We start from the raw sequence: 67,014 nt of genomic DNA on the forward strand, positions 1-67,014 counted from the left end.
AGTTCAGTAAAGTGGCAGGATACAAAATCAACACGCAAAAGTCAGTAGCCTTCCTATACACAAACCATAAATCTGAAGAAGAAGAAATCAAAAAAACTATCCCTTTTATTATTGAAACAAAAAAAATCAAATACTTGGGAATAAATCTAACAAAAGAGGTAAAGGACCTATACAAAGAAAACTATAAAACATTGTTAAAAGAAATAGAAGAAGACACAAAGAAATGGAAAGACATCCCTTGTCATGGATTGGAAGAATAAACATTATTAAAATGGCCATCCTACCAAAAGCAATATACAGATTCAATGCTATTCCAATAAACATTTCACTGACATTCTTCAAAGAAATAGAACAATTATTGATGAAATTCATATGGAATCACAAAAAACCCCTTATAGGCAAAGCTCTCCTGAAAAAAAAAGAAGGGAATGGAGGCATCACACGCCCATACTTCAAACTATACTACAAAGCCATAATCATCAAAACTGCATGGTATTGGAACAAGAACAGACACAGAGACCAATGGAATCGAATAGAAAATCCAGAAATAAACCCACAGATTTATGGTCAACTAATATTTGACAAAGGAGCAAAGAATATGCATTGGAGCAAAGAAAGTTTGTTCAATAAATGGTGCTGGGAAAACTGGGTTGCTACATGCAAAAGAATGAAGCTTGACCACTACCTCACACCATACACAAAAATCAACTCAAAATGGATTAAAGAACTAGACATAAGACCTGAAATCATAAAATACATAGAAGGAAATATATGCGAAACACTATGTGATATGCACCTCAAAGACATCTTTACAGACACATCACCCAAAGCAGTGATAGTGAAGGCAAAGATAAACAGCTGGGACTATATCAAATTAAAGAGCTTTTGCACAGCAATAGAGACAGTAACAAAAACAAAGAGAAACCCCACTGACTGGGAGAACATTTTTGCACACAAAACTAATGATAAAGGACTGATCACAAAAATCTGCAAAGAGCTGATGAAATTCAAGAACAACAAAGTAAATAATCCAGTCAAAAAATGGGCAGAAGAGCTAAAAAGAAACTTCTCTGAAGAGGAAATGCAAATGGCCAACAGGCATATGAAAAAATGTTCAACATCACTTGTCATCAGGGAAATGTAAATCAATGAGATACCATCTTACAAATGAGATACCATCTTACACCAGTGAGAATGGCACATATTAAAAAAACTAGCAACAACAGATGTTGGCGAGGATGTGGAGAAAAAGGAACTCTCCTGCTTTGCTAGTGGGAGTGCAAACTGGTCCAACCACTATGGAGAGCTGTGTGGAGATTTCTGGACCTACTAAACATAGAGCTTCCTTATGACCCAGCAATTCTACTCCTAGGTATTTACCCAAAGGACACAGAAACATCAATTCCAAAGAGTACCTGCACCCCTATGTTTATAGCAGCACTGTTTGCAATAGCTAAGCTTTGGAAACAACCCAAATGCCCAAAAATAGATGACCGGATCAAGAAGATGTGGTACATATACACCATGGAATATTACTCAGCATTCAAAAAAGATAAACACATGCAATTTGCAGTAACATGGATTGAGGTAGAAGGGATCATGCTCAGTGAAAAAAAACAGAAAGAAAAAGAAATATACCGGATGGTCTCACTTATAGCAGGAATCTAGAAAACTTAAATAAGGGACCAGGAAAATGAATAACTATAAGAAAGTGAAAATCAAAATCAACAAAAAACTGTGAACCAGAGACACTCTATGGGGTGTGGGAGGCGGGCAGGGGAGGGATTGGGGTCAAAATAAGGGGGTTGCAATTGTATGGGCAATATAAAAATAAAATTTATTTAAATAAAAAAATAAAATAAGTAAGTCAGACACACATTTATTAATCTAGCAAATGTATTTCTTTTTTTTTTTTTTAAGATTTATTTATTTATACAAGCACTGGATACAGTCAGAAGCACGGAAGGGTGAGAGGATTCACCAGAGCCAGAGCTGGGAACAGAACAGGCAGACTGACGAACCACACTGCTGAGGGGAGCAGCGGGCAGCAGGAGAGGTCTGTCGCGCCATGTGTGACCCTTGCTGGCGGCCAGGGATCGAACTGGCGCTGGAGAGGCTGTGGGCAGCTTCGCAGCCCAGTGCTCAACTGCTGCGCCACCAGGAGAGGCCCAGCAAATGCATTTCCTAATCTCCTTTGATAAATTGGACTCTGTTCAAGCTGGATAGGTACAGTCATTGATTATGGATATGTGTGGCATCTTGGCATAGGTCTCAAATTCTCAATATCGACTAGGATTAAATGAGGGAGGTTTTTTTTTTTTTTTTTTAAATAAAGTCACTTCTGTCACTCTAAGTTAGTTTCTTCTTTCTGTTGTAACACATTACCTGAATTTATTGACTTAAAAATCAGAAGTCCAAAATGGAGCTTACTGGAGTAAGGTTTCAGTGGGATTGGTTTCTGCTGGAGGACCTGGGGGAGAATGTTGTCTTGCCTTTTCTACCTTCTGTAGGTCACCTGCATGTCTTGTCTTGTAAACACTTCCACCATCTTCAAAGCCAAACATATATCATCTTCAAGTCTCTCTCTGTCTCTCTCTTTCTCTCTCTCTATTCCTTCCTTCCTGATTTCCATCCCTCCATCTGTCCTTCCAATTCTGCCTTCTGTTTCCATCATCACATCTCCTTCTCAGGCTTTCTTGTCTCCATAAAATGACCCCTTTGTATATAATGGGTTCACCTGGAAATCCAGGATAATCTCCCCAACTTAAGGTCCTTATTTTCATATGTAAATTTCCTCTTACCATGTAAGGTAACACATTCACAATTGTGGGGACAAGGACATGGATATCTTTGCAAGGTCATTATTCTGTCTTCCACATTTACTTTTATTTGTAGATTTCAAATTTATTTTGCATTTATTCATTTTTACTATTTATGTACCTCTGCAATTTATCATTCTTATTTACCTAGCTCTCCGTACTTGATGTAGGCCTTGTCTCATTTCAAGAGAGATTACAAAATCTTTAGAATCTTCCTAGTTCAAGTAAATCTCTCTCCTTTGAACTCTGATAATACTTCTATTTGTTGTGTTCCATTAGTCATTTACTAGTGTGAACTCTTGGTTCCAACAAACAGAAATTTACCTCAGAGTGGCTTAAGGAATTAAGTGGAAGTTTTTGATTCAGGGAATCTATAAAAAAACATGAACATGAATTGTAGGAAGGTCAAGATGCAGCTAGTTTTCAGGAGTTGCAAAAACCAGAGTCTGAAAAATTCTCTTCCCTTTCTTTCTATTTCTCTCAGCCACTTCCATTCTCCCCTATGAAGCCTGACCTTGTCCATATGATGAGAAACAACCAAGAACAGGACTTAAGTTTAAGTTTCTTTCACCAGAAACACAAATGAAAATACACTTAAGAGAAAATAGTGTTTCTTCTATTATCTTTAGGAGTTATGAATATAGGGCCTCCCCGGTGGCGCAGCGGTTGAGCGCTGGGTTGCGAAGCTGCCCGCGGCCTCTGCGGCGCCGGTTCGATCCCCGGCTGCTCCCCAGCCACCGGAGGAGGGTCCCACATGGCGCGCAGACCTCTCCTGCCGCCCGCTGCTCCCCTCAGCAGTGTACTTCGGTCCTTCTGCCTGCTCTGCTCCCCGCTCTGGCTCTGGTGAATTCTCTCACCCTCCCGCGCTTCTGACTGTACCCAGTGCATGTATAAACAAAAAGAAAGAAAGAAAGAAAGAAAGAAAGAAAGAAAGAAAGAAAGAAAGAAAGAAAGAAAGAAAGAAAGAAAGAAAGAAAGAAAGAAAGAAAGAAAGAAAGAAAGAAAGAAAGAAAGAAAGAAAGAAAGAAAGAAAGAAAGAAAGAAAGAAAGAAAGAAAGAAAGAAAGAAAGAAAGAAAGAAAGAAAGAAAGAAAGAAAGAAAGAAAGAAAGAAAGACATGCCTCTATATAAAAAAAAAAAAGAGTTATGAATATAGGGGCCTCCCTGGTGGTGCAAGGGGTTAAGCACAGCACTATGAAGCAATCTTCAGCCTCTGCCGCATGAGTTTGATCCCTGGGCCAGCCAGGAGAAACCCTCATGGAGAGGCAGACCTCTCTTGTCTCACCTGCTGCTCCCCTCAGCAGTGTATTTCAGTCAATCTGCCTGTTCTGTTCCCCACTCTGTTTCTGGTGGATCCTCTTACCCCCACATCTCTGGCCTGTACCCCAGCTCTTATATGCACAAATAAATAAATCTTTAAAAAAAGAGTTATGAATATATATGTACATATATATAAACACACACACGTATATATAGTACTTCAACTGTATACTTAAAACTTGTTTGTTCTAGGGTCTCATCTAAAGGAATATCCAATAATATTAGTCTTTTTATTTTATTTTTTAAAGGAACTTCTAAAGATTTAATTTTTTAATTTAAGTTTTTATTTTACCTGCTTACCAGTCAATCAAAATCCTTGATTCATGCTTCACAAAGAAATTAGGTGCTTTTAGACATGAACACCCTCAGGTGCTTGCCTTTGCATCTACAGGTACATCTTTGTCTTGGACTGTCCTTTTCAAGTCTCAAAGAATACTGGTATTACCTCTCCACAGGCAATCATTAGGCCTCAGATCACCTAACACACAAGCTAAAGTTCTTTAGCCAGAAGCAAAATGTATAAAGAGAAACCAATAAGTTATGGGAGCTAAATGTAGTAAATAATTAAGTAAAATTTCTTGCCTAAACACACAATAAACAATAACAACAATCTATTAATTCATAATATGAACTCTAGAAAATCCAACATGCAGGTAGTTGATGTTTGAGTCCAAAAGACAAGAGTCTTGTTAAGGCATTTCTGTTAGATGAGAAAAAAATGAAACTATTAAAACAATTCTAAAGATGGGATATTTGTAACAGGCAGTGAAAATATAAGTTGACCCTGAAAAAAAAAATTTTTTTTTTTGCCTCACTGTAGCTTTGAGTAGCTCACTAGCACAAAGATTGCCATCGCTGATCTAATAGAACTTATATCATGATTCTTGTCTCTATCCTGATACTTTCCAATATGTTCTGCAGGATAATCTTTTTTAAAAAATTTATTTATTTATGCATACAAGAACTGGGGTAGAGGCCAGAGGTGCAGGGGTGAGAGGATCCACCAAAGACAGAGTGGAGAACAAAACAGGTAGACTGACTGAAATACACTGCTGAAGGGAGCAGCAGGCAAGGCAAGAGAGGTCTGCTGCGCCATGTGGGTTGCTCCCTGGCCTGCCAGGGATTGAACTCATGCTGCAGAGGTTGCAGATAGCTTCACAGTACTATGCTTATTGACACCTTGTGATACCAGGGAGGCCCATCTGCACGATAATCTTTCTGAAGAAAACATGATCTTATCTTGCTGCAGCTTTTTTATACTTCCCCCATTGCCTTCAGGGTAAAGTCCAAGATCTTTGGCATTTTACTCAATTTATTATTGTATTCAAGCTGTATTATAGCTTAACTACTTCCTCATAGCCTCATATCTCTCTTCTTGCTTTCTCTTCTTTCTCCCTTGGGCATGCGGAAACTTTTGCATTTTTTTTTTTTAAAGATTTATTTATTTATACAAGCACTGGGTACAGTCAGAAGCGCGGGAGGGTGAGAGAATTCACCAGAGCCAGAGTGGGGAGCAGATCAGGCAGAAGGACCGGAATACACTGCTGAGGGGAGCAGCGGGCGGCAGGAGAGGTCTGCGCGCCATGTGGGACCCTCCTCTGGTGGCCAAGGAGCAGCCGGGGATTGAACCGGTGCTGCAGAGGCTGCGGGCAGCTTTGCAACCCAGCGCTCAACTGCTGCGCCCCATTTTTGCGTACATTTTATTGCTCACTTCTATGCCCTGTCTATTTGGCCTTTTCTGACTAGAATTTCCTTCATCTCTATTTGTCTTCCAAAACTTAGATGAGGTACTATCCTCTGCAAGATGCTCTCTCCTTTAAGTTTCTGTAACTGTATGACACCAAATCGCATCACATTAAGTTCCTTTCTCCCTAACTAAATTCCAAGGCACTAGAAGAGCAGGGACTACATAGTCTCAGCCTCCAGCATGGTGCCCACTATACATTACAAATTGTGCTCAATGAATAATCAACAAATATTAGGTTCCAGGTGATGGTGCTAGACTCAGGCAATTGATAAGAAAGAAAAATTTAGGAAATAATTTCTTTGTATAAGGTCATAATAAATGGTTTATTCATCTCAAAAAAGAGATTTAATATAAGTTATTTTATGAAATATTAATTTCTATTGTATAAGTATTTTAGGGAGAACTTTTCGTGGCATGTGACAGGAAACCACTCAAATAAGTTAGCTAAATATACAGATATTTACATTTTTGTTTGTGTTTCAGAAGGAGAGTAGGTACATCTAAAAAGGTGAAGTTGGCCTTAGAGCTCTGATTCTATGTGGACTGGGCAATTTAGGAATGTGAATGTAGCCAGGTTTTTTGCCTGTTGGCTTCATCAGCTCATATTAGCTTCCCTATTTCAGCAGGAAAATGGACAGAGATTAGTCCTGAGCCTCAAAACATATGGCTTTGTTGCAAGAGGGACATAGATCATCTTTCCTAGTTCTGGCTTAAGAGCTTTGATAAGTTCTGGAGAAGAGCTTATCAAATCTGTTTTAAATTGGATGCCTATTCTGAGTGAATCAGCTAGAGCCAGAAAAACACTGATCTCTCTGAGTCAAGTGTCCATTCTGAGTGACTCAACAGTAGCCAGAGGGCAGGGTCAGATAGCAAAGATATGAGAAGTGGGGAACATGTCTCAATTCTTGTCACTCATGCTAAGGCCCTCTGGCATTATCTGGAAGTTGTTAGAAATAAAGAACCTTGGGATCCAAGACCTTCTGAACCAGAATCTGTATTTTTTTTTAAGATTTATTTATTTATACAAGAACCGGGGTATAGGCCAGATGCATGGGAGGGTAAGAGGATTCACTGGAGACAGAGTGGGGAACAGAACAGGCAGATGACAGAAACACACTGCTGAGGGGAGCAGCGGGTGAGACAGGAGAGGTCTGCCACGCCATGTGGGATTCTCGCTGGCCGGACGGGATTGAACCTGTGCTGCAGAGGCTGCGGACCGCTTCACAGTGCGGCGCTCGACCGCCTGTGCCACCAAGGAGGCCACAGAATCTATTTTAACTAGCTCACCCAGTGATTTGTGTGTACCCTGATGTTTGAGAAACGCAGGACACACTAATGAGGAACAAGTGTTCTCTGTTTCTTCTGAGGCTGGGAAAATTAGCACTGGTTTTAAATTTTACCAAAAGTGTGGGTGTAGTGTACAAGGCAGGATGCTTGATTGTCCTGTGGCAATACTGATGTGCTTGGCATCCAAGGGGCTGATAAGTCGAAGCCTTGTTATTAAGATTGGGTGGGAGTCAGGTGTATATTCACCCTCCCTAAAGTCCACAGTTTAGTGTTCAGTTTAACCCACCATTCTCTATCAATAAAGAGGCTTGGTTCCTGCTCTTGAGAGGATCCTGCATCCTTCAGCCTGCTGCACGACTCCTGTTTCTTTTCTTTATCACTGCAGTGTTGCCTAACACCACACAGAAGGTATTTCATGGAATTGCTCACAAGATTGACCTAAGTGTTTTAAACAAAAGTGCAATTTTTTGAAAATTTTTAGGATTTTCTTTCAAGAAAATTATACAGAGAAATACTACTCACTACTTTTTTTCTGGGATAGTTGTTACATATGCAAAGAAACAGACATTTCAATTTCTTTTACTGGTCCCTCATTTGTCTATATGACAAATTCACCTTCCTACCTTATTGCCCAAAGAATAATCACAGGCTCCTAGAATTCTCCATTTCTCTAGCTGTGACCTGATTCCTTGGGCACCACTCTCATTATGCTTTTCCCAGTTGGTCTTGATTAAACGGTTGGGCCAAAATAACTCTGTGTGTCCTGTGGGGGTCAGTACACTTCCTGGGCTTGTTATTGTAGGACCTGAAATTTCATTGACTTAGATTATTCTAGTGGTACAGTACTTTTAATGATATGGCTGTCATATCTGTGTTGAAGCATTTCTCTTTTATTTTCTGAATACACAGTTGCACTGTTTCCAAAGCAGCAACTATCCATTTGAATTGTAATGAAACTAGAGTAGCCAAAGATCTTTCCCATTTGTTTCAAAGATCCACTGGAGTGACACAACTGAATTATTTCTCCTTCAGGAGTAAGTTCCTTTGATAACTTGAAACCAGCCTTAGTGCAGATGATCCAGGAACCAATACAGAATCACTTTTTCAAGTAACTTTCTCTATCTAGATCAGATTCTGAAACTATCTAGGAGATAATTTCCTAAAGTCTGAAATGGTCCCAGGTGAAAACACTTTAGCTGACAGATGCATTAGACTGCCAGATAGGTTGTTCTGAGAGACCCAGTTTCAGCCAATCCATTATTCCTTATTATTTGCATGAGTGGATGTTAGACTTATTGTCTGGCATTAGTGAGGAAAAAATAATGTCACTGAACTTTCCAGATAACTGAAAACCTAATTCATTTAGTTTTAAAACTTAATTTTAACTATGTTCATGGCTGTCTTTCTAAAAGAGAAGTTATTGACTAGGATGTATTATAGATAACTTGGGCAGTGTAATAAGATTTAAGAGTGAGTGCAGGTGGCCAGAATCTTTACAAATGCCCCCAGAAGAGGTGGGAGAGGGGAAAAAACTGGGAGGGAGGGAGACATAATGGTCTGTGGTGGTGGAGTGTGGGTGAGTTGGTGGTGGGTGCACAATGGTGGTAATACCTTATGGGGAGACCCCAAAGTTACCTCAGTTAAAAATAAATAAATTTTTAAAAATACCCCATAGTTGGCCCCAGGATCACATAATCCAAATCTTTATCCAAAGGAACAGTTTTGTTTTTTTCATTTGCACCTCAATTATATTCAGAGTGTAGGGTGAATAGAAATTATCAGTTTTTTTCTGTCCTCTCACCATTAGCATCAATGATGGACACCTGTGGTCTTACACCCAGTGCCTGATGGCAGCACCTGGAGCTTGGTGTGGGCGTGCATGAGCGGGCACACCTGAGCCAGAGACTGAATATATATATATATATATATATATATATATATATATATAAGGGTGGCAGCAGAGGACAGGAGGGCACAGAGAACCCTGTGGCAGAGAGCGGTAGAGACCAGTGAAGAAGCCATGAGAGAATGCCAGAGAGCCCAGAAAGAGTAATGATTCCCCAGGGCCTGGGAGGACTGCCAGCCTCCTGGACCCCAACCCACCTCCTGCCCTGCACCTGGTTGCCGCACTACAAATGGTGTAGAAAGATCATTAAAAGCCTGAAAAAGCCACCGAGGGCTCCAGGACTCTCCTTTACCTGTCTGCCCGGATCCGTGGAGAACCTGCTCCATGCCTTGCTGGCACTTCACAGAGGTAAGTACAATAGTTTGGTTTTTATGTTTGTTTGTTTGTTTGTTTTAGTAATAAATTCCAAATAAGTTCATATGGTAATGTCTTATGGGAAAAGGGATTAGAGAAAGTTCATTTACTTGTTATCTTTGTGTGTTTCTTGGACTTGGCTGTCTGTGGCATTTTCTATTTAATGCTAGAATTAGTTTAGCTGCAAATTCTGTATCACTATTCCATACATCAACATTTGGTTTCCCCTCTGAAGATCAGAATGATGGTCTTGGAAATTTGCTAATCTCTGTAGAGATGGGGTAGTGGTTTCTGAGGCACTGTTGAGATGTTGTGTTTATGCTTCAGAGCTGTATATTCTCCATTTTCCTCATACCTTGTTTTCTTTTTTTTTTTTTACCTGTTTTCTCAGTATGTTCTTTGTTGCCATTTTGAATTTCTGACACCATCCTTCTGTTTTCTCTTTCTCAACAACTTTTGGGTTTTGTAGTATTTAAATCATTTCCTTTTATATGTAAACATCTCTGCTCTGTATATAATATAAATGTTTATATAAAACATAAATAAATATTATTTATAAAATGTATAAATAATACATTTAAGTGTTGGGGCCTCCCTGGTGGCGCAGGTGGTTGAGCGCAGCACTGTGAAGCTGTCCACAGCCTCTGCAGCACAGGTTCAATCCCAGCCGGCTGGCGAGAATCCCACATGGCAAGCATACCTCTCCTGTCTCACACACTGCTCCCCTCAGTGGTGTATTTCTGTCATCTGCCTGTTCTGTTCCCCACTCTGTCTCCCGTGAATCCTCTCACCCTCCCGCACCTCTGCCCTGTACCCTGGTTCTTCTTTTTTTTTTTAAAGATTATTTATACAAGAACCGGGGTGCAGGCCAGTGGTGGGGGTGTGTGAGAGGATTCACCAGAGACATAGTAGGGAACAGAACAGGCAGACTGACGAAATACACTGCTGAGGGGAGCAGCATGTGAGACAGGAGAGGTCTGCCGCACCATGTGGGACCCTTGAGGGATGGCTGGGATTGAACTGGTGCTGCAGAGGCTGCGGACAGCTTCATAGTGCTGCGCTCAACTGCCTGCACCATCAGGGGAGGCCCAGTACCCCAGTTCTTGTATAAAAATAAATAAATGTTTTTAAAAATAATAAAATAAAATAATATATTTAAGTGTAAAAAATTGGAAAGCCTTACAGACTTGAGGAAGGAATTTTTATAGGGTGAATTTTTTAAAAAACTTATTTTCATTAAGGTATAAATGACATCATTGTATTACTTTTTGACTTACAACATGATTTGATATTTATATGCTTTGTGAAGTGATCATCACAATAAATCTAGTTAGCTTCTGTCATCATATGTCGTTATAAATCTTTACTTGTGATGAAAGCTTTATTCCCTTAGTAACTTCCAACTATACAACAGTACTAACTATAGCTACCATGCTGTACATTACATACCCTGAAGAAGGAAATCTTAATTACATAAATACACACATAATTTTTCTTAATATTAAGGCCACATATGTATTTAATTATCAAATTATTAAATTAATAGTCCATGAGACAGTACATGAGAGTATATTCCTCATCTCACTTTTTAAGTGTTAACATTTAAACGTTTCTTTGTTAGAAAAATGGGCACACAGGCTATTGGAATAGAACTGAGAAATAAAACCATACCTATATAGACAGTTAATCTTTGACAAAGGAGTCAAGAGTAAATATTGGAGAGTTTCCCCAACATATGGTGTTGAAAAGTCTGGACAGCCACATGCAAAAGCAAAAAAATGAGAACATTTTCTTATACCATATGCATAAAACTATTTCAAATGGATGTGAGACGTGGATGTAAGACCAGAAACCATAACCTACATATAAGAAAACATTGGCAAAATACTCCATGACAGTGGTTTAAATGATATCTTTATGGATTCATCTCCAACAGTGAGGAAAATAAGCAGATGGGACTAAGCTATGTGCCCAAAGACAGATAAATGGGTTTAGAAGATACAGTACACACACATTCCTCACATATACACACAATGGAATACTACTCAGCTATTAAAAAAAATGAATTTGCAACATGGATGGAACTGAAAGGGAAAATACTGAACAAAATTAAATCAGAAGGAGACTCATATTGAATGGCTCAATTTCACTTACACATGGAATACAGAAAAAACAAAACAAAACAAAGGGTCAGATAGAACCAAACCAATAACAAACCCTAGAAATCTGACTGTAGACCTGGCCACCAGGAGAGGCAGAGCGAAGTGTGGAGGGGCATAATGTACTATGATGGAAGAAATTCAATGCTTTGTTGGTGGGTGTGGTATAGTAACATACATCTAAAGGGTGTGATCCTGTACCTCTAAATCATGTACAGTGTTGTAAAGCATTGTCAACTCTATAAAAATACATCTTTGTTAGTTTGATAAGTCACATTCCACATATTTTTTAAATTTAGTAATAAGGATTTTATTGTTATTACTAATCAGTGGACTTGCTCATAACATGTAGAAACCTAGGGCTTAAAGATACCCTCGCTATTAAATGATAAAGAAATTGAGTGAGTCAATCAGTCCTAGTGTTAAGGATGTTCAGTTTGCTTTTCTTGGTTGTCTTTGTTACTGTTTGTTTTCAGGACTGTTAGTTCACTAACAGGTATGCATATTTCATACATGAGTTTCTGCATAGATCCAGTCCTGTCTGGAAGTAAAACAGAGCAACAAAACAAAACTAATTAGACAACAAGATTATGTTATGTAGCAAATTTAGCCCATACACCCAGCAATAAAATATAAAACATGCAATCAAGCTAGACAGTAAACTCTGTACACTGAGTTAGCAGATTTGATTGACACACAATTCTAAATACTAAGCTGAGAACAGTCCCTTGTAAAAGTTCTTCGGTTAGTCAGTGGGGTTTTCCCCTTATTTCCTGGTTCCTGATATAAGTATAGTGAAGGAAGCCATGCAGGGCAGTGAATTAAATATTAAGTGCTTCCTGAATATGGATCTTTGGTTACATAATCTTAAAATAAATGAGGACACTCAGGGGAACATTAAATTCTTTTTTGAAAAGTAAAATGCAAGAAAAACTGGATAATGAAAGATTTTAGTTACTTATGTCAGATAAACTAAAATGCTTTTGGAATTCCCTGTACTATTATTCTAGAAATATTTACTGATTATCTTGTCTAGGTTGGTTGGTGTAGCTTCACCAGTCTGTAAGTTGACCTCACCAATATAGGGACGACTCAAAGTAGCAAACCTGGGTTCAAAATGCTGACTTTGTCACTAACAAGCTGTATGAATTTGTGTTCTTAAGGATTTTGGGGGGTGTGGGGCGGGAGGGGAGGGATTGGGGTCAGAATGGGGGGATTGCAATTGTATGGGGAATATAAAAATAAAATTTATTAATTAAAAAAATAAATAAATAAAAATTAAAAAAAAAAGAATGTTGGATCACTATTAGCCTCAGCTTTTTCATTTGTAAAATGTGGGTGATAATATTAACACCTCATTGAGTTTCTGTGAAGAAAAAAATGAGATAATATAGCAGAAGCCCTTAGAACAGTCCTGGGACATAGTGATACTAAGTAAAAATAAGCTATTCTATATATTACTAAGTAAAAATTAGTATTGTCATTATTCTAGGTATTCTAATTATTACTACTAGGGAAAGTCATTTACCACCTTTCTCTTCCTCAAGCTAATGTTTTAAGAATAGCATTAGATAATTGCAACTTTGTTTCTGGAACTAGACTGTCAGTGAATCTGCCTGGAAGTGTCTCTTGGCTATGGGGGAAAAAAACATTTGAAAATCTGAGTTGTACAGTGTTGACCTAATTTATGCAATTGGGTTTCTATTTAAAGAGAGACTATATAGTAAACTAACTAGACTTGTCTCCAGATTTCATCCAACTCCAGTTTATTTATTTATTATTTTTTAAATAAATTTTATTTTTATATTCCCCATACAATTGCAACCCTCTTATTTTGACCCCAATCCCTCCCCTCCCCCCACCCCCCCATAGAGTGTCTCTGGTTCATAGTTGTTTGTTGATTTTGATTTTCACTTTCTTATAGTTATTCATTTTCCTTGTCCCTTATTTAAGTTTTTTAGATTCCTGCTATGAGTGAGACCATCCGGTATTTTTCTTTTTCTTTCTGGCTTATTTCGCTGAGCATGATCCCTTCCAGCTCCATCCATGTTGCTGGAAATTGCATGTGTTTATCTTTTTTGAATGCTGTCCAACTCCAGTTTAAACACTACTTAAGTCATATGTCAATTGAGATTGCAGGGGAATTACTTAATTCTGATCCTTAGTTGCTTATCTATATAGGCTTTTGATATGACATCCCTTCAGTTTTTTTTTTTTTGGCAGAAAGAATTTTTTTTTAATAGTTTATTTTTTATTTTATTTTATTTATTTTTGTTTATATTTTTTTAAATCATTTTTCATTTTTGCACAATGTATGCATTTTCATCTTGGTTATAGTCCCCATTCAATTCCCACCCACCCCCTTGTTTTGATCCTACTCCCTTCTCCCCTCCCCGCCACCCCTCCCGAGTGTCTCTGGTTTATAGCTGCTTGTTGATTTTGATTTTTTCTTTAATATAATTATTCTTTTTTCTTGGTCCCTTATTTAGGTTTTCTAAATTTCTGCTATGAGTGAGACCATCCAGTATTCTCTTTAAAGGGTCCTGCTCTGGCTCTTTGCTGGCAGTGCCTCTCCCAGGCTGGCTTCCTGGGCATGAGATCTGTGTAGTCACACATGGTCTGTACTCAGGAAAATACTGTCTTGTGTTTGATTTAATGTTCTGCTGTAGTTGTCTTGAATAAAAGGAAAAAGCTTTATATATCTTTCAGTAGCTTTAATAACATTTTTTACTGTTGCTTGAACAAGGAGTCCTGCATTTTAATTCTGCACCGTGTACCCCAATTTTTGTATCTGATCCTATCCTTTTTCTATGAGGTGAGGAGTCCATGGGGCCAAGTAATTGTACCTATTGTAAGGGCCGGACTGGGCACAGCGCAGGTTTTCTGATCCCATGCAGATCGGGTAAAGAAGGAGTCAGAGTCCTCAGTAGTTTTGCAGGTTTTTTATTTGGGGTTCACCAGGCATATGGCAGGCAGGGGTGCTGGCTGGGGGGCTGGGAGGCTGGCAGACCTCCCAGCCCCCAGCAAGTCTTCACTCTATCTGGGCACTCTGGCGTTCTCTGCTTCTGCTTCGGCTTCTCCTTCAGGTTCTGCTGCTGCTGCTGCTGCTGCTGCTGCTGCTGCTGCTGCTGCTGCTGCTGCTGCTGCTGCTGCTGCTGCGGCTGGCGTCCTTATAACGCCGCCCTTAAAAGCACAGTCTCAGCTCAGCTGAATCCCATCTACCTATGCCCACACCCTATTCCAGGTGCCCACCATCAGGCATGCATTCAGGACAAGGATCCATCATCTATCCTGATGGCGGAAGGGCAGAAAAGCCTGATATTTTCTTTACCCTACAGTCTACCCCCTCAGGGTTTTCTGCCATACAGTCTATACATACATATATACAATTTTCTAAGCAAACAAACAATGCAGCCATGGCCCACAAAAGCAAATACATCAAATATAACAAAATACAACAGAACACAAATAAGTCCAGGCAGGGTACCAACCTAGTGCAAAAGACAATTATTGGTACCAGCAGATAAGCCACCAAATCTGCTGCTGAAGGCACTGCTCATACGAGGGAGGGGAATCACTCATGGCATCTACTATATCACACCAGGAGCCGTCAGGCTTCCTGGCCTTCTCTGGCTGTAGTCTCAGCTACAAGGCACACACAGCATCCACCCCCAGGATGCACTAGCTCTGGGATTGGCAATTTTATTCTGTTGGGGGTAATCGCCAACCCTCAGGGTTTCTGTCTGCAGTCGCTCCAACACTCGGCCTTCATGGCCACCCATGCGACTCACAGACCCCTGCACTCAGGCCAACCCACTGCACAAGCACATGGGTCGGGATCCAAACTCTGCATTCGGCTTGGGCTCCACCCCAAGCCACATTCCCCACCCGTCCCCCAAGGACAGGTTCCTCAGCTCCTCACCCTCACTCAAGAATGAGCAGGGCATCACCCACAGGTGATTTTATGAGACTCACAGTTCTTCAGCATACTAAGGCTGCTTAACAGCCACTCAGGGCTTCTCAACTTAGCATCAGCACCAGCTTTTGCCTTCTTAGTTGGCTTTTCTCCTCCACCTGGCTGCTGGGCATGCACAGGCTGCTTTTTGTCCGGGCCAGCCGGGCAGATCAACGGGGTACCCGGGGGAGGAAGCAGGGGCTTGGTATGGGACAGGGGTACGCGAGGAGTGGAGACAAAGCCAGGATCATCGCCAGTCTCATTTATTCAGGAATGTGTACAATGTTATATAGGGTTCAGAGGAGGAGGTCTCTCGTTATCTCTAGCAAGGAGAGACCACCAATGCAAACAAGCCACAGTAGCAAGCAGGGGGAAAGGATCAGTCGTCACAATAGGAAATTTGAAACCTTCCCTGGAGCTAACATTCAGTACCTGCTTCAGGCAAGAACCCGGATGTTCAGGTCTGGGCCTCAGGTCTGGGCCCCGACAGCTTTTGGCCATCAAGGCCCACTGGCCACCCCCAGATTCTCAAAAAAAAAAAAAAAAAAAAAACATAACCTGCCGGGGACCAGCCTCCGGCAAAACGTCATGTCAGGGGTTCCTGAAAGGATGAGACGGCATCGGCGAAAACGACAGAACTGAAACTTAAGGGCTGACGGGGAGGGAAATGAGGAGACACCGACACTTGGTGAGGTGTTAGTATCTTCTGCCGAGAGACTCAGCAGGTCTTTATTTATTCATTATTAGTAATAATAATAAGGAAATACATTATCATGTGTAAAGCAAAAACAATTAGTATATTGTTTCCCATAGACTACTGGCCCCTACAGTTCTCAGCTAGACGGCAGCTTTCAAGGTTAACAGATAATAAACCAAACCTAACATTAAAGCTACTTATTTTTTCATTTAGACAATTATTTAAAACAGTGAATAACCGCCAGTGCATACCTATCAGCTAAAGCCTAAGCATCAAAGGACTATTCTATTCACATGACCTTTAGCCGGAGACCAGCTGCTGTTCAGCTATCAGAACTTTTTCTACCTAGAAACTCCTTAACTCAAATAGCTTCATATTAAAAACTTTCCCAAGAAACTTCAAGAGAAAACAAAATAGAAGGACCTACTATAATTATTGTATTGTAATGCTTGTCAGGTATGCTCAATAAGTTGTCTTCCATTGTCAAGTAGGCCAAATCGTTTAATAATTAGTTTCTAATTTTCCATGCCGTTTATTTGCAATATACTGATGCATATAATATAGTGCCTAATGTACTTTTTTGGAAAATTTTTTCTTATTTATGACCAAGAACAAAAAGTGAAGGAATGTTAAATCTTCAACCCCACGGTGTGAGGCACAAGGAATCTTCAGCCCCACGGTGTGAGGCCCTTTGGCTTCGGCCCCACGGTGTGAGGCCCTTTGGGCTTCGCTGCTTGCCAGTGTCTTATCTGGCTGGGGCATCAAGGCCTCCTGCAGCAATAACCTGCCAAGGTCCTCCGCCTTCTGGCGGGATTGTCAGTCCAAGATCATCAGTTCATCAGTCTATCAGTCCAAGTCCATCAGTCCATCAGTTCAAGTCCATTGGCCTCTCCCTGCTTCAGCAACGGCCTGCTGCCTCAGGGGTCATTGGCTGGTCCTTTCCGGTGTTGTTGGCTGGTCCTATCCGGTGTAGTTGGCTGGTCCTTTTGGGCGTCTCCTTCACTCACGCCAGGTCTCATCCTGTAGCTCGTGGACGTATCCATCTTCTATACCGCCATGGCGCCTCCAGCGTCGTCACAGGCAGTCTTTTACTCCTTAGTCCCTCCAGGTCTTCGGAGGGCTCCAATACCTGTCTGCATGGATCCTGCTGACTACGCCAATTGTAAGGGCCGGACTGGGCACAGTGCAGGTTTTCTGATCCCATGCAGACCGGGTAAAGAAGGAGTCAGAGTCCTCAGTAGTTTTGCAGGTTTTTTATTTGGGGTTCACCAGGCATATGGCAGGCAGGGGTGCTGGCTGGGGGGCTGGGAGGCTGGCAGACCTCCCAGCCCCCAGCAAGTCTTCACTCTATCTGGGCACTCTGGCGTTCTCTGCTTCTGCTTCGGCTTCTCCTTCAGGTTCTGCTGCTGCTGCTGCTGCTGCTGCTGCTGCTGCTGCTGCTGGCGTCCCCATAATGCTGCCCTTAAAAGCACAGTCTTAGCTCAGCTGAATCCCATCTACCTATGCCCACACCCTATTCCAGGTGCCCGCCATCAGGCATGCATTCAGGACAAGGATCCATCATCTATCCTGATGGCGGAAGGGCAGAAAAGCCTGATATTTTCTTTACCCTACACCTATCCAGTGAGGGATCCTTTCTCCCACCCTCTCACCACACCCTCTAGATATAACATACTCTACATGTCTGAAACCTAAAATTCCCTGATAAGTAACTCATCTTCCTTTCATGGTCTGCTTGAATCAGAACTGACTTGCAGTCAGGGGTTAGTTCTCCCCAGGGTAAATTGGGTGAAACGTGTGTGCACTTCCAGGCTGGAGAGTTGGACAAAGGGCAAGAGATAATGTGGTGGCAGATCTGTGAGGAACCAAATCTGTGAGCAGAGGTCCTCAGCATGAGGACTGGAGTCAGGGAGGGCAGGAAGAAAAGAAGGGGCTTCTTGGCTTAAATTCCTTGAGCTGACATCTTCCAGAACAGCCTTGACAGGGGTCCAAGAGATTTAAAGTTGAACCTGGACTTCTAAGTCATTATGAAGGTATATTTGTCAAGATCGGAGAGAAATACACTTTAGTGGCTTGTTAAGCTGATTTATAATGTTGCCATGTTTAGACACATAGTATCTCTGTTTGTGCTTTTGCCCTAGGGCCCCCAAATGTTAGGGGGGCCTTGATCTGATTATTTAAAGCACTTAGTGCCTAGAACTTAGTAAAAACCCAGTAAATGGGGGCTGTTATTATTAGTAAAAGATGATGTAACAAATAATGATGGAAATGATCTATCCATTCTCTACTTGGCCAAGGCCCTGAAACCCTGCTCACATCTCCCTCCTCCTCTTTTCCCTCACATCCCAGCCCCTCATTGGTGGGGTAATGGTGGTAGTGGTAGTATTTTTCTTTCTATTGCTCAGATACCAAGGTCTAAATCTAGATAAACTGGTTTCCAAGATCCTTGAAGTGCTGCCCTGGATCCCACAGTCCCATCCTGCAGGTAGGATTAGCTGTGGTCTGGTGTCTGCCTCAATCACATGTGAATGTGGTATGCCCTCTGCAATCTGAATCATTCTCTCCATTCTGTAGCTCACCATATGCTTTTTATTTTTTAATTGAGCTATAATTGACATATTAATTTCAGGTGTGTAACATAATGATTCAAAATTTGTATACATTGCTAAATGATCACCACAATAAGTGTAGTTAACACCTCTCCCCATATAGCATTACAAAAGTAGAATTTTTTCTTGTGATGAGGATTTTAAGATTGTAGGATCAATCTCCCCTCTCCCCACCACTACCCAAAAAAAGTTTACACAGGTTTTTCCTAAGATATTCAGAGCTGGCTTTTTCCTGTTCATGTTACCTTGGTAGGTGGAACTAAGGTCAATGGAGGCCATGCGAGGCTTGAGAGAAACTATTACCATAACTATAAAGAATATAGATAACCTAGACTGAGGGAAATCTCTAGAAAATAACTTTTTTATCAGAGAGACCCATCTTAAGGCAAAGCCAACAATTCCAGGCAAGGCTTTTCATGTAGTCATCCGCTCCTCGGGTAGCTACTTTTCTTTAGATTAAATATAAATTCTCCATACATAATTACACTTGATGTTTGTACCACAATTTGCATGATAATTAATTTGTTTGCACATATTATCAGAGAAGAACCCAGAGGAGTAGGGGGATTTTCCCTTCTGCTATACAATACAGAATTATTAACTATCATTACTATGCTGTACATTATATCCACATGATTCATAGTTATAGTTAGGAATTTTCATATCCACATGATTCATAGTTGGGAATTTGCATATTTTAATGGCACATATCCATTTAATGTAATATATACAGCCATGAAAAAGAATGAGGCAACTATGAATTGAAAACAAATGATCTCTAAGAAATAATAAATAAAATGTAAACCCAAGACTGTATGTCTAGTATATTCCCTTTTGTGTCTTAAAAACACAGAATATAATCTGTGTATACAGACAGATGTTTAGTTTATTTCTGGAATGATACATAATAAGCACATAACATTGATCGCCCTTAGGAAGGGAACCTGGAAATATAGTAAAAGGATGTTGGGAAACTTACTTTTTTATTGCTTGTAGCTTTTGTATTGTTTGAATCTTTGTTATGTGTACATAGGAATTTGTACATTTTGACATACTTTTTGTTTTCTGTTTTTTTTTCCCTAATAGATTTGAATTACATTTGTAATTAAGGGAAAGATTTATCTCTACTACCAACTAAAATAGGATAGGAAGAGCAATTTGATTTGTTTCCTTTTCACATGGGGTGTCTGGAACCTGGTTTAATAGACATTTGCAATCGCAGTAACTAAACATCACTCAGTCTTTCTAATTCAATGAATTTCCTAACCTCATTCTTTAATTCTTATCTGGATTGTCAACTTTGATTTTTTAAAAAGATTTATTTATTTATGCATACAAGAACTGGAGTACAGACCAGAGGTATGGGGGGTGGTGAAAAGATTCACCAGAGACAGAGTAGGGAGCAGAACAGGCGGATCCACTGAAATACACTGCTGGGGGAGCAGGGGAGAGTCAGGAGAGGTCTGCTGTGCCATGTGGGTTGCTCCCTGGCTGGTCGGGGATCGAACTTGTGCTGCAGAGGCTGTGGATTGCTTCATAGTGTGGTGCTTAACCCCTTGTGCCACCAGGGAGGCCCAACTTTGATTGTTTTTTTGTGAAATTTTGACAGAAACCTCCTTGACCAGTTCTGTTGATTGTCTTCTCTTGTATTACTGACTCACTCTTACAAACATGCTTGGAAGACATGTTCTTCAGAAAAATTGTGGTATTTCTTCAAAAGTCTGAAACCATGTAAAATTACTTGAGGCCATATGTCAGGTATTGTTTTAAAGTATAATTTTTAAACTGTAATTCTTATATTCTTTTTTTTTTGGCTGATATTGATATCATTAAATATCATCACGTGAATGAAAATAATTAGATTGAGTCACTCCAGAGGGCATCTGGCAGAAGATTTTGCCCAAGATATAGGATGTAATACCAACTGAATAAATGATGGGGTTTTTGTTTTGTTTTAAAGTTAAATTTTATTTACTTACCATTTGCTTACAAACTGTATAATATCAGGAGTACAGCTTCACACTTGTACATGCTTTAACCCTCGATCCTAATTCTATACTTTATAGGCAGACACCACAGCAATGGAAGCATCACTTTCTCTAGCTGATGCTATGTGTGGATTAGCTTCCAAACCATTGATTTTTAAAATAGATGCCTCCCTTAAAGTAGTGCCTACATTCTCTGCTTTGTTAATCACCTACTTGCTTATTTATATGACAGCTGGCTATAATTTCTGCTGCACCTCCCCCTGCAGTGACCTTCAGGGCTAATGATGGCTGTTGCCATGGTCCCTGAGGTCCGGCGTGGGCAAGGAACCACGCGCGCAGGGGGAGAACAGCAAATTCCCTAAGATGCAGAGAAGCCGAATGCCTGCCAAGAGATAACGACCACCAGAAGCCGCCACAAAGATGGTTAAAAGAAATGCTGACCACCTGGAACCTTATCTCGCTTTCTCAAGGCCCACAAACTTTATTCTGCTACAACTGTCTTTCTAAAATCTTTCCTTTTTCTGGTAATTGGTTGCTAGTTAAAAAACATACGTAATTTAATAATTAGGCTAATCCAAATGAAACATTACTAAACACTGTGTTATAATAGAATTGTTGGTTTAATAATCTTTCTATTATGTGCTTGACTTTAGTAACTTTGATATTAACTGCATTATAAAATAAAATTCACCCGTGACAATTAATTATGAGTAAAAATGAGTAGGTAGTAGTAGTAGTTAGTACAACAAGAATATAATTATATAGAACAAAAGAAAGAGTTAATAGCCTGTCTACTTAGGAATGCGGCTAGGTCCAGATGTATTTTGGACATAGATCACTGCCCTGTCAATGATAAGCTAAACCTATGAGCAAGCTGATTGCATTGATGTTCACTATTCCTATGCTTTTAGAAAACATATATATACTGACCACTGACTCAAATAAAATTGCACTCAGATTTACACTCTCTCTTGAAGTGTATGTGTCATTTCTTTCGCCGACTCCCTGACACCCTGCGCGCTTCTCTCAACCCTGAGATGGCCTCATCGTCTACTGCTGTGCTGGTCCGCGGCAAATTCCCTTTTGAGCAGAAGCCATACCTGGCTTGTTTCCCCATTTTATCCTAGCATCTAGCATAGCAATTGGGACATAATGTGAGCACTTGAAAAATATCTGTTGAATGGATGAATGAATGACATAAGCACACATAGAACATACTTTAAGATTTTAAAGAACAGTGTGATAAGTAGATAAGATAATTGAAGGCATCATCAGGGAAGATTTGAAGTGACACATAGGGCTAAACTGAGGTGATAATTGACTTCATAGAAAGAGGCAATCAAATGAGAGATGAGAGATAATGTTGAAGTTATAAAGTCAGCTCAATTGGGTATTAAGTATACAATTCAGAGGATGATGTGACAAGAATAAGATTCTGGATTTTAAGATTTCATAGGTGGTGCTATTCTAGGTCATTGCTGTGTCAAAATTGTGGCGTTGGATGTATTAGGTCAAACCATGTGGAATTGCCAATATTCTCCCATTTGTTATTTACAAAAGCCACTTTGATGATTTAACCCAACAATTTGCTGAAGTTTAGTAGATATAGGTTGAATAGCAAGGAATTTTGAGGGTGAGATATTGATTGACTCATCCAAATAGACTCTGAGACCAGACTGATTTGTGGAGGGAGGAGTCTTATGACTCAGGTTGATGTCTTTGGTAAAATGGGTAGATGACAGTGCAGAGAAGGAATGAAGTGTGGCATGAATCAGTGGCACAGGGTGGAGAATTTAAAAAATAAAACACAAGACCATAGAAGTAATGCCCTAGCTTGGAAATTACAAATGGGAACTTTAAGAATACTCTTCCCACCAACCCTGGCACTTGGGTAACTGGAGAAAGAGCAACCTCTTTTACGGGAGAGGACACCTTCCAATAAAAGTTCAAGCTCAGACAAATGAAGGAATCTGTGATTGGTACTTGATGGGGTCTGCCATACTGCTAAATCAATTTGTTTCCTTTTTTTCCTTCTCCCTCTTTCATTTTTCATGCCCATAGTCACTCCTAACTTTACTCAGTCTTCATGTGCTCTTCAGAGTCTCCTGTCTCAAACATAGCTCTGGTTATATCTGCCACCTGATTTTAAAAAATTACCAAATGTTCTTTATTACCTGCATGTATAAGGCCAAATCTTATTCATCTTTTTATAGTAAAGACCTAATATTTGCCTGGAAAATAGTAGGCAGTTGATGAATGTTGAATGAACTAAATTGCACTATATGAGATAATGCATATAAAGCATTAAAAGAGCATGTGGTACAAAATACACAATGAATGTTTATTTCTCAATTATTTTCCCTTCACACCTGGCCTGAACCTGCCTTTCACACCTCATCTCCCATTACTATAGTGTTAAACATTTCCAGCTCTTAAGAATTTATGAATATGCCTTCACATGCTATCATTTCTTCCAACAACACAATCTCTTCCTTAGGTGTATTACCTTTGCCCAAATCTAAAGAAAGAAATCATCCTAGCAATGCTGATCCAAATCTCTATACCTAGCCATGTCTTGTATACCTCAATAATTTGAGCTGGTTGAGCATTCCTGACATTTTCATATGTAATTACATATGAAAACTTGCAAAGTTCCTTAAAATTAATTAAAACATGCCTCCATTTTTTGATGTAAGCACCCCTTCTTTCTAGTATTCAGAATCATTAATGAATTACTGAGTGATAATTAAGCTTTTGGAGTTGAATGGATAGATCTTACACATACACATCCAGTTGTTCAGCATTTTATTTCATTACATTGTCCCCTATAAGAAGTCTAAAATATATTTTAGAAAATCTTATAATCCAAAAAAAGGATGAGTGATTTATTTATCTCAGCCTAAGGATACTGATGGCTGTAATTTTCCTAACCACTTCCACATAACCTTTAAAATGTGAATGCCAGGAATGGTGCTGTTGATGTGAGTATCAGGAATAGGGAGAGAAGATGTCTCTGCTGTTACACTTTGATTGGGGAGCAAAGAGAGACACTCGTGCAATGTTGGATATTGCTGACTTCAGGTTGACATCATCAACAGCCTGAATAGCAATGAAGAACTCCATGTCACTTTGAGGCAGCTTTTTTGGTTTAAACATAAAGACTTCCTTGGAGTTGGCTTCCTTTGGGATGAGGCGAGTAGTATCCACATGATATGCATCATTGAACTCGTTTCTGAGCACATCAATATTTGCACATATTCCAATGATATACTTGGAAACTAAAAAAAAAAAAGATATGACTTGTAATTCTCAGGTTTTAAATTAAATTCTGAAGAACTTTTAAAATGTTTTAGAAACTATATTCCCATCTCATAAATTTTCTATGAATAAGTGGAATGGCCAGTCCACAGTTACAAGTATTAGTACCCTTTTTACATTCCCATTTGTGTATCTCAACAGAGTGACAAATGCAAAATTGAATCAGGCACAACTTAAAGCCTTGGTCAGTATTTCTGGGCATGGCACCTGGCCAAGAGAGGAGGTTGTTTAATTCCTGCTTACTATTTTATTTATAAAGGGGTTTTATATACAAGTGTTTCTCAAACTTTAGTGAATCACTCAGGGACCTTAAAAGGCAGGTTCTGGTTTAGTAGATCTAGGGTGGAGCTTGAGGTTCTACATTCTTTATAAGCATTCATATGACACCCATCCTGCAGTCTGTGCTTTGCACTTTGAAAGGTGAAAGCAGTAGAACCTGTGGTTGCTTCCAAAGTTCTGTTTCATAGATATCGATGCTCTATTCCGAATTTTCTCCAGAGGTCATTACTGAAAATGGGGTTTAATAAAGAGCAGTTTGGCAAACTGCTCTTACATCTAAATAGGCCATTTTTTTTCAGATTCTAAACCTCTCACACTGAAAACAACTTTGCCCTTTCATGTCCGCAGGCATTCAAGAGCCTTCCTGCTTTCTGCTCTCCAAGTACATGACAACAGTCCCGCCTTCCTTACCCACTTCTGCACCTCTACTTGGCTGCCAAACTTTGCAGGGTTCACTCCTTGTTCAATTTACCTTTTCCATTATCATAATCATCCCCAGGAGCCGTCCAAGTCAATCTAATGAAACCGTTCGCTTGGAGTTTCGCTTCCAGGTCAATAATTTTAGAAGGTGGGAAGACATCACGTAAGGGACGCTTTGGGACGTTGGAGATCACAAATGAGCCTCCATTGCTTACTCTGCTGAAACATACTTTTATGGGTCGCTGATCAACATTGTTAATTGCAGGTCTCCGTGGATTCCATCTTATTTTGCCTGCATTACATTATATTACAATACATGGTAAGCAACACCATTAAATTACAATACATTCTTTTGTTGTCAGGTTACCCTCCTCATGCTCTCTCCTTCCCCATATTTTCTCCCACACATAGAATTCATGTTAACTATTTGGAATAAAAATACCAAAGCAGGTTGTATCAAAGGGAAAAATATTAAAAAGAAATCAAGTAATCTCTTAGATATTTCCTGGATACTTAGTGGAATCACTTTCAGAATTATTTTTACATTTGTCCTGATATTTTCTTTTCCTATCTTTTTACCTATGCTGATATTACCCTTCTACAAGGTCAGTTTAAATACTACTTCTGTTTTCATCTTCTCAAATTGCCTTACGAAATCTCTGCCACCTAGAAAATGTTGGTTTATTATTTTTCCTTTTTATCTGGTTATCAATCATTTGGGCCTTCAAGAATTATCTTGATTATTTATCCCATGCATTTTCTTTCTTTCTCCACATTTGTGTTTTAGTAGGTTGCGGTTTTACATGAAATGTTTTGTTAGGAGCTCTAAAATTTTATGCTTTTGATTTTCTCAATAAATGCATAGGAACCTAGTTCAGATAGAAATCCCAATTTTCCCTACATTCTTGTTGAAAGGTTATATAAAAGCAACCTGGGATTCAAAAAAAACACACTGTCCTACTCGATCAGAGGGTTCTCTCTCTTTTCAATAAATTTAGTCTACAATGCCCTATTACGGCATTACTCAGAATTTACTTTCTCATAAACTCTACTTCTTTGGTACTTAAAACTTTTATCTGTAAAGACAGATTGTTCTTCATATGTGGTTCTCATTAATCTGGTCTTGGGGGTTAGTATTTGAGTCACCAATAGAGACCATGCCTCTTGTTATAGAGAAAGGTATAGAGGAAGGACATGATTTCCCAATACCAAGCTACATGCTATCGCTATTAGTTTTGGAGATCAATAACCTCATTAGCCTTCTTCCCATAATTCAAAAAAGAAGGACAAATGAAAATAAAATAAGCTGAAATATGTGAAAAAGTTTTGGAAACAATGGTGTCTTTTAAAGCACCTTTCCCTATGATCACCTAGGGGACAGGGGATGTTATCTCATTATCATGATTTTGGGGGGCTCTTCTGATATCTGGTGGGTAGGAGCCAGAAATGGCACTAAAACCCCTTCACAGCAAAGAATTATCTTTGCACACAAAACCCCTTCACAGCAAAGAATTATCTGACCCCAAATGTCAATAATGCCAAGGTCAATAATGCCTGATTTAATCCAGCATCATTCTTCCCGCAGGCTTAAGGGTTTCCTCTGGTTCCCAACTAAGCCTTTTACTTAATCCAGGTGTGTTGGTACTTACCATTCTTAATCTGCCCGGGTGGGTACATGCCTCTATTCTGCAGGTGTATTTTGTTTTGTTTGACTGTGTTTCTTCCTCCATTGACTCTCACTTTCACATTGAACCTACCATTTTCTTCATAAGCTGTAAAATATCTTGAGTAGATACCATCATCCTTAGTAGTATCAGCACCTTGACAGGGAAATGAAGGCTTTATTGGATATCCTAAAGGTAACTGGACATTTTATGTTTCCAACTTATATGTAGGTTAAAAATTTCCAAAGCATAGATGTATTATCACCAAAAGAATTTACGGATTTGACTATGTTAAGAATGAGGTCTAGGGCCTCCCTCGTGGTGCAAGGGGTTAAGCACCACACTATGAAGCAATCCAAAGCCTCTGCAGAACGCATTCAATCCCCGGCCAGCCAGGGAGAAACCCACATGGCACAACAGACCTCTCCTGTCTTGCCCACTGCTCCCCTCAGCAGTGTGTCTCACTTAGTCTGCCTGTTCTGTTCCCCACTGACCCCCCCCCAACATCTCTGGCCTGTGCCTCAGCTCTTGTATGCATAAATAAATAAATTTTTTTTAAAAAAATAATGAGGTCTACTGTTTTTTTTTTTTTTTAGATTTATTTATTTACTTATTTATACAAGCACTGGGTACAGTCAGAAGCGCGGGAGGGTGAGAGAATTCACCAGAGCCAGAGCAGGGACCAGAACAGGCAGATGAACCAAAATACACTGCTGAGGGGAGCAGCGGGCGGCAGGAGAGGTCTGCGTGCCATGTGGGACCCTCGCCCAGTGGCGGGGATCAAACTGGTGCTGCAGAGGCTGCAGGCAGCTTCGCAACCCAGTGCTCAACCGCTGCGCCACCGGGGAGGCCCGAGGTCTACTGTTTTAACCTATGTCTGTTTGTGTATGTTATTTCCTATGTGTGCATCTTGTCTTCCCGACTTGTCTTTCTTTTTAAAATCAGATATCATGGCATGTGTCTCTATTATACTTACCGGAACATAAGAGATACTCAACAAGTATCTCTTGAACTGAACTGAATTGAATTGCAATATGTACCTGGGAGAGAAAAATGTCATATGATTGTGTTTTTTTTTTTTTTTTCCCCCGCAAGTGGCTGGGGATCGAACTGGCGCTGCAGAGGTGACAGGCAGCCTCGCAACCCAGTGCTCAACCACTGCGCCACCAGGGGAAGCCCTGTCATATGATTGTTTTTAAAAATTTGTCATTTTTTCTCCCAGGGTACATTTAGATAGGAAGTTATAGAATTTGTTATAATTCAGTTACTTGCATCACAATAAGCCATCAAGTTCATTCTAAAAAAACATATAGAATGCTCTTTCTCTGTTAGAGATCTTAAATGGGCAACATTTTCACAGTGGGAGCTAGATAATATGAAGTCTTGTGAATACAGGAGTTACATAGAATTATGCTTAATCTCTGCTGCTTTTCAAAATTCAGTTGTCAATTGTTTACATAACTATAGGATTACTTTATATCTCAGTAAGTGACATGTTTCACTCACTCTCCACCAAAGCTCTATTGTAACTGTTCTATCCCCTTTTCTCCCCAATACCTTACTCCTTCCCCTCTATTCCCTCCGGTAAATAGTATATTATTCACAGAGTATAAGAATTATGATTGCTACGCTTTGGTAGTTTGTTTTCTTTGGCTATTTATATTCCAAAAATGAACAATATCATAGAAATGTCTGTTGCTTTCTAAATGTAAAAGCCTAAGTTTCTTCATCTGTAATGTAGGCATAATAACATCTCAAAAGTTTATGGTAAAGATAAAAATGAAGGGATAAATATATGTGTATATATTATATCCATAGAAAATCTTCATACAAAATACCTAACATGAAATACCTACTACTTGCCCTCCTTCCCATTTTGGGGAGTGTAAAATACCCTCTGACAACTTCCTACAATCTATTAACCTATTGAGCTTGAGCCATTAATGAGTTTGGAACTTTGCAGAAGCTGGAGGTTGGCCATTATTAATGATCTGACTTTCTGAAACATAGGAATTTATGGCAAACAGAGGAATCTCCCAACCAAACTCCCAGTGTTGGACTCTTTGCTTCTAACTCTTCTCACTATGCCATGCCCTCCTGCTGTTCCCTGGCTGCTTTTAGAAAAGAAAGGTAGTTGGGTGGTTACCTGCTCCATTGTCCAGTAATTCCAAGGTAACTAGTTTTCCACTATTGGATTCTATCAGGGCTGTGACCCTGGCCTTAAGAATTGGCGTGTCCCCATGGTAAACCTTTGCATAAACTACCATAGGGTTCGGGTATTTGCATGTGACCTTGTTCACTTTAGATGTCACTGTAAGTGGAGGCAAAGTAACACTTGATGCACGAGAGGTGACAGTCAAAGTCAGAGTCTGGAAGCTTGCTCGTAGACTATATTTCCAAAGGCCGGCCTGATCAAAACAAATGGAGACATTTCCAAGTAATAATTGTAGGTGTCATACACCTTACTTCAATGCCACCTAGAGGAAGAGCCTATCTAATACAAGCAAATGCAAGTATATCTAAGATTCTTTGTAACTCTGTCAGCCAAGGAAATTTTTGCTATTTGGACTAAGTACATGCTTCTTAATATCAAGAAAACCCTCGTTGGAGAAAATGAGGTCTGAAATTATGTCCATATCATTATTCTGGTTTCTCAAGATCAGGATCAAATTGATGGGTTCTTGGGGTAGACAAAATCATTTCCATGACCCTGAAGCTTTAAGGATCATCTTGATACTATATGATTTGAAGGCTTTCCCTTTAGCACCTGGAGAAAACACCACCAATTTCCTTTCTCTTAACCTGCTAGCATATGAGTGATTTCCATTGGATGAAGAATTTTTCTTGTGCTCTTTCATTAAGTACTGACTCTCAGCAACCACGCACATTTAAAGCTATAATTATTCTGTCAACATTTTTTTTTATCAAATTGTCAGAAGAAAAAAGGTTGACTCCCTACCTTGGCAGTGCCTGGGATTTGGAGGAAGGCTGATTTTGTTCTTTTGTCCACCCAAATTCCTTCTGGTATCTTTCCACTGGGGTCCCAGAGAAGGATTCGGGGAACGTCTGTTGTCCAGGTGAAAGCAAACAAAGTTTCCTTTCCCACAGTCTTGTCTATAACCAACGTGCCATTCATCCACTGAGCATTCTTAAAAATTAAGCCCTTACTCTCAAGCTGTTTGGAGAAAACAACTTCTTATTTTCTGGAGAATATAGCATCCATTATACAACCTTTTCAGTTCTGCCCCCAACTCCCACTTGCCTTATTAAAAAACTCTCAGTGATGCCTGAGTCTTTGATTCGGTATTTAGGATCTATTACAATCCAATTCTAAATTTTCTATCTGTATATGCTACCTTTCATAATATTTATTCTTATACACAAGCCAGACTACTTCCCCAAGGGATGTTCATGAATCCCCAAGTCTGTGGCTTTAACATACTCTCTTCTTTTCCTGTAAGTTGGTATGTTCATCTCCATTTGTCTAAGCCTTTTTCATCCTTCAAAATTCACTTCAACGGTTACTTTCTGATCAGCTGATAATAATCTCTTGCTCCTAGGAATTCCCATAAAATCTCATTCTCACATTGTGTTTTGCTTTGTATTTACTGGCGTATATGGCTCATTTCATTAATTAGACTATAAACCCTTGAGGGGACTGACTGAAACTTATTTTCACCCATACATGGATTGCAAATAACCAAATAACCAATGTAAACTCTGTAAAGATAAACAAAGCAAGTCCATGGCTAAGGATGACTTGTTGTTTAGGGATGAATGAAGGCACTTTGGAGCAGGGATTGAGGTGGAAAAGAGTTAACAAGCCTTTTGTAAAAGTGTGATTTGGGGAATTTTCTTAATTATTTATTGTCCTTAAATTGATAATTTATTAGAGGATAGGGTGACATATTCTTATTCTTGGAGTCAGAATTTCTAGATATCTAAGATCATAAGTAAACTATGGTCTTAGACATTGAACTGTCTATTTGGAGGTAGGACTCACAGATCTGATTGTTATAGCAGATGGGTAAATCAGTTCTGCTCATTTCTCTATCTCCTTACTAGGCTACTAAAATACAAAAATAATGGGCAGAAACTACTTGATTATGCTTTCATCAATTTAATTATTTTTCTTAGACACATCCCTCCCATTTCTAAACCAGGCTTTTGAATTTAATTTTTTTAATCTTGGATAGAATAGCCCAAATGAGTATAATTTTGACTTCTTTGGTTGAATAAATGCTATGTTGGCAGACTAGAAAGCCTATTTTTAAATATCTGTCAGTATTTGCCTTTAACATTATATTTTTCCTTTACCTTTATCCAAAGTTTCACATTAAAAGTTTTAATTCACCCAGTTGGATGTTGATTATTCACTCATGCTAGTTTAAACATTCATGTGAATTTTTAAATAATTTTGCAATGAGTAGAGAAGAATGCTTTATGATACATTTGTTCTTTTTCAAAAGTTCCAAGATTTTTGAAAGAAATTTTGGTTTTCTTGAAATTTTAGAATAAGAAAGGTCTGTAGAAGTTTTCTGTTTTATATCTGACTGAGAAACTGAGGCTCACAGAGCGAAGTTCTTTGTCCATGGTTACAGTTAATGGCAGACTAGAACTAGGATTCAGTTGTTGAATTGACACTATTTGCCTAATACAAAGCATTTTCCAGCCATTACATGAAAATCTTGGCAAATATTGGGTACTTGAGGTAATGAGAAAAGTAATCTCTGAAGATTCATCCCAGAAAATTTGTAGTGAGATGATCTACTCCAAAGATCATTCTGAGCCAATTATGTTGTTACCAGTACTTATTAACAGATGTTTAAAAATAAATCTTGGATCCATTAGGTTTTATGTTGCTAGATTCTATGAGGAAATCACTTAGCATCCTTTTCAAACAAACACAAATTGCCTTATCTACATGAGTAGTGCTGCATTTTGTGAATAATGTTTAATATCAGGTTGAAACTTCTATTTTTAACTTGAATTCACTACTGGAAAAATGTATACCTTGAAATTGTTAACCATTAAACTCTTCTTTTGGCTATCCTTATTTACAAACAAGAGAAAGAACTCTGACCTGGATGGAATGTTGGGAGAAATCTCCACTGCTTGATGAAAAGGCCTCAAAAGCATCCATGAGGCCATTGTTTTGAACCTGATCTGTAGCATAGGTCTGTAAACCTCCTAAAATGCAATTATATTATCAAAAGTTATTTTCTAGAAATAATTATTTTAGCTATTGCAACCTTTTGGCTATTACTAGATAGCATAATATACAAAATAAACATGCTGTTGTGCTATTGAAGTATTAATGTATCAACATCAAATAGGTATCCAGATTAACTCAGAAGTTGGAAGGAATTTTGTAAACCTATTAAAAAACTTCAGCAATGTTATTCAGTTGACCAATTTCTGCAAATTAGCTGACAGACCAAATTTAATGTCATAAAAATTCATGTTATGAAGGTCATATAATTACATATGAGAGAATCCATTAAACCAAATTACTGACCCTAAGTTTAAAAAGAAAGTATGCCCACCTACTCTGCTAAAGAAGTCAGGGACACATGGGGTCTATTTTAACCATCTGTCTGTATATGGGAGCTAGAGGTACAATACATTAATGTTCTATGGAGAAAATGCTTTATTCTTTACATTCTCAGAGTAACCTTCTGTGTGGTTCCAGCCAGCCATTTGTCTTTCCTCTGCTATTCCTTGTTAAAATCCCAACTCAGATATCATCTTCTGTACCCTTCTTCACCAGGTAGTTAAAGCTTCTCTTCTTTATGTTTCATTGTACTTTTTATTGCTAATAAAGCACTCTTGCCATGGTATTGTATAGCCAGTGGCTTGTCAATTATCCCCTAAGATGTCTTGACCAGCTGCCAACTGGAAGTGTTTCCTGATTAACATCAGATTTCTCCTAGTCATTATAAAGTGTCTGGGAAGAGAGTTCCCAAGTCCTCATACGGGTGCTGTGCTGGTCTCATCTTTTCCATACTGCACTATTCCTAAAACCAAAGTCATAAAATAATAGATGAGTCAGTTCTAATGGTCATTTGAGAGTAAGTCCAGCTAGTTGCCCAATAAGATTACCATTAACTATCCTTACTCCACCCTGATCTTATTCTCCAGTTTACTGGAAATAAGTGCAGTGGAAGAGGTCAGAGGTTATGACTCAGCAAGACATCCTTTACCTGTCATTTTAGACAGCTTCTCCAGGTCTTTCTCTGCAGTGTATTCCAAGGCAATTATGTGGATGATGGTTCCGCTTGCTTTCACTTCATCAAAGCACTCAGATAAGGTGCTGTCCTCCCCATCAGTCAGTAGCACAATCTCAGCTCCATCTGTTGGGCACCTCTTCTTAATCATCTAAGGACATAATTCAGTGTATGAATTATCTGACTCAGGGCAGACAAGTTGTTTAAGGAAACTTCATTTTTTAGGAATAGAGTAGAGAAATTCCAGAAGGGTCAAATAAAAATGTTTGGGAAGGGCCAAACAATACTTGTCTGGAAATGATACAAATTTAAAGCAGCAACATTCATAGAACTTGACAGTGGTGTTTTCTCTTGGCTCACCGAGCAGAGCGTTCTATAAGGTGGGACTAGGGTATTTTCATGATGGGCAGCACCGGGAAGCAGCAAAAGCAACTTTTTAGTTTCCTTCTCATGATTTCTCTCCTTGACAGACTTTCCGAGGTTCCCATATGCCTTTAGAAGCCACCCTCACTCCATGGGTTTTCTATTTGAGGGATATTAGACCCAAGACAGGTTTTAGTTTGTATGATATTCACCAGTCTGACCAGACAAGCTGTTTATGGCTGGCACTGATTCTGGTGGTCAGTTATTAGCAATTTTAATATCCCGTCTGGTTAAAGCAAAATCTTTGCTCCTATTCATCCCCAGTTCCTGGGGGAGCAATGACACCTATGTCTCAGCTAGTCCTGGAAGACAAAACTTTTAGTTTTTACATGGTTTACAGAAAACACTCCTTCTTGCCAATGTTGGATAAGATTGCAATAGAAGGAAAAATAGATTTTAAAAATAGGAAGAGAAACACAAGGGTCGACACTCCCCCTAAAAGAGTGGGAAGAGAGACCCAGCAGTAAGAGAAATAAGCAACAAGCCTAAGTAACTCCTCTCTCTGGACCAGACTCTCAGAAAAGGAAGGCATCTTAAGTTGGTTGAAATGAAATCAGAGATGTCTCCCACTCTATTTGAACTGAGAAGGGGCTACCACAGAAGGGAAACAAGTAGAACTCTGACAGCACTTATGTGAAGTAGCCAAGAGCCCAGGAACCTGTCAACTATAGCCATGACCCAATCTGACTAAGCTGCAGTGCCTGAGAAAGGTCTCAGTTTGCATTTCCTTGTCCCAATCCTTGTTTTCTGTTAAGTGTCATGGAAAACATGCACAGTTCCTGTATATCCTATAGGGGAGATAGAAGGCAGCTGTCTTGAGAAGATATATTGTCATAACCTGAGAGATAAACAGCCTATCCAGAGATTAGCTGGGGGATCCGAGGGTGTTTAGTGTCTCGTTTCAATAGAGCAGTAGGGAAACTGAGTTACCTAGGGAAGACCACTAGGCCCTGATTAAGCAAAGAACAAACAAAACCCAGTAATCATACCCCAGCAGACACTGCTAGAAGACCAGGACAGTCCTGCCCAGGCTCCTGCAGCTGAGATTATTGGGAACCTTGAGGACAATGTAGGATCCAAGAGCCTTTACTTCGTTGCCCTGAAGTTCCTACAACTCCACATCTGGAGTCTATTGGACAGAAGAAGTGTTCTAATTGCAATTCTAGCCCTCATTCTCTCTAACACATCTGAGTAGGTCTTTTTTGACCACCAAGCCATCTGGCATTTGTCATCTCCCATAAGATTTTACATATCAAGAGTGCAGAATGAGAAGTCAGTGATTTCATTATTTTTTTTTTTCTCATTTGCTTCTGTAATCAAAGATTGGGTGAGTGGCAGGGTAGAGAACAGGGACATACACAGGCATCTGAAGAAGGACTTGGCAACTGACTGTGTACAAAATAGAACCCATTTTAGGAACTGGACTTCAAGAAGGAATAGAAAGGCTAGAGAGACAAAGAACATTTGAGGAAATGCTTGAGTCCAGAGTCCACATCAAACAGCGTGAGCTGAAATGAAATGTTCCTGATGCTACTTGGGAATCTGGGCCAGCCCCGTGGACATGTCATATATACAACAAGCAGGCAGAGGGCAGACTTTCCCAACACTGCAGAGATTCTAAGCCCTAACACAAATGCTCTTCCCACCCTCCTATTCTTTGTTTCATGGGACTAAATAGCCTCTGAATAAACACAGAGCACTGTATTCTATATTGGGGGTAATTAAGCATCAGGTGTTTAATTAGCACAATCAAGTAATTCAATTTAATAAGAAAACTTCCTACATAAAAAATATTGTGCCAGCAGCCTGGAAAGTAAAAAGACAAATCCTATCCCTCAAGAAGTTTTTTTGCTCAAATGAAGCATATGATTAAGAGGCATCTCTCCTGCCCTCCTGTGACAATACAAGTGCTTCTCATTTTCTCCTCTTAATGAACCTGTCTTTTTAAAACGCAAAAAAAGAAAAGACAGCAGAGCCTATAAGTCATATGATAAATTCTCTTAAAAGCCACAGGATTCCAAAAGAGATTTTATAGAGTTAAATGGATCAGGAACACTGTCAAGAAGTAGGTGGTGTCTGTAGTGGACCTTTAAAGAATGTGTGTGATTCAAGGTACCAAGGGAGGAAGAGAAGAAAGTGCTCTGAGGGAAGAGCTGGGCTGGCAAAGTGTGAATTTCTGACAGGTGATCCAATTTGCTTAAACATAGGAAACCTCAAAGAGAGGATGTAAGCCTGGAAAGGTAGGGGATACGTTATGAAAGAACTTAAATATTAGAAAATGTTATCCTTAATTTTGTTGAAAATGGGGAGACATTGATATCTGAGTTGAAGGATGAAATGAGTGGGTGATCAGATGAGCTGTTTGGATAACCCCCCCAATATAATCATAATTACAGTACATAATGTTAACAGTAAACCATTTGTCCAAAAGGAGGTCCTATATGCCCAGACATTTGGAATATTTAGCTACCTTAAAGTTTAGCCAGAACTCAGAACTCATTTGTTTTTCCTCATAGAAGAGATACTCTCTTATATCCCTATGTAACTTTACTTCATAGCACTTGTTAGTTTATGAATTATACTTATTTCTGTGACTGTGGTTAATCTGTCTCCAGTAAGATCACAAGTTCTGTGATAGGAGGTGAGGTGTCTGCTTGGTTTTCATGGTATTCTTAATGCCTAGTACAGTGCCTAGCATGTAGAAGGCATATCATGAATATTTTGAATGCAGACATGCACACAGAAAAGCATGAATGCAATATATACAGCAAAGTACAAAAAATGAATGAATTAGCTAGCAATAGTAACGCAAATAGTATTTGCATTAGTTAAATCACTGTTCTGCCCTTGGGTCTACATCAGCTAGACAGTAAGCATGTATGAAAACACTGGAAAGACAAATTTCTTAGAAAACATCAATTGAAACAATGGCAAACTCCAGTAGGGGAACTTGTCTCACAGTGAATGCTGATCGAAGCCCAGCGCAGATGGACGTTCTTCCTGAGGCCACGCTGGGTAAGGTTCTGGTGAGCTTGATTCTATCATTACAATTGCTTATCTTTATGAGTTCACTTCTTACATAGGCAGCACTGTCAAATGTCACAATCCCAACCCAGGACCCTAATTCAACGGTGTGCAACAGGAAAAGTTTGCCTGCTTGATTCATTCGTTGAAGTCGGTGACCATTCTGAATGGAGAAGCAGAAGAAAAACAGTCAGATTGGGTTGAGGTGGGCAGACTGATAACAGAACAGGCTGGAGGAAATTTGGAAGTGGCTGCTTTCAACATCATGTAAATGATAAGCTTACTCAAGTCATATTCATCTATGGGGGGATATTTCTACTTTAGTAACATCTTTGGGTAGAATTTCAACACCCAAAAAGATTAAGCCAGATTAGGCTATCACTAGTTCAGTACTTTAGTACTAGTTCTGTAGACATAATATATATATATATATATATATATATATATATATATATATGTAGTGTCAGTGAAGCAAAAGATACATTACTAAGTCTGTTCAGTTTATCAGCTACTTGTCTGTAAGTTGAAAGTTAATTTAAATTGGCATATGATACACTTGATTCTAAATTGTTGTTGAGTACAGTTGACATAGCCACTTCCTGTGGCAATGACTTTTTTTTTTTCTATAATTGTTTTAACTGTTAGGATTGGGTTTATTTGCAGCCAGTTCCAATCTGTTCATATCATACAAATGTGAGACCAGCATCTTGAAGACCAAGAATCATTGAACATACGTTCATGCTTCCAGACTTATCAACAACCAAGACCACAGTTCTGTGTCCTCTCTGCAGCAATGAAAAGGAGGGCTTGGGTGGCTTTGTTCTCATAGGTTTGCTTCTTTTAAAGTCTTCAGAATCTTGGATCACTTCCCATGCACTTCGGAGATTGCATTTTTGGTTTTGCAGGTTTGGGGCGTATCTATTGTGGTTTTTGTGTGTACAGAAGTGAACTGCCTGAAATTATCAATAAAATTATATAGAGAACAGTAAGCGAATGTTAAAAATATTTAATGATTTGATTAAAATATTTTGTTATTTTATTTATTTTTTAAGATTTATTTATGCATACAAGAGCTTGGGTGTAGGCCAGAGGAGCAGGGAGATGAGAGGATTCACCAGAGACAGAGTAGGGAGCAGATCAGACAGGCTGAAATACACTGCTGAGGAGAGCAGCGGGTGAGACAGGAGAGGTCTGTGCCATGTGTCACCTCCCTGGGCGGGGATCAAATCTGTGCTGCAGTGGCTGCTAATAGCTTTATAGTGCTGAGACTTAACCCCTTGCACCACCAGGGAGGACCCCTGATTAAAAAAATATTAATCAGAGAAGTCTGATTCTCTGCCTGAGAAGTCTTTCTCCTTACTCTTGTCTTAAAACTCCTTGGTGGCTTATCATTGTTCACATATTGCAATCAGATTACTTCATATAGCAAACAGTAACAGACTCCATGACTTGGACTTTTGTTTCACTCTCCATCATTATTCTGGCTATGTTTTCCAAATCTCTAATTCCCAACTGTATCCTCACACTTGACAGACTATTTTATATCTCTGTGCCTTTGCTCATGCTTCCCACTCTGTCAAAGAGTTCCTCTTCCTCTGACTTTTGCATTTTGAACTCTACTTTATGTTTCAGCCAAAGATCACTTTCAAACTGTTTTCTTCTTTCTTCTCCCATACCACCCCCTCTCAACCCCCCTCCAGAATTTCCACACAACTCTGAGGTCTCAAGTACCCTGTAGAAACTTCAGTAAGATGCCTTTAACACTGTAGTGTACTTATTGGGCTGTCAATCCATATGAAACTTGTCTCATTAAATTTTACTTCCTTAAAATTTAATGTGTGAGGCAATGAAAGCTCAGTAGAAGTAGTTTTTAAAATAATCTTAACCAATCTACACCTCAGTTATTTTATCTACAAAATGGCAACTGTTATTATGCAAGGATTACATGAGAACATATGCAATAGGCCCAGTACTAATGCAGCCTATAGATGATGGATTGTCACCCTTATTTATATCCCTAATATTTGGAAGATTTAAAAGGAGACTCAGTATACAAAGACAGTATAACATAGTTCCTCCTTTTAGTGACTTTACAGTACCAGCATTCAATTAAAAATCTAAAATAACAGATTTAGCAATTTAGAAAGTAATCACTATAAAACTCTTTCCTTATTTGCATTTTTAGGTTATGTTAGTAATTTTTCCATATTATCAGTATCGCAACTATTCAGCATAGGAACCTGAAAAACTTTTGTGTGAACCCTAGGCAGAAGTTCCAAAACTTGACCGTGTGTCCAATTTAACTTCATGGTTAATTTAAGACTTATAATTTGTGCCCCATTTTAGAAGTGTCTGAAAAAGTGTGGGTATGGACTTCAAAGCCATACAGACTAAGGAGGTACTGGTGAACCATGGGACATCACTGTTTAAAAATTTGTGACTCATTGTTATTAACAGACTTTTGCAAGTTACTGTACCCCCAATCCCAAAAGGAAATATAATTTTATGCAAGAAACTAGAAGAGGGGGCCTCCCTGGTGGCGCAAGGGGTTGAGCGCAGTGCTGGGAAGCTGTCCACAACCTCTGCAGCATGAGTGCAATCGCTGGCCAGGGAGCAACCCACATGGCGTGTCAGGCCTCTCCTGATTTGCCTGCTGCTCCCCTCAGCAGTGTACTTTGGTCTATCTGCCTGTTCTGTTCCCCACTCTGTCTCTGGTGGATCCTCTCACCTCCCACACCTCTGGCCTATACCCCAGTTCCTGTAATTATAAATAAATAAATCTTTAAAAAAAGAAACTGGAAGAGGAGATTCCCATTAAAGTCAGTTAATCTTAATTTTTGCAAATTTGCAGATATGCTAGCATTAATATGGATAATCAGTCAAGTTCATTTTATGACTTGACCATTGAAAAAATTACTGAGAAAATATTTTAAAGGTATTTAAAGATATTAAAACTATGTATAAACTTCCTAAGGACACCAACATTATTATAAAGAGAAAATTTCTGTAGCAACCAAAAGTAAATATGTAAGCTGAAAAGAGCTCCCTGGGAGTTAAATAAAAGACTACTATCCATGTCCTCATTAATAATAATAATAATGTTTGTTACTCCTGGGGAAAGGTCTTTCTTTAACTAAGAACTTTTGCACTTGTCTGCCTTTATTTTTGAAATGATTCTAAGCACTTTAACTAAAAGCAAGTGAGAGGAATATAATGGAGAATCAAGAATGGACCTCATGGAGGCATAGGGTTATTATAGGACTTTATCCTGACCTTGTTCTCCCACATTGCTTGTCCTGCTGAGGATCAGCTGCTCACCGATGATTTCCTAAAACTGGACCCTCTCTTGCAGCTTCTGGGATTAAAAACCTCACCAAATTCATAAGTATCAAGAAGAAAAGAACAGGATACTTACAGAGTCAATAGTCTGTAAATACGTAATGGAACCCTGCGCCACCTGGAGTTCCTCGGGTATAAACTCACAGTTTTTCTCATACAGTCTTGTTAGTTTGTCAACTTTGCATTGTTTTGCAATACAGTTGCTCCCCTTGCACTCCATCACTCCAGTTCTACCAGTAATCCCTTCAGGGCATCTGAAAATACATTAAAGTTGGATGTTTAGGTCATGTGATCATTTCAAAGAGTTAGACTGTGGTCAGTTTCTGGCAGATGGCCTTGTTTATGGTTTCTTCTCATAATCCAAGAAACAAATACATCCCATAATAGCAAAATCATTAAAGTATTAGAGTCATTTATGTTGTTGTTTTCTAGAAAGTATCTAAGGGGCTTCCAAAATAGTAACAGAAATAGTATCAGAATTTCTGTCTACGCAGCAAGAAAGCTAAGTGGCTGTGGCTAATGTAAGAATTAGTAAGATTGGGCCTCCCCGGTGGCGCAGCGGTTGAGCGCTGGGTTGCGAAACTGCCCGCAGCCTCTGCAGGGCTGGTTGGATCCCCGGCAGCCTCTGCAGGGCTGGTTGGATCCCCGGCTGCTCCCCAGCCACCGGAGGAGGGTCCCACATGGCGCACAGACCTCTACTGCCCCCCGCTGCTCCCCTCAGCAGTGTACTTCGGTCCTTCTGCCTGTTCTGCTCCCCGCTCTGGCTCTGGTGAATTCTCTCACCCTCCCGCGCTTCTGACTGTACCCAGTGCTTGTATAAATAAATAAATAAATCTTAAAAAAAAAAAAAAAGAAAAAGAATTAGTAAGATTAAAAATCCCAGGACACCTCCTAATCTCATCCTGTCACTCCCAGACAGTCTGAAGTTCTCTTTTATTTCTCTCAAAAGCCTTCCTGATGATTCCTGTTGCCGTTTTTCCTGTTTAGTTTATATTATAAAGATTTTTGTGTGGTTCTTGAATGTTCATAGGTCCTTTAGGTTTTTCTTTATATAGTATGTTTATGAGTTTTATTGCTATTATAAATGGAATGAGTCCCCCTCCAACATATCTTAGTTTTTAGCATATAAACATTACATGGACACTGTCAAAAATCTGGAAAATAACTAAAAAAGTATAAAGTACAGAAATAAATTCCTTAATTTTTAATTCCTTGATTTATTATTTTTTAATTTTGGAAAGCTGTATCTGTAAATTCTTTTTCATGCCATCTGTCAGATTTTAGTACCTGAATTATGTGAGCTCCTTAAAATAAATTGGAAAGTTTCTTATGTTTTATGTTTCTACATATAAACTGTAAAGTACTTCATATTCACTGAAACTGTTAGTTGCAAGAGCTACCCCATAAAATCACAACAGGCAAAGGCACTTTCCAAGTATTCAGTTTGCCTTCTAATGACATGGGTTATTTCAGGTTGGAAGACATTTTCTGTTTTATTTTAATATTTGGATCATTTTTCAGGTAAATTCCACAAACCCCCCAGTCTCACTCATCCTGACCAAGTCCACAAAGATAGCCTTCTCTCATGATATTGAAGAGCCTCATTAGTTTTGTTTATGTCACTGAATCTGATTCAGAATGATGGAGTCAATGAAAACCTGTAGGTTTTTTTTATAGACAGACGTGTGCGTGCATATACGCAAAAGCCCACGCATGCACACACACACACACACACACGAGGCAAATGATTTATAGCTGCATAGTAGCTAATCCAACTAATTAAGGCACTCAACTGAGGCACTCAAAACTACACAGAAATGGTAGTTTTGTGGGAATCTGAAAATGAAGGCATTAATCGAGAATAAAAAAAGACAAAATTTTAAAGTAATCAATTCAAGAAAATTTGGTTGCAATTTAAAGTAGTTTGGGAAAAGTTGGATCAAGATATACTTACACTACTGGTTTGATTTTTCCTTGGGATAAGTAGAATTTCTGTTCATTGTTATACTCATTGAACACTCCCCATCGTAGTTGAGCCCATTCACGGACCAATGCCCTTCCTGTGAGAAAATAATTTAAACAGCTGATTACAATAGGAATGTCAAAATTACCTCCTCAGGCTGGGAGAAAGTAATTCTTCTGAATCTTGTTATGTTTTGGTATGAATTTACTGTGTTATGAACATGTTCTGTTAATTTTCTTAAGTTTTGGTTTCCTTAAAAAGAAAAATTTAATATGACAAGTGTGCATTTCTGTAAAATATAAGTACATGTTTTGTCTCAGTAGATGCTTATTAGGCACCTAGTAAGTGCCAGGCAGTTACTCCTACCAGGTGAACCACTGTACTGTCCCCACATAGCTCATTGACCAGTGGATGACAGGCACAAGTAGAGCTCTAAAATCTCTATCAGTGCCAATATATTGGTGGAGGGAAGAGCAGGCTGCTATGGGAGCCAGAGGCATCCATAAGATTATTAGGGCAGCATCTGTAATAGGTCCTTTTCCCTCATGGCTCTTATCTGGTCAAACCTCAAGGCCTGCCTACTCTGCTTCTGCCTTTTTGCTTTGACATATTCTCATCTTTACTTACTCCTGAATTACTACAATAGCCGCCCACCTGGCCTCCATGCCTCTAGTCTTCAAGACTCCCTAATAGTACTCAGGTTTAAGTCCAACCTCTTGGGCCTATCCCTCTGCAACCGTATTTCTTGCTATTCTTTACTCACTTTCAAAACTCTAAATTCGAAATCAATTCCTGAGCTTCGTTTTTACTTTCTAGATCTACACCATACTCTTGCTCATCTCTGGTCTTTTTACATGTTTTTCTTCTGCTTGAAATGCTCTCTGCCTGTCCCTGCCTGGTAATTTATACTGTTCTTTCAAAACCAAGCTCATATGAGCCCAGACGTCTGGGTTATATGCTAAGCTAGTACAAGTTCCCCTCCTTTGTGCTTTCACTGTTTTCCAGTATGGCGCTTGTCATACTCTATTATCTCACATACTGGGCCCTTATCTCCATGAGAATAGGCACCGTGATTTCTTTCTCTCTCTCTCTCTCTGTCTCTCTCTCCTTAGATTTCTTTCTAAGATTTCTATTCATTTATTTATGCATACAAGAACAGGAGTGTAGGCCAGAGATGCAGGGAATGAGTAGAACAGGTGTATCTACAGAAATACACTGCTGAGGGGTGCGGCAGGCAAAACAGGAGAGGTCTGCTGCACATGTGGGTTAGTTCCCTGGCCAGGGACTGAACTCAGGCCACAATGGTTGGTAATATCTTTATAGCGCTAAGACTTTAACCCCAGTGGCATCAGGGAGGCCCAGCACAATGATTCTTAACTGTCATCTCTTCACATTGAGTCTAGAACTTAATAAACACTCTGAGAGTATTTGTTAAACTTGGATGATTCTTAGTGATATATGTACAGTTCAGATTTTCTGCGATTTAATTCCAGAAATTTTGGAAGCTAGCTGAGTGGAGAGTTAGCTGAATGTTTGCATGCCAAAGAAGCCTAAATATCTCACATTAAGGATTTTGACTATTTCATAGGTGCTGGGGAACAACTGATGGTCTCTTAAAGGCAGGGGAAGATTGTGAGGGCACAGATGTGAAGGCACAGTACAGAAAGGAGAAATTATAAAGGAATGATATTATATGTGGTGATCAAGGTAGCTGGAGTGGGCAGTGCAATGGTATGGGACAGTTAGGTAAATCTATTCAACTCATTTATTGAGCCATACATTGGGAATTTTTCTATTCCTGTTATGGGTGTCAGACAGAGTTTTATAAAAGAATCTCAAAGAGGTATATTTGTTTGACATCCCTTTCTGATAAGGTCTGTAAGTGACCTAATGTGTTTGGGAGTGGAGCGTGGAGGCACCATCATCCTGTCATTTGTTAGTCTGTTCCTCTGCCTTTCCTATTTAAATGAAGAAAATTGAGCTGGCGTTCATCTTTTCAAGACAGTAGAGAAACTTTCGTTAACCCAATTAGTTAGCACTAATCACATTTGATTATACTTGGAAAGTACATCTTATTTACACACTCCAATTGCTTGTTTATTTTATTATTTTCACCAAACATTGCTCCATATAACACATAGAAATGAAAAGAGTATATTTGGTGAGAGCATATTGGACTTTTTCTTTACTCACAGGCCTTTGAAAACTGGAATGCAAGGATCATCTATCTAGTACTCCAATTGCAGTCCATGGTTGAGAGCTTGTTTAAAATACAGATTTTTGAGTCCCACCCCAACACCTACTGAATCAGGATCTGCATTTTAATTTTGAAGAAATTTATTTTATAACTGAGAAATGTACTATGCTGGGTCCCTGTTTTAAGTTAAAAACATGCTGTAACCGTTTATTTGGCTTATATTATCTTAATTGAGAATGATAATGCTAGTGTTGATCTATTTTAAATGTATGCTTAAATCAATTATGAGAAACAGAAGGATACTTCATCTCTCACCATACCTTGTGGTCCATATTCATTCAACTTCTTTCCCTTTAGGAAGTCAGCAGTTAAACGAATCCTTTCACCCCTTTCGCCACAGTTTCCCATCTGCTCAGTATAAGGCTCGTCATTATTTGGACTGTTAGGTTGAGAGACTAGAATATCAGCCTGAAATTTGAGAAAAAGTTTTTAATCACTACAAATTTTCCACAATTCACACTGGAGTATTTTGAAATAATATCATTCCATTGTAAAATATTTTGGTGAAAAAATCTGAATCACAGAAGAAAATCAAATTTGAAAAAAGAACTTGATATTCTCACATTCTTATAGGTCTCAAGTTTTGGTCTCATATACTCAGGTTTTTTCCTCCATGTTTCAGGGATCAAAATGGCAACATTTTTGAAGTAAAATCTTCTCTCTGTAGCTTCAAACAGATAGGGAGAAGCCTGCTTCACCATGGTCTGGAAAACATAAAATATACCAGAACAAGCACAATTATAACACAAAAATAGATGGCATTGCCAATCATTCAAATTTACACCTGTATTTCAAAAAACTGGTAACATATCAAAATGGAAAGAAAGATGTAACTATATCTTTCATTAATATTAACTAACTTTTTGAGCACTTAACATATGCTCTGTGTCATAGTGTACTGCTTGCCAATGCAGACTCCTCATGAAGACACTAAATCTGCCTTTACCGCTTATGCCAGGACACCAGGCAGTTTCCTTGAGCCTATCTGAGTCTCAGTTTCCCCATTTACAAAATGGACAGGATTATAGTTCATGATGTGATGATTGATGGAAATCAAGAAAGCCCGTGGAACCATGTTTGCTAAGCACAATGCTTATGAAATTACTTAGCTATTACTTTCATTTGTTCCTTTGAGGATCGTTAAATCTTTAAGGAAGAAATCGAGAATTAGAATGTGTAAGTTTCAAAGTCTATGAAATAGTACTGTGGGAAAAACCTCAAATTAAATGATTATAGTTTCAATAACTGTTGACTTCTGAGACAATTTGGAGGTTAGCTAAATGTTATGAAAATATTTATTTTTATTTGTTCATAAGCCTGTGCTGACATAAGGAAGTGTAATAATTACATAATTTCTCTTTGAATTATATTTACCTTTCTCTAAAATGAAAGAGCTGTAGTGTTAAGTTATAAATACTTCTGCGGATATTTTGAAATATATCATGACAAGAGAGTATGGAGGGTGTCATAAGATATTATAGAAAGGAATTTTAGGTCTATTTGAACTGAAAAACCACCGAACAATATAAAATCAGGAGTAGACAGAGGAAAGATGAGGACTCAAGACTGGGTCCTGGGGGTTCCCCAGTATTTATAAGTGGTAATAGGAGCTGGCAAAGGAGAATCAGAAAGAATAGCTGGTGCTGGAAAGGAAGTCAGATGGCATGTGGTGAGTGTTTCAGAAGGAGAAAGTGATCATTGGTGACAAGTGCGGCTGAGAAATCAAATAAGAGGAGAGCTATGGGTATGGCAAATGGGTGAGCCATTTCAGTGGTGTGGACACAGTTCCATATAAGTGAATCCAGGGGAGTAAGAGGTGAGGGAGCAGAGATAGTAGATACAGATAACAGGTCAAGAAGTTTTCATGTAAATTAAAGCAGAATGGAGAAATAGTTAAAGGAGGAATTCAGAGCAAGGGAGTTTTGTTTGTTTAATAGGAACTATTATAAATGTATATGTTAATGGAAAAAAATCTGATCATACAAGAGGAAAAAAAGGGATTATTAGGGATCATTGCAGGAAGAAAGTACTCACTGGAGCAGACCAGAGTGACTAGACTCCTGTGCTTAGTGGGGTTGGCTCTATGATCATCATTATGTCGGGGGTAGGAGGGCGAGAAGCAGTAGTTGAATATTGACATAGGGGTGGATCTTTCTCTGCCACTTTCTAACAGGATAAACTTGGGGAGTTTATTTTATCTCCTGGTGTTGGTTACCTCCTTTCCTGATAATAACGGTTGCCTTGCTAGTTTGAAAAACTTCCTGTAATGGTTTGCATGTCTGTCCTTTCAAAACGCCACATTTTTAACATTAGGAGAATTTAACATTATATTGTTTAAAAAATTAAACACTGAGCTAAGATCACCAAAAAGCTGCAAAACAAGATTTCCCATGGTAGAGTACTATATTACTATTTGACTTGTAAACGTGTCAAATATTCAGTGTGCCCCAGGAAGTAGAGCAGATAAAATGCTCTTGCTTTCCATGTTGTAATAGAAACATTGATAAGCGATCTTTGTTTGACTTCTGATCCAGAAGATTTTCCAAGAGGTGACCTCATTTCCACATAGACATCTAAACGTTTGAGATTGGAGAAAGTCAAGAATGACAGTTTATAAGATGGATTAGTAATTCCTTATGGACAAGGATAGTGTATTTTTTACCTGACATAAAACAGATGCGCCATAAATATTTGCTGGATGAATGAACTAATGAATGGATGAATGAATGAAGTGGTTATGATGAGTGACAAGCTATAGGAATGCCAAGACAGCATGTGTTGGTTTCCATGCATTGTGGAAATCCGAATTATTCCCATTGTGTATCTTTCGTGTGTGTGCGTTTGTGTGTGTGTATATTAGAGATAGACAACTTCTCCCTGCCTTTCACTCTCTTATCTTAGGAAGCCTGCCCCTACTTGCCTGCTTCTCTATTAATAATATTGATCAGTGTAGGTCCAGTGACTAGAACTGCTTCAGTACAATCTGCTGGTCCTATGGGGGAGAAATATTGGGAACTGTCCAGAAGCCTGAAGCAAGTATTTCAGAGCTGATCTCAGCTTCCACAAAGGCGCTGGGGGAGTCTTCTCCCAGATAGTAGAAAGCAAGGGATGGTGGGGAAAAGTGGCAAAGCCCAGCATGTGGTCTCTTAACTGTGCAGATCTGGAATATCAGATAGGGAGGAACTCATTTTTCACTACCTACTCAGCTTGTGATCCTGAGCACACTGTTACGCTTCCAAGTGTTGCTGTTATGGAGAAGGGAATGTGGAAACCATTTCTCTCACAGCCAACTCATTTAAAGCTCATATCAGAAAGCTAATTTAATAATTGTTATGAGAAGTACGTTTCTCAGGAGGAATCCCCTTCCTCTCCCCCCACAACCCCCGTGACTCCCTACCCACCACCCCGACCCCCGACCTCAGTACTGCCAAGATAGTGAGGTGAAAGCACTTTCAAAGCTGTAAAGCACCATATAAATACGAACTACCATTGTCTTTGGAGGAAAAAACATCGGTGTTCTCCTTCTGGCATGGTACTGAGCCCCACAACTGTCTAGCCAGAGACAATCATAATGGCTGCATTTTTCTCCCTCGCTTTACTTGTAATTCCAAGTAGTTACTTTATTTATGCTGCTACCATTTCTAAGTTTAGAGGCAATCAAAAACTCACTCAAGTTTTCTGATTGTTGAGAGACTTCAAAAGCTGTGAATTTCCCTTTCTCCATTGGCAGTAACATCTGATAGTCTTCTCATTAAATGACCTGGATTCCATTCTCCCTTCAACTGCTGCAGTTTTCCAAACTGCTGCAGTTTTCCTCTTGGTGGTAAAGATGATTCTTTACCCTTCATCTTTCTAGATTTGTTTCTGCTCAAAGCAAGGAAACTTTGGAAGTACCTTGCACTATTAACTTCTGAATTCATGCTCAGGAACTTTGCTCAAAAATAAGCTTCAGGGCCTCCCTGGTGGCGCAGCGGTTGAGCGCTGGGTTGCAAAGCTGCCCGCAGCCTCTGCAGCGCCGGTTCGATCCCCGGCTGCTCCCCGGCCACCGGAGGAGGGTCCCGCATGGCGCGCAGACCTCTCCTGCCGCCCGCTGCTCCCCTCAGCAGTGTACTTCAGTCCTTCTGCCTCTTCTGCTCCCCGCTCTGGCTCTGGTGGGTTCTCTCACCCTCCCGCGCTTCTATCTGTACCCAGTGCTTGTATAAATAAATAAATAAAAATAAATCTTAAAAAAAAAATAAGCTTCAGTCCTTTTGGCTTGGTCAAAAAGGTTAAATCCTTTTTATCTACAAGGACTAAAGAGGGGGCCACTGAATGATTACTATGTCTACCACTTACGGATTTCTTGCTGTATAACAGGAACAATGCAACCATTTTAAAAGTTTTTTAAATCTTTGAGATGATTTTTTTTAAAGATTTATTTATTTATTTATACAAGCACTGGGTACAGTCAGATGCGCAGGAGGGTGAGAGAATTCACCAGAGTCAGTGCGGAGAGCAGAGCAGGCAGACTGACAAAGTACACTGCTAAGGGGAGCAGCGGGCGGCAGGAGAGGTCTGCGCGCCATGTGGGACCCTCACCCGGTGGCCAGGGATCTAACCGGTGCTGCTGGCTGGGGATCGAACCGGTGCTGCAGAGGCTGCGGGCAGTTTCGCAACCCAGCGCTCAACCGCTGTGCCACCGGGGAGGCCCTGAGATGATTTTAGATAATGAATCCATGCAAAAATTGTGCAGAGTTCCCATATGCTCTTCACCCAGCATTGTTAAATTTGATCTTATGAGGAAAGAATTTATAATTATCCCCACAATTCAGAACAGTGCTTTTACTCATTACTCACTAATGCCTCTGAATATCCCACATCCAGATTCCAAGGTGGTCTTTTATAAGGCCTTTCCTCTTATTCTTAGTTATTAGCTTTTGAACATGCTCTCATTCTATTCTCTCCACCTTATAACAATTAGTCACTTCTGCCTACAATAGGAAGAGTCTTCCCCAATTTTTCCTTTCCCTACAGAAGAAACAGCAAGTGATATGAGGCCACCAAGCAGCCCTGAGATGATCCCTTGTATTAGGGCAAGGAAAATCTAGGGTTTCCTCCCTTTGAAAGGGTCCAAGTTCTCTTAAATCAGAGATTTGTAGCCTGGGTTCCTAAGCAGGATCACAGAGAAGGGGCTCTCAACTAGAACATAAGGAAATTCTGATATGTTAATGGTAAAGTCAAGCAAAGGAATTATGCTCTGTACACTTCATAGTATCTGCCAAATGTAACTGGCTCTGCCTTAGTGCAGAACTAAATAATTCTCAATGAAATAATCCACAATCAATAAATGTTGCTGTTATTTATTACATGCCAATAATGTATCAAACTCAGAGTAATGTGCATTTATCTCATCCCTTACAAGAATCCTAATGATTAAGTGCTATTATTTCCATTTTACAATAGAAGATACTGAGAACTTGAGACTCAGACACTTGCTAGTGTCATGCATCTGGAGTTAGAGAACTCGTAGGTTCTATCACAACTTTATGCTTTCTTTTTTTAAATAAAGTATGGATAATTATCATTTTGAACTTACCTGTATGTGGTGAATGAGTTTTTCATCTTCTGGCACTTTAGGGTCAATTGCAATGACAATGCCTTCATAGCCATTATTAATCAACTTAACCAGCGAACTGGTTAAGGCCCCTTCCAGAAAGTGAAGAACCAAGATGAAAACTGAAATCTTAAACGACCTCATTGCTGTACATCTCCTTTTCATTTCTCTCTCTGGAAAATCTTGGTTTAGAAGCATCTTTCTTTACCTTATATATATATATATATATATGAATATCTGATACACCTTTTTATAAGTTATCACAGCAGTTTATCATAGGACAATAACCCTTTGACCCAAATTGCTTTTGTCACCAATATGAGGAACAGTAACTATAGCCAAGCTCAAATCCTGTGTACTTTCAAACATTTTATATTGGAAGACTCATTAACCTTTGTCGTCACCTGTGCCAGATGCTGGGAATGAGGGTGGAGTGTCCAAATCCGGTTCCCTGAAAGGACTCACAGGTGACAAACATCTTGATCACTGAAAGATTTGTTTACTTCTTACAAATATTTGCTGAGCCAGAGACAAGAAATCTACCAAATGCCATCCTCCACCCCCATCTTGCCAATGGCAGCCTGGCTATTCTGTGTATTTAATAAGCACCTGTTAAGTGTAGACCATGTATCCAGCTATCTCTCATGACAAGACCTCAGCACCTCTTGGTACATCCTCAGACAATCCACTTACACTAAAAGAATTAGAAAACAACATAAATACTATTAAATATTTCATAATGGACAGAAAATAAGATATTTGTATCTGACTATGAAAAACATGCTACAGTGCATTCAGGCTGGTGAACTTGTGAAGATTTGGGGAGAATGGTATGCCTGGAGAGGACACAGAAGCTCAACATGTAGGGTTGGGGCAAAATGATAGTGGAATGAGGATGAGGGCTTGCTTACTCCTTGTACTCTCAGCTCCAGTGCAGCCGATCTGCCATAGGACCCAGAAATTCCACCCCTAGGTATCTACCCAAAGAACACAAAAATACTAATTTGAAAAGGAAACCTGAACTCCTATGGTTATTGCCCCCCTATTTAACAATAGTCAAGTTATGAAAACAACCTAAGTGTCCCAAAACAGATGAATGGATCAAGAAAATATATATATATATATAATATATATATATAACATATATAATGGAATACTACTCAGCATTCAAAAAAGGTTAGCTCATGCCATTTGTGGCAATATGGGTAGAGTGGAAGGGATTATGATAAACTGAGAGAAATACAAATACTGGATGATGTCACTTAATACGTGGAATATAGAGAAAAAAAAAGTGTCCGATAAAGCCAAGCTTAAGAACTCACCCTTGAAAACTGACATAAAACTGAGACATCCAGAGGAGGAAGAGGGGGGTAAGAACAAAGTAGGAAATGAGCACCATGGACTAAGGTCAGGGATCATGGGTACCTTGATGTTTAGAGCACCATGGTAACAGCGCAGAAATTTGTGGGGGAGGAAGGTGGAACGGATATACCAAAATACAATTATGTAAACCAATGTTACCTCAAAAAAATTTTACTGAAAAAAGGAAAGAAAGAAAAGCAAACTCCCTTAGGTACCCCATCAGAACTTTATTTCTCTATTCCAGGGTTCTATCAGTCAATAAAATTCGTGTAAATATTGTGGTAATTACTGCTGCTTCGTAAGTAATTACTGCTGCTTTGTAAGTGAAACACTCCAGATTTGTTGTCATTCTTCAGGATTATTTGGATTATCTTAATTCTTCCTATCTATTTATATTGAAATTTAGGATCAGTTTGTCAATTCCACTATGAAAAATCTACTGGATTTGATAGGGTTGCATTGAATTTATACATCACTTTGGAGAGAACTGATATTTTTATGATACTGGGTTTTTCTTCTGTGGATATGGCATATCTTGTCAATTTAAGTTTTATTAATCTCAACTGCGTTCACAGTGATCAGGTTTTGGGTTCTATTGTAAATATTTTTATAAATTTTCTAGTTGCTTTTTGCAGGTTTGTAGAAATATAATGTATTTTTAATGTATCCATCATATTCAATAAGTTAAATTCACTTATATCTAGTAGTTTCTGGATTCTTTTGGATTTTATTTGTATATGTCAGCTGTGAAGAATAACATTTTTATTTCTTCTTTTTCAATATTATATCTTTTATTTTGTCTCCTCCTGTTATTACACTAGCTAGTACTGAGAGTACACTGTTGAATACAGGTGGAGAGAATGAATATCTTTTTTTCTTCTCAATCCCAGGTGGAGAAAGCATTCTATATTCACAATTAAGTATGCTGTAGTCTAGAGATATTTCATAGATGCATTTATCAGATAAAGAAGGTCTCCTATTCCTAATGTCCTAAGAGGTTTCTTTTTTAATGCATCTATTGAGATGATCAGGTGATTTTTCTTCCTTTTTTCTGGCAATTTGGTTATTTACATTGATTTTTTTTCAGTGTTAAATGAACCTTATATTCCTAGAATAAACCCTTCTTTTTTTTTTTTTTTAAAGTTTTTTTTTTTTAAATATTTTTTTTTTTTTTTATAGAGGCATGCTTTATTTATTTGTTTGCTGGTTTGTTTGTTTGTTTTGTTTATACATGCACTGGGTACAGTCAGAAGCGCGGGAGGGTGAGAGAATTCACCAGAGCCAGAGCGGGGAGCAGAACAGGCAGAAGGACCGAAGTACACTGCTGAGGGGAGCAGCGGGCGGCAGGAGAGGTCTGCGCGCCATACGGGACCCTCCTCAGCTGGCCGGGGAGCAGCCGGGCATCGAACCGGCCGCGGGCAGCTTCGCAACCCAGCGCTCAACCGCTGCGCCACCGGGGAGGCCCAATAAACCCTTCTTGATCATGGTATAGTACCTGTTTCAATTTGCTAATGTCTTAATTAGGATTTTTGCTTTTTTATTCACGAGAAAGTTTAGTTTGCACTTTTCCTTTCTTGTAATATGATTGCCTGGTATTAGCATCAGGCAATCAGGTATTAGCATGAGGTCTTTTGTCAGACCTCAACATGTGCACATGCTTCATTCACCATCCACCAAACGAGGCTAATACACAGTCATGTTACCTCTCCTATCCCTGTTTTTCACCACATCCCTCTGACAACCACTATAAATTATAGACTCTAAAATCATTTCTGTTGTGTTTTGGCACATTGTTTTTTCTTTGTTGTTATTTACATTCCACAAGTGAGTGAAATCTGGCCTTTGTCTTACACTTTTTGTTTCACTTAACACAAATACCTCGAGATCCATCCATTTTGTCCCCAAAGGCACTTTTTCATCTTTTTAAATAGCTGAATAGTATTCCATTGAGTATACATGGCACAATTTCTTTAGCCAGGCATCTGTCAATGGACACTTAGGTTGGTTCCATGTCTTGGCTATTGTGAATAATGCAGCTGGGAACATAGGTGTTCATAAAATTTTTCAAGTTAGTGTTTTCACATTCTCTAAAAGTGGAATTGCTGGATCACACAGTATTTCCATTTTTATTTTCTTGAGAAATCTCACTACTGGTTTCCATATAGGCTTTACCCAATTTGTATTCCCACCCACAGTGAACAAGTGTTTTTTTCCCCCTACTTTTGCCACATTTGTTATTTAATTATTTTTTCATGTAGCAGTAGTCATCTTTATGTCATCTTTGGACAAATGTCTAAGTCTTTTGCCCCCACTTTTTGGTTGGGTTGATTTATGCAATTTATTTATGTACTTTGGAAATTAACTTACTTGTTAATTGTTTCTTGCTGTTTCTAAGCTGTCTATGCTTCATGTTACAAAAGCTTTTTTTTTTATGTAGCCCCATTTGTTTATTTCTGTTTTTATTTCCCTTATTATTTGGAGTTGAGTTCCCAAATACACCCAAATTTGATATCCATGATCTATCACCTATGTTTTATTCAATTATTTAATGACTTAAAGTTTTATGTCAAAGTCTTTAATACATTTTGAATTATTGTTTCTGTATGAAGCTGAATAATGATCTGGTTACTCTTTTCTTTTCTTCTTCTCTTCTTCTTCTTCTTTTTTTTTGCACATGCTGTCCAAGTGTCTCATCACTATTTATTGGAGAGACTTTCCTTTCTACTCTATTGACTTGGTTCTTTTGTCATGGACTTAATTGTCCATATCTGTGCAGGTTAATTTCTGAGCTCATTATTCAACTCCATTGGTCTGTGTTTCTGTTTTTGTTCCAGTGTATTATTTTGATTACTATTGCTTTGAAGTCAGGGAGCATGATGCCTCCATTATTCTTATTTACAGTCATGATTGCCTGGCTTATTCAGTGCCTTTTGTAGATCCTTACTAATTTTAGAATTGTTTATTCTATTTCCTTGAAAAATATCATTGGAAATGTAATAGGTATGGAATCTATAAATTGCTTTAGATAATACAGCCATTGTAACAATGTTTATTTTGCAATCCACGAACATGGAGTATCTCTACATCCTTGTGTCTACTTTTATTTCTTCTGAAAGTGTCTTATAGTTTTCAGTGTTTAGGGCCTTCATCTTCTTTAAGTTTGCATTGTTTAGGTCCTTCATAGTCATTGTTAAGTTTATTCCCAGATTTTTCATCCCTTTTTATGTGATTGCAAATGAGCTTATTTTCTTAATTTCTCTCTCCTCTGATTCTTTGCACACAAAAATGCAACAGATTTTTGTGTATTTTTCTTGTATCCTGTCCCTTTTCTATATTCTTTTATTATTTCTAATAGTTTTTTGTGTTTTCAAAGTATATTATCATATCATCTGCAAGTAGTGGTAGTTTTAGTACTTCTTTTTCAGTAAAGATTATTTTCCTGTCTTTTCCTTGTCTACATCTTTAGAAAAGACTTCCAATACTATGTTTAACAGTGATGGTAATAGTGACCAACCTTCTCTTTTTCCTGATTTTAGAGGAAATGTTTTTAGTTTTTCATCATTGAATATGATGTTAGTGGTGAGTTCACCATTTATGGCCTTTATTATATCGAGATATATTCCTTTTATTCCATATCTATAGTGAGATTTTTTTTTATCTTAAGCGTGTGTTAGATCTTGCTTATGGTTTTCAGCAGCTATTGACATGAACATGTGATTTTTATCTTTTATTGTTGTTAATGATGTGGTAAATGACCTGCTAGGGAGCTACCCACATGGCGCAGCAGATTTGCCCGCTGCTTCCCTCAGAAGTGTGTTTCAGTCAATCTGCCTGTTCTGTTCCCCACTCTGTCTCTGAATCCTCTCACCCCCACACCTCTGGCCTGTACCCAAGTTCTTGTATGCATAAATAAATCTTTTTTTTTAAATAGTTGTTTTATTTTATTTTTTAAGTTTAGGTAACATTGGTTTACAAAATTGTGTGTGATTCAGAGGTATATGACATACATCGACTCAGATGTATGTCACCATAACACACCCACCCCCAAGATATCCTGAGACCATTGATCCGGCCCTCTCCAGACTTGGCTCTCGACCCCCTCCCTCCCTCTCTCTCTGTTAACTTTAATTCTATAGACAGATTTCTAGGGTTTTTTTTTTTTAAAGATTTATTTATTTATTTATACAAGCACTGGGTATAGTCAGAAGCGCGGGAGGGTGAGAGAATCCACCAGTCACAGCGGGGAACAGAACAGGCAGATCGACGAAATACACTGCTGAGGGGAGCAGCGGGCAGCAGGAGAGGTCTGCGCGCCATGTAAGACCCTTGCCGGAGGCCGGGGATCAAACTGGCACTACAGATGCTGCAGGCAGCTTTGCAACCCAGCGCCCAACTGCTGCGCCACCAGGAGAGGCCCTAGGGTTTGTTATTGGTTTGGTTTTCCTACCATCTGTTTTGTTTCTGTATGCGCCACATATAAATATAACCTTCCAATATTTGTCTTTCTCCTTCTGACTTATTTCACTTAACTTTCTCATCTCCGGTTCTATCCATGTCATTGCAATGACAATGGTTTGTCTTTTTTGTAGCCGAATAGTATTTCTTTGTGTAAATATATATGACCACATGTTCTTAATCCCCTCATCTTAATTTGAGCACTTGGGTTATTTCCTTAACTTGTCTATTATAGATAGTGCTGCAAAGACCTTAGGGATTCAGGTATCCCTTTGAATTAATGTTTTTTCATTCTTTGGGTAGATACCAAGAGTTGACTTGCTGGGTCACTTGGTATTCAACTTTTAATATTTTGGAAACGTTCCATACTGTATTCTTTAAGGACTGAACTAGTATTTATTCCTACCAACAGTATACAAGGGTTTCTTTTCCTCCACATCTTCATCACTAATTGTTATTTCTAGTCTTTTTGAAATGGGCCATTCTCACAGGTGTGAGATGGTATCTCATTGTGATTTTAATTTGCATTTATCTGACAATGCTTGATGATAGGCAGTTTTCTATGTGCCTATTGGTAATACATGTGTCTTTGGAGAAATGTCTATTTAGCTCTTCTGGCCATGTTTTGGTTAGGTTATTTGTTTTCTTTTTGTTGAGTGTATGAGTTCTTTGTAGATGTTAGATATCAGTCCTTTATCAGATATATGATGTGAAAATATTTTTTCTCATTCAGTAGGGTGCCTTTCGGTTTTAATGATAATTTCTTTTTCCCTCCAAAAGCTTTTTAGTTTGATATCATAGCATTTGCTTATATGCTTTTTTGTTTCTCCTGCTGTTGGAGATAAATCCACAAAGACATCACCAAATGTTGCCAATGTTGTGGTGTTTTGTCTGTGTTTTCATCTATGTGTTTTATGGTTTCACTTTTTACACACAAGTTTTTAAACCATGTTAAGGTTTTTTTGTAATGTGTGAGATAGTGGTCTAGTTTCATTCTTTTGCCTGTGGCTATATGGTTTTCCCAGTACCATTTGTTGAAAAGATTTTCATTTCTACGGTATATACTTCTTGGCTCCTTTGTTGTAGATTAACTGTCCATATAGGTGTGGGTTTATTTCTGGCTCTCAATTCTATTTCACTGTTCTGTGTGTCTGTTTTTATTCTAATACCATGCTGTTCAGGTGATTGGAATGCCCACCATCTTGGCTGAAGTTCCCTTTCCTATTCCTATTCTGCTGTTATGGTGCACTACCAACCTTAAGTAAAACATCTATGGGTCATTCCTCCTCCCCCAATGTCATCAGTGAACTGGTGAAATTTCCAATAGTTTTTTCTAGCTGTACTTAGGGGAGAAGTTTATGAAAACCTCCATGCTCTGCCATTTTATGCATGGAGTCCTTGATATGCCATATTTCAATTATCATTCAGTTCCATATATTTTGTCACTTTTGAGTTCTTCTTATATGGGTTCCATAAGGATTATATGGAATTGTGTTGTATAGTTTACAAATGTTTTTGAATTTCTCTACCTAATGTATTATTGATTTATAATTTAATGTGACAGTACACAAAAAAACCTATTCTTAGATTTATACTTGTTCTTTGCTATGGACTATTTGGTAAACGATTCCATATACATTTCAGCAAAATGTTGTCTGGAGTATAGTGATTGTGTGTGTATGTGTGTTTGCGTGTGTGTGTGAGATAAGCTAATTTGGTTAATAATGCTATTCATATCTTGTACTGATTTCTTGCCTGCTTGTTCTGACAGAAGTGTTTTAAAATGTCCAATTATGATTGCAAATTTGTCTTTCTGTCAACTTTTGTTTTATTTATTTACAGCTATGTTATTTGCATGACTTTATTTGCATATAAATTTAAGAGTGTTAGAATGAAATAGTTCTTAAAATTTCAGTGTGTATCTTTTAACATAGTAATCCAGGCATTCACCCTGCTAATATACTCACACAGATACACAGGATTGCATATAAAAGGACAAATTCATACAGGTGCATAAGATTATATGTACAAGGACACTATAGGTTGTTGATCAAAACCTATTTTATAGCAGTAAAAAGTTAAATTACCCAAATGTTCACTGATAAAGGAATAATTAAGTTTATTTAACATCTGTTTTATTTATCACATCTTACTTAAATATTTGTACCTTTTATAATAGTGTGTAAGATTTTTGAAATTAAAATAAATTTTTAAAATATTTTAAAAATTCAGATATTGGGCTGAAGACCTTCGCATTCTAATATGTAAACACAAGAGTGTCAATCGTGTCTTCTCAACACAACTTCTTATCTTTTTCTCTTCCATTCCACCCTCTTCTATTCCCTTTATCTTCTTTATGCTCTTGAATCTTCTTTCCTATGTTGGTGTAAAGCAAGGTCATGATAATTTTACAAGTGTTCCTTTTGTACGTTTGTTAATTTATATTGCTTTTGCTTCACAGAGCCAAGGAGAGAGAAAGCAATATCCCCTATATTAGATAGCTTCCTTCTTGTGCCCTTGAGGCAGTTATTCTTAGAAAGCAGTTTTTGATAAGATTTAGTAGCCTATAGTTGAGAGGAAGTGGGGAAAAAAATTGGGTACCATCTGGGTTACTTTCCACCCATCCAAGTTCTCATCTTGCAGATAAGAATTAGATAATGTAAGTGCAAGAGGCATTTATACAGGAAAGCATTCCTTCTGATCTTTGGATACAAACTCTAATTACCTTCATTAATATGAACATGTATTTCTGTGTCCTTGAGTGCTTCTTTATCATCACATACCTAATCTGTGTTCTTAACACTCCTATTCTATTTGGTCTCCTAATAGCTTAATCTCTGCTTTCTTAACTTCCTATGATGCACAATAAATCAGATTCCCATTTCTCCGGAGAACACTACTCATCTGACTTCCCCTCAACTTCTGTTCCCTGCTGCCCTGTATTTTATTCACAAATCATCACATGGAACTTAGCACAACTTTATATCCATTCCTCTCTATTATTTTTTTTAGATTTATTTATTTATTTATAGAAGCACTGGGTACAGTCAGAAGCATGGGAGGATGAGAGAATTCACCAGAGCCAGAGGGGAGAGCAGAGCAGGCAGACTGACGAAGTACACTGCTGAGGGGAGCAGCGGGCGGCAGGAGAGGTCTGTGCGCCATGTTGGACCCTCGCCTGGCGGCCGGGGATCAAACCGGCGCTGCAGAGGCTGCGGGCAGCTTTGCAACCCAGCGCTCAACTGCTGCACCAAAAGGGGAGGCCCCATCCTCTCTATTATTTGTTCATTAATTGGATTTTTTACCAGTCTTATGAATCTTACATTCTAACATGGACCATCTTAATTTTTATTAAAACATTTTTTCTCTTCATTCTTGCCTTCTCAACTTGATAATTTTGTGCCACTATTTTGCCTAAAGTCACTTTTTCTTATATTTAGGTACAAAATATGCTTATACATGACCCTTTTCACTTCCTTCCTGTAAGGCAAAGTTCCTCACTACTGGTACTATTTATATTCTTAGCTGAGTAATTCTTTGTTTTGGGAGCTGTCCTATGCATTGTAGGATGTTTAGTAGCACCTCTGGGGTCTACTCATCAAATAACTCTTGTAGCTGTGATAATCAATTATGTTGGCAGACATGACCAAATGTCCCCTAGGAATGTAAAATTGCCCATAGTTGAGAACCATTGCCATAAAACTTGCTTGCAAGTAAAGAGAAAATAAATTAATTCATATTGTTTGTTTTGAGGTATAATTTATATTCAGTAAAATGTCCAGAAAATGTCCATGAGGTTTTTTTTATTTATGTGTTTGTTTGTTTGTTTATTTATTTATTTGTTTATTTATACAAGCACTGGGTACAGTCAGAAGCATGGGAGGGTGAGAGAATTCACCAGAGACAGAGCAGGGAACAGAACAGGCAGACCGACAAAATACACTGCTGAGGGGAGCAGCGCCATGTGGGAGAGACAGGAGAGGTTTGCACGCCATGTGGGACCCTCGCTGGTGGCCGGGGATCGAACCGGTGCTTCAGAGGCGGCGGGTAGTTTTGCAGCCCAGGCTCAACCGCTGGGCCACCAGGGGAGGCCCTACATGAGTTTTGATACATGTCTACATCCATGTAAACACCTTCCGAATCCATGCATATAATTTTTCATAAATCCAGAAAATTCCCTTGAACCCCTTCCAGTCAACTCTCACTCTTTTGCTCTGAGTCAACCATTGTTATGATTTCTGTATCCAGAGAAAATTACTGTTGAACTTTTTATAAACGGGGCCATACAGTGTGTGTTCTTTTGAGTTGCCTTCTTTAACTCAACATAATGTTTTTGAGATATATGTATACTGTTGCTTGTTATCAGTTGTTTATTTCTTTTTGTTGCTGAGTGATGCTCATATGAATTCATTCAAATAGCAATATTTGTTTATCCATTCTGTTAGTAAAAACTTATTTGTTCTCAGTTTGGAGCTGCTGTGAATAAAGTGGCTCTAAACATACTTGATCAAGTCTTTTGGTGGACATTTCATCTCTTGTGTAGTGAAATTGCTGGCTCCAAAGTGACTGCATCCTCATCAAAGTCAGACAATTCTTGTTAATCTTTATAACTTAACTGTGGTAGTGGGAAGGATGAGGTATTTCATGATTTCATGATAGCTATCATTTTCTGTTTGTGTTGAATGCCTTTGTTTGTGGCAAAGGCATTTGTTTATTAACCATTTATTTATCCTCTTTTGCAAGTGTTTATTTTTTTCTTTTGCCCACTCTTATTGGGTTCTTTTTATTAGTGATTTATTTTTTATTTTATTTTTTAATTATATATATATTTTACATCATTTTTCATTTTTGCGCAATGTATGCATTTTCATCTTGGTTATAGTCCCCATACAATTCCCACCCCCCTTGTTTTGATCCTACTCCCTTCCCCTCTCCCCCAGTAGTATGTCTCTGGTTTATATATATGAACTGGAAGGGATCATGCTCAGCAAAAGAAGCCAGAAAGAAAAAGAAAAATACCAGATGGTCTCACTCATAGCAGGAATTTAGAAAACCTAAATAAGAGACCAGGAAAAAGACTAATTTTAATAAAGTAAAAATCAAAATCAATAAGCAACTATAAACTAGTGATTTATTTTATATGGTTTGCAAATGAATTCTTCATAAGATATATATGTTGTATTTTCTTCCACTCTGTAGCTTGCTTTTCACTTGTTAATGGTGCCCTTGATAAGCAAAAATATTTAATTTCTTGAAGGAGTCCAACTTTTTTTCTTTTTCTTTTTCTTTTTTTTTTTTTTAAACGATTTATTTATTTATTTATACAAACACTAGGTACAGTCAGAAGCACGGGAGGGTGAGAGAATTCACCAGAGCCACAGCGGGGAACAGAACAGGCAGACTGATGAAATACACTGCTGAGGGGAGCAGCAGGTGGGCAGGAGAGGCCTGCGTGCCATGTGGGACCCTCGATCGAACCAGCCCTGCAGAGGCTATGGGCAGCTTCGCAGCCCAGCGCTCAACCGCTGCGCCACCAGGGGAGGCCCACCAACATTTTTTCTTATATGCTCAGTATTTTCTCTTTTCTAAGAAAGCTTTCTATACTGCATCTGTGAAAATACTATCATGTTTTTCTAAAAGTTTATATCTTAACTCACATTTATATCTATTATTCATTGTGAATTCACAATTTACAAGGCAAGAATAATAATTTTCCCAAACATATGTCTACTTGCTCCAAAGTCATTTCTTGAAAAGAACTCTTTACCCAATGAGTAGACTTCCCCCATTGATTTGCATATCTTTGTAGAAAATCTATTAGCCATGGATGTGGAGTTCTATTTTTGGATTTCATATTTGAGATTTGTTTTGTGGCTTAACCCATGATCCAATTTGGTGAATGTTACATGTGCACTTGAAAAGAACTAGCTGGTTCTGAACTAGCTGGTTTCTATGTTTCATAAAGATAAAGACCAGAATGGTTGATAATGTTGTACAAATATTCTCTATTCTTGTTGTTTTTCTGTCTAATTGTACTATTACTGTTGACTATGTGAGATTTAAATATTCAAATTTTATTGCTGGTTTTTCAATTTCTTATTATTATGGCATTTCCTCCCTCCCTGGCAATTTGAATCTCTATAAAATAGGTACATGCATGTTAAGGATTATTATAAGTTCTTGGTGATTTTTTATTACAAAAAAAACGACTGTCTTTTTCTCTCCTTTCTCAAGGTCTCTTAGACTAACACAAGCTTTCTTATGCTTAGAATTTGCACAAAGTACTGTTGTTCTTTTTTCATTTTTCAACTTCTATATTTTTATATATAAAATGTATTCATTTTAAATTCCATGTAGTTGTGTTTTGATTTTTTTTTTATGAAGCCTTAAAATAGTTGGGTTTTAGCTGAAATGTTTAGTTTATTTCTGTTCAATATAGTTATTAGTTTACTGGCTTAAGCCTATCATACTTTTCTGTTATTCCTTCTCTGTTTTTTTGTTCCTTTATTACTTTTTACCTATCTTCTTTCATGTTAATTTTACTGTTCTATTATATTGCATTTTTTTACCTCTTAGGTATGACCTTCTCATTCATGTGTACATTAAAAGATGTACCTTTAACCTATCCCTATCTACTTTGCATTAACACTATACCATTTTATGTATAATGTAACTACCTTTCAGCAATATAATTTCATTTGTCACCTCTCTGTCCACTCTGCTCTTATTCTCATGTCTCTTACTTCATGACACAATATGTTGCTTTTATTTTTGCTTTCAACAGATGATTTAATGGAAAGGAATTGATTAAAGAAAACCAACCATATCAGGCCTCCCCTGGTGGCACAGTGGTTGAGCGCTGGGCTGCGAAGTTGCCTGCAGCCTCTGTAGAGCCGGTTCAATCCCCGGCCACCAACGAGGGTCCCACATGGCGCGCAGACCTCTCCTGTCTTGCCCACTGCTCCCCTCAGCAGTGTATTTTCTCAGTCTGTCTGTTCTGTTCCCCGCTGTGGCTCTGGTGAATTCACACACTCTCCCACGCTTTTGACTGTACCCAGTGCTGGAAGGAAAGAAGGGAGGGAGGGAGGGAGGAAGGAAGGAATGAGGTTAAAAAAAAAAGAAAAGAAAACCAACAAGATGTTTACCCACCTTTGTTTTAAACCATTTTCATTGATCTTCCCTCCTTATTGGAAAGCTGTATTTCCACCAGACATTATCTTCCTTCAGAGTCCAGAGTACTAACCTTTACACAATGGACATTTTCTTTCAGCTTAGGGAAATTCCTCTGGTATTTCTTGCTGGTGAAAATTATTACAACTTTTTATTCTGAAAGCTATTTTTGCTCAATATGGAATTCTGTCTTGGCAGATTTTCCTATTACCTCTCTCAGAAGCCATATTTTTTGTCTTCTGACATTAATTGTTTGTGATGAGTAGTTAGTGATCACAAGATAGCCTATGATATACTGAGATGCTATTTTCTTAGTAGAGATCCTATTTTAAGGTTGTTGAGAATTTTCTTAAATCAAGTTTTATTGAGATACCATTCATTTACAAAACTATATAATTCGGGGAATACAACTTCTCGCTTCCATGTATGTATAAACTTCACTCACCCACCATCAAAGTTTTAGTGCCATCACACTATCAAATTGACTTCCTCTATCTATTGAACCATTTTTCCTTTCCCTCACCCTCTGGAAAGCACCATATTTTTCAGAGTCTCAGAGTTATTTTGGTATGATTTGTTAGTTCATTTGCTTTGGTCATTTATATTCCACATATGAAAGAAAACTTCTGGTAGTTATCTTTCACTTTCTGACCTATTTCATTTAGCATAATCATTTCAAGTTCAATCCATGTTGTTGCAAAAGGCCATCTTTCATCTTTGTAATTGCTGAGTATATTCCATTGAGTACACATCCTGTAATTTCTTTATCTTAACTGAATATTTTGGACCTGTGGACTGATAGTTCAAATGAAATTTGAAAAAAGTTTCAGTCAATATTTCTTTGGTTATTTTCCTTCCTTCCTTCCTCTTCTGGGACTCGTTTACATATACGATCTATTGCTCAATAATGATCATTCTGGCTTTTCCTGCCTTTAAATCTTCTGATCCTTTCTTCTGAAATATTTCAAATTCATTAAAAAAATTTTCATATATTGTATTTTTCAATTTTAAGATTCTCATTTGGTTCTTCCACATCTTTCCTGAATTTTCTCCTCTATTACTCATACCTATGTTTTCCTATAATTTCTTATCGTAATTATAATATTTTTTATAGACTCATTGCTAATTCCAAATATGGATAATTTTTGGTTTTTTTCTTACTTTTGTTTATTTAAATTTTATTTTTATATTCCCCATACAATTACAATGCCTTATTTTGACCCCAATCCCTCCTTTCCCCGCCCCCCATAGAGTGTCTCTGGCTCATAGTTGTTTGTTGACTTTGATATTTTCTTTCTTATAGTTATTCTTTTTCCTGGTCCCTTATTTAAGTTTTCTAGATTCCTGCTATGAGTGAGACCATCCGGTATTTTTCTTTTTCTTTCTGGCTTATTTCGCTGAGCATGATCCCTTCCAGCTCCATCCATGTTGCTGCAAATAGCATGTGTTTATCTTTTTTGAATGCTGAGTAATATTCCATGGTGTATATGTACCACATCTTCTTGATCCAGTCATCTATATTTGGGCATTTGGGTTGTTTCCAAAGCTTAGCTATTGTAAATTGTGCTGCTATAAACATAGGGGTGCAGGTGCTCTTTGGAATTAATGTTTCTGTGTCCTTTGGGTAAATACCTAGGAGTGGAATTGCTGGATCATATGGAAGCTCTATGGTTAGAAGGTCAAGAAATCTCCACACAGCTCTCCACAAATATGGATCATTTTTGGACCTTCTTCTATTGACAGATTTTTTTTCTTATTATGGGATACATCTCCTGCTTATTGATATGTTTGTTAGTTTTTAATTTTATGCTAGAAGATCTGTTATGGAGTTTTTGTATTATGCTATCTCCTCTTGAGTTAAGTTCTAGCAATAGTCAATTGCTTCCATGGAGACTTGGTTTTAGGATTTTTCAGAGAAGATCTATTTCAGTTTTTCTCTTGGTTGTAGTGCATACTCTTTGTTTGAGGATGGAACCCTTACCACTAATGTCGCCCTTGTGGAGTTTCAGTGGTAACATACTATACTTACCAATTTCCTCTAACTTGGATGGAAATAAACCTTAAACTTTTCCCCCTTACTATGAAGCAGTTGCTAAAAATCTCTGTTCACCTCTTTTAGCCTCCAGACTCTTGTTTTCCATCCAATTCCGTTGCAGTGGAGGACTCACACAAGGATTGAGAAGATACAGATTTAGGACTTCCCTCATATGTTTACTTCCTTCTTGGAATTTCCTTCCTCAATTTCTTGCTGCTTTGACAACCCAGAATTCTTGTTTCTGCCTTGTCAACTCAGTAATATACCTGCTTTCTTCTTGAACTCTATCCAGATATCCCGAGGAAACTAGAATGCCTTTTGGAGGAACAGCTGATTAACTGTAACTCTCACTTAGTTTCTATCCTTTTTCTCAGGTCACATTTACTCCACTTTCCGCCTGCTTTTGTTGGTGTCCAGTATCTTCAAAATGTTGGATTTTATATTTTTTCAGAGTTAAAATGGTCATTAACAAGAGGATTCATTCACTATGAGCAATTCTGCTAGTAGTGCAATTGGATTTGTCATTTTGAGTTTAGTTAATGAGATATTTAGGATCAACTTTTCTAAGAGTAATTCATTCATATCAGAAGGCAAAATCTAAAACAAACAAAACAATTTTGGGGGGTGGATTTTCTGATAGTAACATGCAGGTGGGAAGATACTTTTGGAGCAATCAACAGTGCATACAAAACAGCAATCTGTTCAGTGCATTGACTGTATCAATTCATTCCCTGAAAAAATCTTCTATCTCTTGCTTCTATCTCTCTTATTGAGATTTTTTTTTAATTTTTGAAATTGTTGATTTTTTAAATTAAATTTATTTTTTTAAGATTTTATTTATGCATATAATAGCTGGGGTACAAGCCAGAGATGCAGGGTGGGGGGTGAGAGGACTCACCAGAGACAGATTGGGGAATGGAACAGGAAGACTGACTGAAATACACTGCTGAGGGGAGCAGCATGTGAGACAGGAGAGGTCTGCTGCACCATGTGTGTTGCTCCCTGGCTGGCCAGGGATTGAACTTGTGCTGCAGAGGTTGTGGATTGTTTCATAGTGCAGTGCGTAACCCCTTGTGCCACCAGGGAGGCCCTAATTTTATTTTTTATTTATATATATTTTACATCATTGTTCTGTTTGCTTCCCACCACCCCCTCAGGTGTAGTCCCCATAGAATTTCCTTCACAATTCACCATGCACCATCACCACAGTCCCCTGTGTTCCTCCCTTCCTCCCTCCCTCTGATCTCTCTCCCTCCTCCTCCCCTGCAAAATGTCTCTGGTTTATAATTGTCTGTTTGTTTTTATTTTGTTGTGTTGTGTTTTGTATTATTTTTTTTCCCCTCATGTCTTATTTGGTTCCCCTGGGTTCCACCTATAAGTGAAACCATCTGATACTTTTCTTTATCCTTCTGACACATTTCACTGAGCTCATTGAGATTTAACCTTTTTCTTCTATCCCTGAAAAGGTAGGGCATAAATGGAGGAGTTTTTCTCCTTAATTTCCAGAAAAAAAATTTCTCTTTACTACATAACAGCAATCAGTCTGGCACTCGAACATAATAATAACACTTTTTGCCCATGTCAACTTCATTCTTTAGACTTCATGTCACTTTCCCAGGGGTATATCTGGCTCATATTTGCCCTCTTGCAATCTCAGATCAAATATTCAATGATCTCACTAATCATGAGGAAATCCACCAGTGACCAATGCTTCACAATTCCTTATTCTCATTGATCCAACTCTTACGTGTTTCTATTATTTACCATTTGTTCTGGATTTGTATCACCCTTTTAGAATAACTGTGGCCTACCCATGACTGCTGGAATCTCTGCAATCAGTATCTTCCCACATTTACCACATCTTTACTGATGTCTAATGCTTTACTCTCTCATAACTACTTAACATCGTTTACCCTATCTACTTGAAGACATCACCTTTTCTATCCTGTGATAATATATTTCAAGTGTCACTTTAACATCTGCAGCTTAGTTCTGCCTCTCCTAGTTACTCATTTTTAAGTTTTAAAACTTATTATTCTACTGCTCAATAATATTTTTAAAAAAAGAGAAGTAAAACTAGATGAAAGGTAATTCTTAATTCCTCATGACTTTTGCTCACTCCTATATGCCTTCATTTCCCATTCCTATACATAAATAACCCTTGATGGATATAGGATTCCTGAAGTCTTACTTTTTTTTGAATGATACAAATTAATGATTATTTTATTGATTAAGATCCCTTATCATGGGTTATATTTTATTTATTTATTTATTTTATTTTTATATTCCCCATACAATTGCAACCCCCTTATTTTGACCCCTATTCCTTCTTTCCCTGCCCCCCCAAAGTGTGTCTCTGGTTCATAGTTTGTTGATTTTGATTTTTTTCTTTCTTATAGTAATTTTTTTATTTAGGTTTTCTAGATTCCTGTTATGAGTGACACCATCTGGTATTTTTCTTTTTCTTTCTGGCTTATTTCGCTGAGCATGATCCCTTCCAGCTCCATCCATGTTGCTGTAAATGGCATGTGTTTATCTTTTTTGAATGCTGAGTAATATTCCATTGTGTATATGTACCACATCCTGAAGTCTTATTTAAACAAGTAATAGAATCAGTTAATCATTCCAAAGGTCAGTCTCTCCCC

The 67,014-nt window shown here is 38.4% G+C and overlaps 1 protein-coding gene across 1 annotated transcript; it reads right to left on the reverse strand.

Annotated features, from left to right (window-relative positions):
- Window positions 1-23,734: 23,734 nt before the first annotated feature.
- Window positions 23,735-49,491, reverse strand: LOC311176677 (calcium-activated chloride channel regulator 1-like; the record flags this gene model as incomplete). Its single annotated transcript, XM_084242328.1, is given in 15 exon segments — window positions 23,735-23,876; window positions 23,878-24,118; window positions 24,910-25,149; window positions 26,507-26,677; window positions 28,668-28,929; window positions 29,481-29,696; window positions 31,605-31,711; window positions 32,725-32,899; window positions 36,131-36,358; window positions 36,930-37,148; window positions 39,611-39,788; window positions 41,489-41,594; window positions 44,015-44,162; window positions 44,318-44,458; window positions 49,330-49,491. Coding segments are annotated over 15 exon segments (2,736 nt in total).
- Window positions 49,492-67,014: the final 17,523 nt, after the last annotated feature.

Source organism: Talpa europaea (assembly GCF_964194135.1).
Source record: "Talpa europaea genome assembly, chromosome: 9".
NCBI lineage: Eukaryota > Metazoa > Chordata > Mammalia > Eulipotyphla > Talpidae > Talpa > Talpa europaea.